The sequence below is a fragment of the Scatophagus argus genome, chromosome 6 (genome assembly GCF_020382885.2).
Source record: "Scatophagus argus isolate fScaArg1 chromosome 6, fScaArg1.pri, whole genome shotgun sequence".
NCBI lineage: Eukaryota > Metazoa > Chordata > Actinopteri > Scatophagidae > Scatophagus > Scatophagus argus.
Window position 1 is genome coordinate 2,383,858 of NC_058498.1, and position 71,678 is coordinate 2,455,535.

The following is a 71,678-nucleotide window of genomic DNA, read 5'->3' on the forward strand; positions in this document are numbered from 1 at the left end:
ATTCTGAATGTGACACAATATTTTACATTCATTCAGGTCACGTGATTTCAAAATTTTCTAATTTTTCCTTCTTCCAGAATAAGATGATGATGGCCGCTGTCCGTGGTACTGATCTCTGTTTGAATCTGGTGATCCGTGACAGTGACCCCAGGACCACACACACACACACACACACACGCACACACACACACACACACTGGTGTGACTGCATTGTTTATTCGACACAACCCGTTCATGTCTCACGTCTATCATGCAAAAATGGATTTGTGCTTCCTCCCTGCGCGCATGTCTGTGAGTGTTTGTGTGTAGGAGAGAGAGAGAGAGAGAGAGAGAGAGAGAGAGAGAGAGAGAGAGAGAGGTGGAGGTGGGGGTGGGGGTGCGGGGTTAGTTGAGATGCGCGGTGCATTCTTCTGTGGAGGGCGAAGCGAGCAGCCATCCGCGGGGCAGCAGAATCGCTCAGAAATGATCTGACAAAGAAAAAGATCGGAATTAATTTCTGAAAAAGCAAAGCGTGTCGCATTTGTGTCCCGGCGGGACAAAGTCCACCTCAGTCTGTCCGAAGTGGAAGTTGTGCTGCCTGGAGCCACCGGGGAGTCCTGAAGCTTCTCAGCCCCGGGAGGGTTTGGTTTGTCCCCTGCGGTGTGCGGAGCCTTTCACCAACCCGGGGGACCCACAGCGCGGGAGCTGCACCTGGAAAATCTCCATAAAATGGTAAGATTTGACACAAACAGATGATTAAGAATCGCATAATCTCAAATTGAACACCGCGTTTGTGCACAACGTTGTCATCTTGACGGATGTTTGAAGGGGGAGCACAGCCGGAGATCCTGCGGCATGTGCCGCCTGGGCTCAGTGAGGAGGAGGTTCCTGCCCTGCACAGCGCGCAGTTTGCACAATTACTGCAAAGGGACAACATTAAACATCGAATATGAGACTACAGAAATGCAGTGCATGAGCTCACTGATACCCACAAACACGCTCTCAGCGTACTGACAAACGTCTGTCTATTCGTCCATATGCATGAGGAGTCTGTTCCTGAATAATAATGAAGTGGACATGACATTTGATGGTTAAAAATGAGTCATGGGATGCCACTTCGTCTCTGTGTCTGCATGCCATTCATACAGTCGTACATACATCATGTGCAGCATATAACATGCTGATTTATTGCAGGAATTACCCAATAACATTTCCCTTTATTCTGCATATTGAAGGACGTAGTGTCTGAGCTCCTGTGTGTCCTAAGATCTATGAAACCCAGGCCCTTAGGTTAAAAACGGGGACCAACCTTGTGATCAATCCTTCTATTGTTGAATCACAATTGCTGCTTTTTCTTCTCCGCTGCTGGCGTCTTATAGGGTTAAAACAGCTGCAAAAAACCCCTTTGGATCCCAGACGTCTTTATTCAGTCATCTGTTCTGTGTGTGTTTGACAGAGGTGGGCTTCCTCTCAGCATCACTCACCGCTGAATGTTTATGAATGTTCACGGCTGGCCAGAGAAAGGTGTGTGAAGGTGTGCGAAGATGTGTGCTCCTGCACGGCTGCAGATTGGCTGATAAAAACAAGGCTCGTGTTCAGCTATTTGTTTGCATTTCTGAATGCTCAGCTGCAGCCTCATTCACAAAGAGTGATGAATGAGATGAACATCCGTCCTGAATGCTGATCCGAGGCCAAACAGCTGCTGAAAGTCACAAAAATAACAGCGATGATATCAGTGCCTGCGTCGACTCTTTGTAGGAGGTGTTTTATGTGAAACAGCCGGGCTCGACCTTTGTGAGAGCTCTGAAACTGTATGTTTACCAAACTGGATAACATGGCGACGTTTACGGTTCACATCTGGTGATCACATGCAGGGAAACTGCAGAATCCTGTTTAGATTTGCTTGACTTTCTGGAGGCCGAGGTGTGCGAGATGACACAGGATGCTGCTGCTGAAACATTGGACACAGAAACGTCGGGGAAGTGAACTCTGTGATGCTGACATTTAAATGGGCCAATTAGCCTCGTTGTGTTGGCTGGCCTGAGCAGCAGAGGAGGGAGAAAGTGAGGGAGGGGAGGACATTAGGCGTCGGGCCCAGACTCAGCACGGCAGCCTTGTAACACACCCAGCATCGTGGATGAGCCGAGTGTCACTCAGGCTCATCGAGGAGACCCGGTGAGGGACGCTGATGCAAAAGGCTGCACATACGGCAAGGTTCCACTTCTCCTTTAAACTGAATACATTTTTCATTCATATGAAGTGTTCTGCAGTTCAGTGATGTGTGTGACGCTGAAACATCCAGCCAGATGGACATATTCAAGATGTCTTTTGTACCATTTTAGCCACAAAACTCACCCACATATTTAGTATTTTTTTGGAAAATGTGTTAGTCTCCACCAGAATTTAAAATGAAAGTGTGTTTGGAAGGAACACAAGCAGCGTTACTATCCAAAGAAACCCATAACAGGTCCAAACCATTTCCTTCTGAAACTTAACGCAGCAGTGTGTTGTTATTGTGTGCGTGGAAACACATTAAAATGCACATCACAACAACATCAACTCTAGTTTTTGAGTCATTGCACACACAGGCCTGTCGGTTGTGGCTGCATTCCATTTCAGTTCACCAGCTCCAGGGCTCTGGTGTTCACAGATTTGATGTTGGTCCTCTTTCACCTCGCTGTGCCAGGACTGCCCTCGTGCCGGTGTGTGTGTGTGTGTGTGCTTGTGCTGGGGGTTGTGTTTGCACTGGTTTAAGGAGAATAAGGCCTTACGGCTGCTGGGTGTGCTCGGAGTTTTACTCAGGGCCCTCAGTTATCAGTCAGAACAGATCCAGCCTTTTAAGAATTGCTCTTTCTCATTAGTGTTCTGTTGGACCAGACGTGCACTCAGAACAACAACATTGTGGGTCAGCGTGGTGGTGAAGTGGAAACGATCTGCCCGTCATGGTCTGTCTCTGAGAAATTCAGGCCACAAAAGCACTTAACTACAGACCGAAGTCTGGACTCGAGCTCTGGGTTCTGGATTCAGGGTTGGCCCATCATGGAGTGATGTCCTGTCAAGTGTGAATTATTTATTTATTTTGTTAATGTCTCACCTGGGCCCGCCCCTCTGTGCTATGATTGGCTTGTGTTTTACTCAGAGCCCTGATGCAGAGCTCTACTTCGGGGTTCTGTTGTAACCCAGTGAACCAAACCAAGTTTTTCCCTGAACGTGAAAACTGAGGCGCAGTAGTATCAGCCAATCACAGCGCAGTAGAGTGAGACGAGGGGGACAAAAAAGTTATGCGTGTTGTGCTGAGCCTGAGGACAAGGACACATTTATAATCTGGTGTGTCGAGTTAGAAGTTTAAGTGTTTGAAGTGTTTGAAGGACGAAATTTTCAAAAACCACTTTGTGAAAGACTTAAATGTGCTGTAGTCAGCACACGCCTGCTTGTTTTCTGTCATGACTAACATGTCAGCAAATGTTTACCTCAGACACAAACACATAAACAAGCATTTCTGATTGGTTGGTTGTCTTGTTCTGTCTGCTCAGATGGTTTTGAGCTCTTAAGTTCAATATTCAGTTACATTTTAATGGGACTGTGCTGTGCTGACTGTGCGCTGGGGTTTTGTGTTGACCCCCCCTCCGGATGGACGTGGATGTGGTAAATGGTGCTTGGGGACGCAAGTGAAATGTGTTGCCACTAAACATTTAGCAGACGCATCGACCATCAACTATTTTACGACACGTTAATGGGCTGCATTTTCTCACACTGTCAGTAAAAAAACCTGTGCTAAAATGTGTGTGCTGCAGCAAATTAGCAGCAAGTTTACAGCACAATCACCAGACGTCTGTGCTGCAGTTCAGCACACGAACAGAAGAATCTTGATTTTAGGATCATTTTCCTCATGCTGTTGTACGAGGCTACCAGAGTGTCGTCAGTTGTGCAGAAACTGTATAAAATTTACTGGCTAACATCCCTTCACACAGAAGTCAGAGAGAAGCGTCTCAAATGAAAGAACATCAGACAAAGAAAACAGATCTGATTGGCCCTCTGCTTCTCGTACATGGCAGAAGAACAACCAATAGGAAAACGTCCAGATATTAGCAACAGTTACACTTGACGTCAACGTAAACTTACCTGTAAAACACATGAGCCTTCGTGGCGTGCGTATCCTGACAGGAAACGCGGTCTTACGCTACAGAAAATCAAATGAATTCTGTGAATAAATGATGAACAAAAGATCATCTTGATGCTTCAGAGTATTCACTTTCTGCAGGATTTGATCTTTAGCTGCTCCTGGTGTGTGTGTGTGTGTGTGTGCCTGAGGACATGTGATGCTTTTTGCTCCAGCGTGTCTTTGCCTGATTCTCGGGACGACGCAGCCCCCCAGTGAATTGTGGGAAAAAGGGGACATAATGGGAGCGAGAAACCAGGACAGTTCCTCATATTCCTCTCCCTCTCTGCTTCTCTTCTTCTCTCTCTGTGTGATTAGTGCTCCTCCCTCTCCCTCCCCAAAAATAATGAAGACTAAGTCATGTCTGTGTATATTAATTCCTCCCATAATTCCATGGGCTAAATTTAGAGCCAGAAACTTGAGTGACTTACTGTGATGTTCACTGGGAATTAAATGGTCCGGTGCTGGATTAGCACATTAGATGATGACTCGTGAAGCAGCACACAGAAGGATATCTGCTCTTCTCTTCATTTGTTTTTTCTGAAGTGAGAATCAGTCAGCGCTCAGATGAGAAGTAGAAGAAGAAGAAGAAGACAAAGAAAGAGAAGAAGAACTGAGGCTCTGTGAGGGACTGGAGGGCGATAAGCCACTGCATGCCTTAGCCCTCCAGGCCTCAGCAGCTGTCAAAGCCTGACCAGACCAAAACGTGTCCTGAGGGACCAAACTGCTCCCACCGAAAACACACATCAAAGTGTCTCAGTCCCGCTCTCTCTCTCTCTCCCTCCATGCTTTTCTTTCTTTGTCTACCTAATGATGTGCCTCATCACGGGGTCCTCACAGCCTTTTTCCCCGTCAGAGCGGCAGCGTCGTAGGTGAGTGATCATTAAGAGAGTCTCACTCCTCTTTTCCCGCTTACCCCTGAGAGAGATAAATCCTGAGTGTTTTCACACACACATGCACACACACACACACACACACACACACTCTCCTCCTCCTTCAGCTGCTGCTTTGCCGCCTTTTTCAGTTCCTCCTTCATTTATCTTCCCCCTCTTGAATGAAACTTTAGCTGGAAGTGCCATCAGAAGTAAACTGAAATGTGCATATGTTTAGTTTGCATGTGTGTTTCTTTAATTATGTGTGTGTGTTGTTTAGAGGGAGCATCAAACATTATACGCACACACACACACACACACACACACACACACACACACACACGCACACACTGGGGCTGACAGTGTTGAACATGAAAGCCGTTGAGACTCATTAAGACACTGATTACAGCTGAGGGAGGAGGGTCCTGAGTAGCTGCTGTGCTCACACACACACACACACACAGACACACACACTTCCTCAAGTTTTTTTACATTTGTGGGTAGCTGTAAACACTGCATGCATGTACAGCCTTGTGCATATTAATAAGACTCACTGAGTAAACAGGACCGGGTGTCCTCAGAGAACGGGGCTGGACGGCGTGTGGTCAGTGCTGCTGTCTGTTATGTGACTTTAATGTTCACCTGCAGTTTAATGTTTTCTCGGCTGGGTCCCAGTTGTATTTTTTGTTCGAGTGGGTCGTAAACTGTCGTGAATGCAGTTCCGATCCGATTCTGGGATGTTTGAATTGACCGGGAGCGTCTTTTGATTCCGTTTCTATGTTTGGATTGTGCAGATGTCAGGATGCGTTTTGTCAGACTGATTCTTATTCTGGGTGTTTGAAGTGTGTGGTCTCCCTCGCGTCTCTCAGCACATGCACAGCTGTTTTCTCGATTCAGAAGATAACTTATAGTGAAGGTACCGTATAGTCAGGTCCAATGTATTTATTTAGCGCTAAATCACACCAGAACTTTCCATTAGAGCAGGTTTAGACTGCAGGTTTAGACCTGAAACCTGCAAGTTGTTCCCCCTAAATGTCAGCCTGGAGGGTCTGGTCTAGAGTTTGATCAGATGAGTTTCTTTTCTGGTGATTTTGATTTCCTGCCTCGCTGCAGTCTTTCAGAGTTCACCTGCTCTGGTCAGTTTGCATTTCTAACCACGCTGATCATTGTTTTTATTTGTTTTACGTCCACACACCGGACACTGACATCCCATGCGTTTTTCCTTAAGGTTTGTTACCACGGAAGACGCACACGTCCTGATTTCATGGAAAAACTCCTCACTTACGGTTTAACTTTCTCTTATTTTTTTCTCCTCTTCTTCTTCACAACTCCCACTGAGGCAGACCGAGATACCATCAGTGTTTTGGTGGTTTGTAACTCTTTTTTATCTGCAGAAATGAATTAATGGAAGTTTGTGCTCGAGCACTCACCATGAAAGCTTTTCTAAGAGCATCAGCAGCCATTATGCTGACCTTGGCAAAGCTGCAGTCGCCCATTCATGTTGTGTCTTGTTTTGTAAATTTTCTGGTGTGTGTGTGTGTGTGTGTGTGTTGTTCTGTGACTTATTCTGGCAAAATTTGAATGAAGGTCCTGCCTGAGTGGGGCTGTAATACATTAATATTCAGTGTGCATGATTCAAATTAAATGTGCTTACTTTGCGTGCGGAAATCTGGAAGATTCCATCGTTTCTACTGAACTTTGGACTGAGTTTAGTGTCAGCATTTGCTCAGATTAAAAACTGAAGCGTGTGATGAAATCTAAGGGACCGTGTTTACAGTAGAGCACAAGAAGGAGCAGAAGCAGGGTCCAGGTCCACGTGCTTCACTTCAGATCCAAACTCAGCAGCTCTCAGCCGTTGCCCCTGACAACGGCAGGAGGAGGAGTTTGTCTCTGGCAGCGTTTTGGTGGAGCACGAATGCCAAGCTGCCAGGCTCTCCCTGTGGGACGAGGCCGAACGTTCAGTCCTGCCACTTGGCTTCACTCGTGCAAACCCTCCAGGCCTGCAGAGTCGGGCTGCGTCCATGAGGACACAGGAACACGGGATCGTTACAGACACGCAACATGACATGCTTGTGTTCACACAGAAAAATCATCGAATCACTGTGTGCCACGTTGTAAAGAAAAGAAGATATCAGATTACAGATCAGATTTCCTCACATTTGACACCCTGTTACCGGGGAATGTTTGAAAAATGACTTTTTGTCTGGAGTTAAATTGGTTGATTGGTCTTATAGTTGACTGGCAGAAAATGATTTTCCATTCATCCATCCACACTCTGTGTACATTCTCTAAACGTTTTGTATGAATAAAATAAGGCATTCAGAGGCGTCAAGCTGAGCCGTAAGAAACCGGGACCGTTCAGGCCGTGCTGGCATCACGTCAGTGTTTTCCCACAACAAAACACGGCGATCTGATGATGTGTTGGAGGTGCGGCAGCTCTAAAACCTCACTGTGGCTGTTTCTGCTTGTATTAATCCTACCTGCAGTATTTAAGGGTGTTTTCACACAAAGTTCAGTGGAAAAACATGATGCATTGTGACAGCAGCTCTGGTCCACTTCCTGTTCACACAGGTCTTTTTACAAACGAACCAAGAGGAGTAGACATGAAGTTCATACAGAGCACTGATTGGACGGTTGTCGTGGCGAAAGTCCAGTGACTGCAAATGACTTACACCAATAAAGATACTGTACATGGCTTATACAGACTGATTTTAAGATGTTCTCCTGAACAGACCTGATGATCAGAAGATGGATGGATCCTCACAGCTCACATGCGCCTGTCTCACACCAACTCGCGATAAAACAATCTTGATGGAAAAACCGCACTCAAGGAATTAAGGTTCATTTGTTCTTGTAAAACACTGTGTTGTGTTTTTAATTTTGGCGTCTGTCCCTTTCAGAGAAAAACTGGCTCCATGTGTCACAGATTTACTTTGAGTCAGATCCAAATGGAGTTTAATGGAGGTTTTTTTAAACATTTCCATTTGTTTAAAGGAAACGTGCTCTCCGGCTCTTCAGAGATATACACAGACATTTAAAGAGAGTAAGTGTAATGTATGAGACATAATGCAGACGCCCTGTGTCATGATGTCCCACTCTCTCTTGTCTTTCAGATCCCAAGGTGAGCTGACTTCCTGCTGCGTTCGTCTGTCCAGCTGTAAGAGCTCGGTGTTCAGAGGAAACTCCTGACTGAGAAACCCAAAATGTCTGCTGCTAACATCAGAGCGCTGATCCTCACCCTCCTCCTCCTCCTCTTCCCCTTGGTGAGCTGATTTAAACTGCTCTTGTACCTTTAAAGGATAAAATGTCAGATGCAACAGGTGAAGCTGAACATGAATACATTCAGCAAACAGGGATTGAGGTCTGATTTTTACGCACCTGCACAATCACTCGTACAGTTAAAGTAACCATATGGAGTGTCTGCATCAATAATGAATTGATCGCCGTGTTTGAGGGATGGTGGATAAAGATGCGTTCTCATCATTTATTCATTGTTTATTCAACATCATTCCTGTCCTCGTTATCAGACTCCTCATCGCCTCTCCTCCGTGAAAAGCTGTTGTTAAACGTGAGTCATCTCCCTCGGGCTGAGGTGTTGTCTGAGAAACCGAGAGACGAGGTTAAGAGAAGATGGTGGACGACAGCAGGAGGCCTGAAAGAGGGGAAGGCAGGGACTCAGAGCTGGGCAGATTGACCGGTTGTGGGAATGAGTTATGGGTTATGTGTTGCTCTCTCCAGTGAGGCCACTGCTGCATTGACACAGTCAAAGTGGACGTGTTTTCAGATGTTTGGGCTGATCGAGGTCAACGCTCCTGGGAAACTGGGCTGAAAAAGAAAATCATTTTGAGATACACCATATAAAAGAGTAGTTGGAAGTCCTTGTTAAGTCCTCATGCCTAATGGTCAAAAGAGCAGCCCAGAGAAGACGTCTTACCTGAAAGACGCCCCCACACACATGTATTCAGGCATACATGAGAAGGATATTCACGGTGGCTTGCAGCACGGAGGCTTTGCATGTTCTTCCTGTGCTTGTGAGGGTTTCTGCAAGGTGCTTTTGGTATATTAACTTAATTGTCCACTCAGTGTCCCTGAAGTGGGCACTGGCTTAGATGTGCAGTTGGTCTCCTCTGGGATGGGTTAAATCTAGAGTTTCATGATATGACTGCATGTGACAAATAAAGCCTCTTCCTCTCCTTCTAAAAACCCTTAAAATGGTACCTGCTCCTTCTCCTTCACTAAAGTCAAACTATTGGACACAAGATGTGCCCAAAAGCATGTCAAACATGAGGAATGTGAGACACACAAGGCGCTGAGACAAACAAACAAAAAAAACAATATTTCAAATTAAAACAGGAAACAGAAGACAAAAATCATCAGGACTATGACACTGTGTCGTATTATTAAGTACAAATGAGCACTTACATGCGTGATATAATCATAAGACAAATTTTAAATACACACACTCACGAACGACAGTTTGACCTAGTTAGATGTAGTGGAGTGATTTAGGCCAAACAGATATGATGTAATTAGTCACAGGAGGTTAAACCGCAGAGAAATAAACACAGCAACTTGTTTAAAGTCCACAAGATTCCCACAGTGTTTTCCAAACAACCACCACCATCTTCTCTGACTCATGTTAGTCATAATGTAACTGACTTCAGGCATGAGCAGGGGGGGGAGAGTCGCCAAAACTGTACGCAAGCAGAAGTAGCCCAGTCAAGTCCACAGGAAATAAAAGTGATTTGGTTTTGAGCATGATTATTTAAATGCACACTGTTCGATTTTTTTTTTTTCATTATTCTGGTAAGGCTTTCTGTGGGGGGTTTGAATGTTTTTCTGGGGTATTTCACCCATTCATGCAGTAGAGCATTTGTGAGGTCACACACTGATGTTGGACCAAAAGGCCTGGCTCACAATCTCCGTTCCAGTTCATCCCAAAGGTGTTGGATGGGGTTGAGGTCAGGGCTCTGTGTGGGCCAGTCAAGTTCTTCCACACCAAACTCATCCAACCATGTCTTTATGGAGCTTTGCTTTGTGCACTGGGGCACAGTCATGCTGGAATAGAAAAGGGCCTTCAACAAACTGTTGCCACAAAGTTGGAAGCATAGCATTGTCCAAAATGTCTTGGTATGCTGAAGCATTAAGATTTCCCTTCACTGGAAGTCAGGGGCTGAGCTCAAACCCTGAGGAACAGCCCCATAAAGAGGCTGTCTGGATACTTTTGTCTATATAGTGTCTGATATGTGTGCAAATATTTTGAAACCAACAGAAACTCATGCTGCTGCCTGTCAGCCTCAGTGTCAGCATCTTCTCTGATGTCCTCCTGACTTCACAGCAGGGACTCTTGACAGACGTCTGTACATATTAGCTGCCAGTGAAAAGCTGAAAGTTAGCTGCTTCACTGGAGCGCACATGGCCACGATTTATTGTTGCACACTTCAAACAGATGATGATGATGATGATCGGTGCATTCACTGACAACCCGTGAAAGTACTGCTTTGTTGATGCCCTCTGCCTAGATTGGAGGAAAAGTTAGCGAGAGAAAAGGCACGTGTGGAGTGAGAGTGTGAGAGTGTTAACAATCGACTGGAATGTCACACGGTGAGAAGCGAAGGTGTGGGCTTAGAGGGGTGGATGTGTTCACTGACGGTCCAGGTGTAAATCACATCTCATGCTGCGAGGGTTTATATTTTAAATTTTAATAATTCAATGAGCTGAATTTTGTTTAGTCTGGGGTTAAAACTCAAAAAGGATCAGCAGAATGCCACTCAGTTTATAGATGAAGGTTTTTTAGTATTCAACCTTGACCCAAATGTCCACACTTCTGCAGGTGTCTCCACTTATTTCACCTGAGCAGATCTTTTCTCAGCCCTGTGTGGGTGTGTACAGATCGTCCCTGACTGATATCTCCGTTAGATGTGTTGCATCTGTTAAGGCAGGAAGATTCATTCTTACATGGAGCCCTCAGCCTGAACCTGAACAGGAGTCTGATCAGGTGAACGAAGTGAAAACACCTGCGTGGGTGTGCAAGACCTTCTAACTGAGTGGTTTGACTTTCCTAACCTTTCCTGTAGCCTCTTCCAGATCGCACACACAGATTTTATCTGTTGATATAAACATACTGATAAGTGCAGCTTTAAAGCTGAAGGTTGATCCAATATGGAGGTAAAAAGCAATAACAGTGTTTTTTCTTCCAAGTCCATGGATGTGACCAAACTAGTGTCTACAATGTCTCACAAATGGTTTAAGATGCAATAACATCCACATTCATGTAACAGCGGTCTTGAGAATGTCATCAGCCCAGCCATCTGTGCTTTTACTGCCAGTGAATTCAATTTAAGTGCACATCAATCGTCCGGCGGAGTCGTGTGTCGACACACAATGCCCCCAAACTGCTGTGTCTCTGGTAAACCTTCAGTGAGTGAATCCCAGCCGGTGCTGTTGACGTCAGCATCTAAATGCTTCACTGCTCCTCTGCTGCACCCCATAAAACTGTGACGTTACGTCTCCAGGACTGACGCCAACACGGAGACACCAGATCGCCTTCTTACCAGACATCCACCTCCTCCATCCCCTGGCCCCCTCCGTCCCCAGCGTCAGCCCAGCATCGTGTCAGAGAGGCTATGCGGGAAACGTCTGTGGACATGACCGCCATGTCTGGACATGACCGCTCTGGGACTGAGGGCTCTGATCTCTGGCCTCGTGTTTGCAAGCTTAAACACTCTCCTGTGTGTGTTGGTCGTGAACAAATGGCTGGCACGGACCGCTGTGACAAGTGCACGTCTGAAAGCCTTTCCTGCCTTGTTTTCACTGGAGTAACGCCCCTCCTCTGGGTCAGTTAGCACGGGGAGAGGGCCAGCAGCTCTGAAGCGGCTTGTTTAATTGGCTGAGTGCATAAACAGATCCCAGAGCTAAGACCTCTCCCACACTGTGGTGTGAAGCACATGCTGAAGCTAATGAAGCAGCCTCTTCCGTTTTACCTTAGGGTCCTTCCTGATGTCTAACCACTCCACTCTCTCTCTTTCGCTCTCTCTCTCTTTGTGGTGTGTGTGTGCGTGTTCGTGTTGTTTTCCAGGTCGCGAGCCAACAGGTGCCCTCAAACTGTGTGATCAAGAGGGAGCAGGAGAAATGCATGGAGATGATGGCGTCGGATGATCCTGGGAACGATCCAGAGTTTGGTAGGTGGGGGATGATGTCTGTGTGTGTGTGTGAATGAATTCTTATGCTTCACTCTGACAGGGTGAAGGAGGAGCTGAGGCTTTAACTGGCAGCATCTCATAATGCTGATGATGAGGAGGCTTAAAATGAGAGATGATCAGTGAGACAGTGAGTGACAGGCATCTCTGACTGATGGATCGAATTGATTGATCGCCTTATCGTTTCAGCTTTACTAACTGTTGGATAGTTTAATTTATAATTTCATGTATATATGTTTTGTATTTAAAATCTTGCCACTGTACTCTGTGAACATGTATGAGCTGCTTGAAGGGGAACATTGTTCGTCTTTGTATGGAGATCAGTCAGAGCTGCTTTACTAAGTCACAAACTAAATTTGGAAATCAGACCATCCTGTTTTAGCTGTGTGCACGGCCAAAAGCCAACATCTCAGCCATAACTGAGGGCTGCAACCGCGTTTTCCAGCTTTGTGTCCCATCTAAAGCGATTTTAACATAAACCACCAGCCATAAAATGCAGTGCAAGTCTCCTTTCTCTGATTCTCTTTCTTGATTGTCTTTTGTCTCCTTGTCTCCTTGTTTCAGAAACCAAAAAAAAGCCAAAATATATAAATAAAATTTGAAATGAGCAGCCCACAGGCTGTGCTAGCAGAAAGTGACACATATAATTACTGACTGTTTACTACCAACAGGAGGTGTGATGAAAGACTTTTGGGTAACAGCGATATGGACTCATAACGGCTGCTGCCATGGGAGCTGACATTTCAGATCTGTGATTTTGCACTAATTCTGAATGAGTTTCATGTTCGCCCTTTTTCTGAACCTGTTGTGTCCTCAGGCTGCCCGTGGATGTGGGACAACCTGACCTGTTGGCAGCCTGCGAGGATCGGAGAGGTGGTCGAAGTCAACTGTCCCGAACTCTTCTCTCAGTTCATGAGTGAAGAAGACTACGGTCAGTTATGTTGGTTTTGTTGGACTCACGCTGTGTGTGAAGCCACATTTACTGTACTGAGGACATTTTGTCCATTTGTTTTGAGGTCAAGGGTTTTTGTTTGGACGGAGGTCACAGTCAGGAGCTTAGGGAGGATCCTCACAAGTGCAGTGTGTGTTTGTGTACTGCTGTATTGGCAAAATTCACAGAATGAACGTGCAGCTGCTGCTGGAGGTGGTTCTGCATCGCTTCCTTTTTTTAACCCCAGAAGTAAGTCTGCTTCTGCCATAATCAGGTGAGGTGTCCTGTGTCCACAGAGCTGGGGAAGGTGAGCCGTAACTGCACCGAGTTCGGCTGGTCAGACACTTTCCCTCACTACATCGACGCCTGTCTGTATGAGGAGGGAAACAGCAGCCATACGGTCAGTTTACGCCTGCAGCCGCGTCACAGTTGGGTCGTTTTACGTGAGAAAAGTCTTTGCAGTTTGCTCAGGTTCTGTGGTGTTTGTGTTTCCGCCTCAGGACATGTACTACGTGTCGGTGAAGGCTCTGTACACTGTGGGCTACAGCACCTCTTTGGTCTCGCTCACCATGGCCATGGTCATCCTGTGCAGGTTCAGGTGAGGCGTCTGGGGGCTCATGGATGGGACTGCATTACGATAATATATGATGTGAAAAGTGTTTCCTGCTGACAGACCGTCTCTGACTTTAATCATGTCCATAAGAAGGAAATTGCAGCTCATGAAAAGAAAACACATTAAATATAAAGCTCAGCAGTGATACTCTTTGGCTTAATCTGTCGTCTGTGTTCACTCTGGTGTGAAAGTCCAGTGATAACTCTGACAGAGAGTGCAGTCGGAGCTCTGGTGTTAAAGTGGCCTCTCAGGTGAGGCTCAGCTGAATCAGGCGAAGAAGAAAATGTTCTTGACTGAAGCCCAGCGAGGAAAACGATTCTCTTCAGATTTTATTTGAAACACAGTGAAATAAGTTTAATCAACTGTAACCGCACAAAATGAAAACATTTTATCACAGCTTTATAGATAACTAAAAAGCTCGTTGTCATGTATCCGATCCAGTCAGCTGCAGCATCCAGCATGTAACTGATATCCAATAAGGAGACCAGTGAAAAGACTTTTTAATTACACTAAATCTGTAGAAGTTAATACAGCCGAGATGCAAACATTCATTCTGATGACTGTCAGTTTTCATGCTCATTTTAATGTGAATGTCATCGTGTGTTTTTCTGCACAGGAAGCTTCACTGTACCAGGAACTTCATCCACATGAACCTCTTCGTGTCGTTCATCCTGAGGGCTATTTCGGTGTTCATCAAAGACGGCGTGCTGTACGCCAAAGAGGACAGCGAGCACTGCTTCATACACACTGTGAGCAACACAAACACGTCTGCACACTGTGTTAACATTTCACTTTGAGCGTCCGTTGAGTCTCTTGTTGTCTTTTCTCTCCTTGAAGCTGGAGTGTCGGGCAGTGATGATATTCTTCCATTACTGCGTTCTTTCCAACTACTTCTGGCTCTTCATCGAGGGCTTGTACCTCTTCACCTTACTGGTGGAGACCTTCTTCCCCGAGAAGAGATATTTCTACTGGTACATCATCATCGGCTGGGGTGAGACATCACGTTTCATAGCTGCTCATTTCCTAGCTGCTTGTAGTCCTGACCTCCTTATTGAAGGCTGCGCCATGTGTTGGTGTTTTCTGTGACAACAGGAACCCCCACAGTGTGTGTGACCATCTGGGCGGTGCTGAGGCTGCACTTTGATGATATCGGGTAGGTGAGGAACCACCGAGCTGAGTCTCATGACGAAGCTGGTCTGATCTGGTGCTGAGTGAGTCTCTCTTACGGTCTCTCAGGTGCTGGGACATGAATGACAATGCTGCCATCTGGTGGGTGATCAAGGGACCCGTGCTGGCCTCCATTATGGTACGATATCACTCATGACCACAAGGAAACAGTCCTTCCATAGTTTTTTTTTTTTAAATTACATAAAATTTCTTTTTTACAGATCAACTTTGTGCTCTTCATTGGCATCATCATCATCCTTGTGCAGAAGTTACAGTCTCCAGATATCGGTGGAAATGAATCCAGCATTTACCTGTGAGCAATTTTACTTCCCATTCTGCATTTTCTGTCTGCATGCATTTGGTGTGATTTGAGCTGCTTTTGGCTTTCTGCTGCTCTTCTGCACGCTTTATAAAAAGGCTGCGTTCACTCTCTCGCAGACTCAATGTTTTCTTAAAAGCAATTTTCCATTCAATCATTTTTTTTAATTAAGCCAAAACAAAAAACAAATGCTAAGTCTGCAAAACGTGTGGATCGAAAATGCGACGATTTCTAACTCTGACAGAGAGTGCAGTCGGAGCTCTGGTGTTAAAGTGGCCTCTCAGGTGAGGCTCAGATGAATCAGGAGAAGAAGAAAATGTTCTTGACTGAAGCCCAGCGAGGAAAATGATTCTCTTCAGATTTTATTTGAAACACAGTGAAATAAGTTTAATCAACTGTAACCGCACAAAATGAAAACATTTTATCACAGCTTTATAGATAACTAAAATCAAACCGAACCAGTGTGACAAAAACATTTTAGTTCACAAAAGTACAAAACTAGACTTTAACAAAAGGAAAACCAACTGAACACGGTGTGTGTGTGTGCGTGTGTGTGTGTGTGTGTGTGTGTGTGTGTGTGTGTGTGTGTGTGTGTGTGTGCGTGCGTGTGTGTGTGTGTGGTCCTGCAGGAGGTTGGCCCGCTCCACTCTGCTCCTGATCCCTCTGTTTGGGATCCACTACACTGTGTTTGCCTTCTCCCCTGAGAACGTCAGCAAGCGAGAGCGTCTGGTGTTCGAACTCGGCCTCGGATCCTTCCAGGTGACCGACGACAGACGGCCAGTCATTGAATTAAGTAACAGCCAGCGCAGGAGGGACGAGGCTTTAGACCTGACTGCTGTGAGACTTGACCCGACTTGACCCGGACTCTGAACACTTGAGACTTGATCCAATGAGTCAAAAAAGCTTCTTTTTTTTAAAAAAAAATCCGTCAACTTGCTGTTAAATACAAATCCAATATCAAAGGCCTTAGATGAGACCTCATTCATTAAAAAGACAATTTGATTGTGGTGAATTTCTCAGTAGTCAAGAGAAAAAGCCAGTCAGACTCCAGCTGGTTGTGGTTTTTGCACCGTGTGTCCATGTGTCTCATGTCTCATGTCTGACTTCCTGTGTCTCCTCAGGGCTTTGTGGTGGCCGTCCTCTACTGCTTCCTGAATGGAGAGGTAAACCTCCTCATGACTTTAACTCACACGACAACAATTTAATAATCAAACATATGTAACAAAACATGTATTTGAAATGCAAATAATAAGGTATTGTCTGATTTAGTCACAAACATCTGAAATCCTTTTGTGATGGTTAAAAATCTACTGAAAATGAAAAATTCTGTACCACAACTTGTGGTTTCACTGTTTCACAAACAGCGGCTCACATTTTCTCACCTTTTCGGTAACAGGAACTACAAAACATTTTGGTGTGTGGAGACATAAAACCCAGCTGAAAATTAAGCCAATGTATTTCCATGGAGAAAATAGTATTTTAGGTGAATTCCTTACAGGTGAATTCAGGTATTTTTAACCCTGGGTTGTCATTCTGAGTCTCAGCCAGAGAGACAGAGAGGTCAGTTGTTGCAGGAAGTTTGGATTTTATCTCCACCTTCATGGCTGAATATCTAACAGCTCAGATTTCAGAGCGGTTTCAGACCAATTCCAAAACCTTTCCTTTACACACCAAAATGTGTAAATACATGGCCCAGGGTTAAAAATGCAGGGATTTCCCTTTAAATACAGAGACATAGAGTGAGGCTGAGGGACAGTGAGCTTGTCTCTTTCCAGCGAGGTCCATTAATAATGACCTTGTGAAGTATATCCCTCAAGGTGCAATCGGAGATCAAGAGGAAATGGCGCAGCTGGACGGTGAACAGGTACTTTGCTGTGGACCTGAAGCATCGGCATCCTTCGCTGGCGAGCAGTGGGGTGAACGGGGGCACGCAGCTGTCCATCCTCAGCAAGAGCAGCTCGCAGATCCGCATGTCCAGCCTGCAGGCCGAGACCCCGGCCACCTGAGCGGGGACGCCACGTCCGGCAACGACGGCGCCTCTGGACCTGACGCCGCCAAACCTGCCACCCCCACCCTCGTCCCGATGACCAGCCTCACCAACCCGTTCCTCAACCCGTACCCCAACCCATACCCAGACGAAACCATGATGGAAACCCAACTCAGCTCCAGCGACCCGGAACAGCCTCTAGTCTGACCTGCCTCACTCTGAAATCTCTTCATGTCCTCTGACCGGGTCCAGCTGGAACACAAACCTGTTCCCGAGTCGTCTTCAAAGGGCATGAATCTCACGTATTCGTCAAACGTCTCGTTGGGCTGTAACCTGCGGGAGAAGCGCGGTCATCTCTTTGTACATATCGTCTGAGTGTTTTAACGTGTCTGGTGCTACAGTATTTGCTGCTGTTCAGCACAGAGGGACCAGAGAGCTCTGCAGTACCATCATTCCAGTCTGCCCGAGGACGTCCTCAACGTCAACCCTCAACATTTAGTTAGAGTACACGCTGCGCTCCTCTTTGAGTACACGCTGCATGATGGCAAATGCAGTATTTAATTTTTTTGACTGCCCAAACCCTGGACTGAAATCCATGACATCTCAGTGTCTGCTGCTTTGATCCTGACACATCTGAAATATCTTAAAAGGGTAGTTTAGTTAAATCTGTTGACAACAATTTAAAAAGTGAAGGTTCACGCTCACGTCGGTGTTGTTAATCGGAGCCGAAGAGGCTTCATTCCTCGCAGCTCTTTGTGTGTGACCGTGTGTGAAAGCTCAGTGTTTTTTCCCACTAATGGCACAATCCCCTGTTTGTGAACTGTGACCCGTGTAAAACAACATAATGGCAGATGAACAATGTGGAGGAGAAGTTTCATCTGCGTGTGAAAAGGCAGGTTTCACGAGAAGGACGTGTTTTCTGCTGTTGCGTGCGTGTGTGTGCGTGTGTGTGTGTGTGTGAAGACTCTGAGGGTCTTCTTCGGATGTGTGCTCAGTGCTGAGGTTCACCGACTACGACCACAAACCTCCCCTTCGGATCTCAGCACTGCAGAGTCCTGAGAAGAAGACGCCTCAGGAGGTCAGCCGTCAGTACAGAAAATGTCAACGAAAAAGGACTCGAATCATGAGTTCATCTGCATGCATGAAATCGTATTTATTGTCCATGTGATTTTCTTTTTCTTCTTTAAGTTAATTCAGTGTTCAATTGGATGTTAAATTTCTCCTTTTTCTTCGCGAACTCTCAGAGTCTTGCCGGGCTGCCGTGGCGGCGGCGCTCTGTAACACTGACTCTCTTTTCACTTTCTTAATGCTGAGACTCTTCATCAGCCTCCTGCAGGAAGTTTCAACGTTGTACTGGTCCAGGTGAAGGTGTAGACCATTGGAAACATTCACTGTTCTTGGACTAAATTTCCTAATTTGTTTCTGAAAAATGACCATTTGGAAAATCTGTTTTCATTTTGATTAACGAGGGGGATTTTTTGTACCACCTTGCAGCATCTCCGTCTTTCTGCAGTTACTGTCTCTGGTGGCATTTGGTCTCTTTATGCGTGAAAACAAGCACATTGAGACGGATGTCACCGTCGTAGAGGGGACTTTTAACTCTGGGTGATTCTCTCATTCCAAAGACGAATTAATCGACTCTTTGCTGAGGTTTTGCACGGCCGTATCTGTTTGCAAAGGCTGACTTGGCCTTGCAGCTGATGTCACAGCAGATTTTTTCTTTGGTCCGACTCGACTATCCTCTGAATCCCGACGCTCGACTTTACGTTGTGTCTCCAAAAGTGCCTTTAAGCACAAAACAAAAATATTCTGACTTCTGTTGATGATTTAAAATAAAAAAAGAGATTTGTTTTTTGATTTTAAAACGAAACTGCAAAGTAAAGAAAAGGGTTGAACAAAGTGCTTTTATGATGCTTAAGACTAAATAAGCGTTTCAAACCTGGAGGCCTTCAAGCTGCTTCAACTCGTCTTTGCTGAAGATGAGCAGAACGTACGACAGATTGGCGTTTTGAAACAAGCGACTCGATGTGTCGGCGCACACAAGAGCAAAGTATTTTCTTCTTTTACTGACGCGTCCTTTGTTTTTCTCTCCAGCAGAAAAACTGAAAAATACAGAATTACAAAGAGTCTCATGGATCCAAACCGCAAAGAATTTGAAAATATGAGACAAATTTCAATTTAATGTGACTCGAATGGCTCATTTCTGCAAGGAGAGAAATAACTCGGTCTGAAAGCGTCTTTAAAGACAAGCTTGAAGCGGGAAAATGAGCAAATTCTTTGATATTTGCTGGTTTCCGAATACACGTTATTTATAACTGATGACAATAGAAGAGTACACCTGCTCAGTGTTGTACTGTGGTTAAATGCTGAGTTTTTCTCCACACAAGTCACACACTGAACATCATTTTGGTGATTTGCAGGTAAAAACATGTCAGTACGGACTCCTGAGACTGACAAAATGTAGTTAAATAATAATGAGTGTAAAAATCAACTAATCACAAATCAAATTACTGAAAAATTAAAATCCTTTTGTCAGCTTATTGGAAGTTTAAAGCATCAAAGTAATAATAATATTTATTGATGAATTCAGTTCAGTTTTTGACCTGACTGATATTTTTTTAAAACCCAGCAAACCCACCTTTCTAATTTATTGTTATGTTTATTTTTTTAAATGTAGATTTTTACATTATTTTAAGTGTTTCAAAGCCTCCACACTGCCAGGAAGATTTTTTTTACAGCCTAATTTTAAATATCAAACACCGTATTTAAAAATATAATATAATTAAATTCTCAGAAACAACAGGAGAGCACGTCTTTGCTGTCGAGTTTAAAATGAGAAGTGAAAATCTTTAGAGGACGATAGAGACAGAAAGGTTAGTCTTAACTTTGAGTCTTCGAGTACTCATCTTGCATGTGAATCCCATTTTTCTATTGTGGATCTGGTGAAATAGTTTTGTTTTTTGTCTACACGGTGGTATAACATTTCTTCAAAAGTGTATGTCAGACTCTGAAATATAGCAACAACTTTATAAAATGTCTTATTATTTCAAACTGTAAATCCAGTGAGTCCACATTCCCAGAAACGGTAAAGATGACTCAACCTCAGTGTCCTCAGTGGAAGCTAAAACATTCGACTCTGGCCATCAGGCTTTTCAACCACATTTTGTCCAGTTTTACTCCACGTCTGCACATCTCTTGACCTGCAAATGACCAAATCCGTTATTTCTGTGAGTCCAGAGAGAGAAAGAAGGGCTGACCGGAAACTGTACTGCCCTGTTGTTCTGCTGCTTGAAGAAATAACAGTGCAGATCCAGCAGCAGCCACAAGGGGGCCCTGTTCCATCTTGTGATGTTAGGAGGGGCAAAGGGCTGGACAATCACCACCTCTTCTTCTCTGGTTCAGTCTGGCTTCATTACAAACATTATGACAATCTCACCTGGTCGTGTTTTGTTGATGTGTTTAGAAATGATTTCCTCTAAGTGTTGATGTGGGAAGTGGAGCCTTATATTGCCAGTACTATGTTGATGTCAAGCCAAGCTATTATGGTAAGAATAAATATTCATTTGAACCTGTTGCTTTGAACTATGAAGTAGTTAGTCGAAGTGTTTGAAAGGTGTGTAGCCGACCTTTGTGACTAAATAAACTGCAGTTTAAATGTGCGAGACAGAAACAAGCTGCCAGTGTCGTACCTTGTAAATGGAGTTTCATGTGGTTCAAAGTGAGTATAGCTGTCATTTAAAAACCTGCGCTGTGATTGTTCTCATATTTTGATTTGCTTTTTCTTTACATGGTGATCGTGTTTGCTGCAAGTATAGACGCCTCCTGTAATGCCCCTGTGCTCTCTAATAGGCTGATGCATGCGTGTTAAATCGTTTTGATCTCATTTGACCAGCAGATTTAATCAGCAGGGAAGGTCGAGCTTTCAGGCCATTAAAGGGAATCTGAGCTGCGTCCTTGTTCTCAACTGTAATGACTGGATGAGGCAATTAATAAGCTAGAATGCGGATATTGGGTTTCAACTGTGAACGATTTATCGAATAGTAGCTCTAGTCCCATCAGGGCCCAGCGAATACTTTTCCTTTGAATGTTAAGATTTGCAGACATGAGGAAAAGTAAAGTGCCATAACAAAACCTGCTTTTTGTTCTTATTTTTACTGCCGAGCATGACAGGAACGTTGTTTTCTCTTTTTAGCTTTTTAATGGTGGCTCTCTTGACTGAATCTCTCCATTGTTTGAAGTTTCAGTGCTGATGGTTGAATGTAAAAGTAACTTAAAGCACTCGAGTCTGAGTCTGTCTGCTCGAGCTCCTCCTTCTTCGTTTCTTTCACTGCACAGTGCACCATTTTATCTTGTTTTGGTGTGTGCATTAGCGGTTTTTCTTTTTGTACATTATGAAAGTATCGACAATAAATGTTTTTAACTTGCTGGCTCTATGTTATCATGTGTGGTAAATATTGAGATGTCTGGATGAGGCTGAGGCTGGTTAAAGGTTTTTGGTTGTCCACAAATTTGAAGCAGTAACTGACCCCTTGACATTTTCTGATCTGCTTGTGGCTCTCAGCAACATTTGCTTCTGCTCCCCAAAAGATGGACATAGTACATTTGCTGGGGACTATTTTCAGCAGTTGATTAAATGAAATGGACTAAATCTTTGCCAATCTTTTCGTGGGATGTTGACAATAAGAAAAACAACAACAATCACCAGCCTTATCTGGTCATTTTCAACCCCAACCCAAAGAAGAAAACCCCAAATGAGACACTCACACACGTAGTAAACCAGAACCTGCAAGAGAAACGTCCACATCAGTTTTTCAAGTAATAAGAAGACGATTAACACTGACAACAGATGTAAACTAAAAAAAAAGAAGAAAAGAAAAAAAAGCTTTCATTCAAAAATCACCACTTCATAACATCATCCTTCACTTCCTCTCTTCACAATTTTAAACTGGATGAAAGCTCAGAGCACAATTGTCATCACGTCTTGAATCCGGCGACACAGAAGCACATGAGTTATGCTGCACAGCGGAGACTCAAGTACAGGCTACAGTTTCACAATCTTAAACAATACGAATTTGTTACACAGACCTGAACGCAAACCCACTGCGGTTTCAATCCACCTGAAGTGCAGAGAAAAAGTGATAAAGGCACTGAAGTGGCCGATAGCTGAGTAATGTCATATCATCTCACATGAATAATACTGTACATGTACATGTACACATGTGTGTACACTGTAGTAAACCTGCTAACTGCCTACCAAAGCACAGGAAACAATATAACCTTAAAGCACAGACGCACAAACACTGCGAGCCAGCAGCTTGAAAACAGTTCAGTTCAGATGAAACAGCTTCTCCATTAGCATTAGCATTAGCATTAGCACACCAATCAGCATCACTAAACCTCTGCTAACAATCACGGACCTTTTCATGTTGCAAAATTACAGCATATAAGAATAAAGCGAACTTACATGTATGGTACAAAATGTATGTTAAATATAAATACCAACATATCTGTTTCAAAGTTGTTAAAACTCTTTTTTAAAATTTTATTAAAGCAATGAGGTCATTTAATGTAGTCCATAAATCAGCTTGAGGAGCTGCGTACTGTCATAAAATACATGTAAACTCTAGTTCAGGTCTGTTTACATCCACACAAAAACATGAAAAATGATAATCCGACAAATAAATACCTTTTACAGTCTAGTGCTCCAGATGTGCGCTAGTGCACTGTGCAACATGTGGCATGCAGAGCCGCTAACGGTAACACGGGCGTCGAACAAAGAGAAAAGCTCTCTCATTCACAGGGTTAAACTGAATCAGTGACTGCAAGAAAATATAACGAAATGGCACTAATCCATAAACCATAAAAAATGAATACTTCAAGGACCATTAAGTGCATAAACGGCGATCAGAGTTCAGTGAACAGCTGTGGTATGTGCAGCCTGGGAGGTAAACTTACCGTGACTTTGTTCAGACATACATATGAGAGCCCCAGTCATTAAAAATATAGATATTTTTTAATTTTCTGAACATTTTCAATCCTGAAAATGGTGGAGACTCTCAACTTTTTAATCTCACAGCTGCAAGAAATTCCTGCCCCCCTGAAAACGTTTTCATCCCAGCTCGTCGCATACCGGCGCTTTGTCACGTACCAAGCGGGCGGTATTTGACACCCTGGGAAGGAGTCCAGTTTCCCTCTCACTCCTCCACATCGCTGTCCGTCTTTGTGGCTAACAACAAAGAGTACGGCTGCTGAGACCTGAACCAGAAGCTCTGCAGGGGGGCTGAGAGACTAAACCTGATTCTGTTTTTAAATTGATTCAGCTAAAACTAATGTTCTGAAGCCACATTCGCTGTGCGCTTGCTGTGACATCAGCGTTTTGGTAAAAGGGGAGGGATAATTCGGTGGTTGTGAGTAAGCATGTGGAGGAGGAGGACCCCCAAAGCAAAATCCCTCCGATGACAAACACAAGAGGCGAGAGAAGATGCAACCTCTCCGCCTGCCGATACCAAGTTGAAAAAGACAGTTAAAAAATAAAATCATGGGGGAAAGCTGAATGTGAAAGACGTGTGGGACGCTACAAATCAAAAAGTTAGTGGCTTAAGTTAACAGCTGGAAATGTGGCAGCCCGTGTGGGGTTCTGCAGATGATACAAACCGTGTAAAGTTAGGAGGTACCTTAAACATTCAACAATCAGGCTCTGTGGTTTGGTCACTTGTTCAGGATGGCGCCGGGCGGGACGTGAAGACCAGCGCTGTCCAATGCTCCTCAGACGGTGGAGACGTTGCTGGCTGTGAGGGCGTGAGTCTCTGAGGTGGGCTGATCTTTGGGGCTGGATTTGTCCAGGACTGAAATCTGAGTGACTGTGCTGCTTTCAGTGAACAACGTGCGACGTCGTTTACTGTAGCTCAGGTAGCTCTGAGTCTGCCACTTCCAGAACCTCTTCTTCAGTTCGGCCTGCACCTGAACGCGCGCGCACACACACACACACACACACACACATCAGCATCTACAAACAGAAAACTAAATCTTACAACATGGAAAGCAAAGGCTACAGAGGCCACATTGAACTGTGGTCTTGTCTGAAAGGTCAGTCACTTCCTATCAATTTTCCAAAACCTGCCATCGATCTTTAGCCTGGTTTCCCACCTGTCAGGTAGCAACTGGACATTATTTATTCCAGTACGACCTAAAAATCAAGACTTCCTTTCTCTTTTATCAATAAAATTAATTATTTCCTGCCTCCCTGCCCAACCTCATCTACACCTACAAAACTTCTGAAAAATAAAGTCAGTCAGAATGTCATTTAGCACGTTTAAAGTCCTGTCCCCGAACGCAACATCTGCAAAAATGGCTGTTCAGAGCTAAAAATTGTTGTGATATTTAAAACAAAAGCTACTGATCCAGCACAGATGTTTGGGCTTTTTAATTTGTTATTTCAATTTGCTGGCTTTTCACTTTTCATCAAACTGTTATTTTTCTGCACTTTTGTACAAAACACCCAGTAAACAAAGTTAAGGACAAATCTGACTAATAACTAAATTAAATTTCACATATTGTTACGATGAATCCTTTTCGCAGTAATCGTGTAATGAAAATCTGATGCTGTGACAGCACTACTTTGTAAAATAATCAATGAAATGTAAAGAGGCTCAATGATGCAATGATTTAAGATGAATGTTTCAGTTCTAAAATAATGAGCCAAATGTTGTGCAGTACTTACTTCACCGTTCAGGAAACAGTAGAGCAGGGCCACAACGAATCCCTTCAGAGCAGCAGAAAATACATAAGGTTAAAAATACAGCCTGCACCCTCCGCTAACTCGACTGGTTCACTACATTTCTGTGAAGCTAAATGCACATTTAACAAACCCGTTCTGGATTCGTGTGTGTGTGGTGTGTTTTACCTGGAAGGATCCCACGCCAAGCTCGATGAAGATTCGAGCCTCCTCTCCGGTGTTTTCTGGCAGGAAGGCAAACACCATGTAGTGCATCCCGAACAGAGGGATGAGAAGCAGAGTGGATTTGGCCAACCGCCTGCACACATGACAAAAACAGACCCATGAAGGCCACATGGTGTGTGTGTGTGTGCCATCATGTGGACGGATGTTTATTTTATTCTCCTCTCACTTGAAGTGACTGGTGTCGTTGCCGCCGACACCTGGAGATCTCAGCTTCTGCACCAGAATGCGGATCACATTGATGAAGATGATGAAGTTCACCTACGTGTAAACAAAATGAAAAAACCATAAGAACCACCATATTATCTGTTTTTATTGGCAGACCTGCTGCTGTGGTTTCACGTCCAGTGACAAGTGAAAGTGGATGAAAGAGTTTTGCAGAAGCGGTAAGTTGGACTACATCAACCCCTCACTTATTGAAAATTACCTCGATTTTAAGATACCTCACTTTTTGCTTACACCTTAAAAAAGTGATGAACAGTTTAAAAAAAACAATGATATTTATGTGTGTATGTGCTGATAAAACAAATCACTGAAGAACCACTTTGGATTCTTATGGATTTCCAGCATCAGTAGGAAATATTTAAAGAAAACAACAGAAGACAAACACAACAACAGACAAACTGATCAAGTGATATGACGAAGACCGAATTCAAAAACTGGAAACTAAAGACTAAACAAAAATACAGCGTAAACTGGTGAGTGGGTGAGGTGCAGGTGAAGGAGCACAGGTGAGGCCACGAGAGGAGCTGATTGGCTGCAGGCAGGACTTCACGAGACTGACGCAGGGCAGGTGTGCAGTAAGAGCAGAGAGGCAGAGAGAAGTAAGGAGACGACAGAGAGACCAAACACAACCAGTGACTACAGTATAAATTCTGTTTTACGTTAGCAGATTGTTACCCCCTTCTGTCTGATTTAACATCTCGTGTGTTAATGCAGGAAATGATACTGTAATCAGGAGTGAATCGCGCTGTTGCTTGGTGGGCCGTAATGTGACTCCTTATAAATATATTTAATTGATGGTGCAGAGGAAGAAGATTTATGGGATTATGCCCTCCCAGTAAAGCTCGTCACTGATGGCTGACAACGTGACTGGCTGAAGCTTTCTCTCCTCAGACTGACAGAGGGGTTAGCAGTGGCAAAAATAAAGCCAAAAATAAACAAAACAAAGGAAAACGTTGTTTTGATGGAAGCAGGAAGCTAATTTCTACCCCTCACCCAAATAACGAGGAAGCACGCTGGTTGAAACTGGTTAAAGACCACACGCCTGTCAGCTGCAACGTTAAAATGAATCTACAGTTGTTGGTGCACAGTGAGAACACAAGCTCCATCCAAGATTGAGGACTCTTATAATTCCTCAATAGCTCCCAGCGTAGCTGCTTTGTACTCACCAGTAGTGATGCAGTTATTGGAGCTTTTATGATCCACCAGATGAAGGCCACATCTGTGTCGTCCCAGCACCTGAGACACAGCAGGCAGTAATGAGATAAACAAAGCAGTCACAGAACAACAATATTGTGCATCTCCTCGCGAAATGCAGAACGAGAACCTGATCAGGAACTCGCCGTCCGCAGACAGAACGCGGTGTTAGAAACTGCAGAAGCAAAACAAAAACAAACTATTTCATCTTGTTTTTCTGCTTCTGCTAAGCTGATCCAACTGGCTGCTTGGAGCTTCGTTCCATAAAGTATTAAGTGTGGTGCTGAAAGCCAATACGTGTGCTCCCAAAACTATTTCTTTTATTTATTTAATTCCTAGAAAAGACCTTAACCATCAACGGTACAAAAAATGCCTCATCATAGCAGTTTTAATATTTAGCGAGTTAATATGCAGTTTGGGTTTTTTTCTGGTGGGTCCTCGTGTTTACCAACGTTTTTCCATTACAATGAGCTCCCCATGTTGTCTCTGATTTCACCAGCACTTAACCTCTGCATTTCCTCTGTAACGAAGGGTCGCAGTGGTGTTGTTTGGTGCCCACATGACATCGTGTCCCACATACCAGGTGCTGTGCTGCTTGAATACATAAATGAGTGTGAGCTGGTCTGACTGAGAGGATATGTGATTTTCCTCCGTTACGTGACGTTTCACGCAGCCGCTCACCCCCTGTTATCGTAGAAGTTGCGAGTGAGGATCCACGCCGTGATGATTGTCATTGGGACACCTGGGAGGCACAAACAGAGTGATCTGATCATAACGAAAGAGTCACGCAGAGCTCTAACAGGAGGAGGAAGGCTAGGAAAAGAAAGAAGAAGGTGGACACAGACAGGCGAAAGAGAAGAAGGGCACCCACCCCAGCCGATGAGTATGTACCACCAGAAGTATTTCTTCTGGAAGACAAAGGTGAGAGCGAGCAGCGTCTGCAGGTACATGCCCTCCACCAGCAGCCAGAAGTAGTTGGCGAGGATACTAAACTGGAAAAACGCCACGGCTGATTTACAGGATGTCTGCGGGTCAGAAACAACAAGCCACAAGCATCAGATTAGTCTGTGGACGTCATTTATCAGGAGTGGTCGTAATGGCTTCTCCCGTTAATCCATGGCTCACAGGGAGGCCTGCCATGATGATACGTTTCAGGACAAAGAAGGTTATTGCACACTATATATAGAGAGACGGAAAAATGTGTGCCTGGTCGGACACGGTCAAATCTACCCGCTGTTATAATTACACTGTAATTATAATCTGCGGTCGTAATCTACTCGCCCCCACGCTGAAAGAAAGTCGGGTATTTTCACAAAACATTTCCGGAGCTTCACGGCAAAACAACAATACTTCATTCTCACACACACGAGTGGAAAAGCTGGGGACTCGTTTCACAAAACAACAACAAGAAACAACAAACTGGGCGAATATAATGGATGCATACAGCTCATCTGGTGTAATCCAAGTCTCCGGGAGCCCTGAGAATTCGTCACTGTGGCAACCTGTCTGAAGTGGATCCGCTTACCTCAGTGTTTACCTGCTACCCTGAAGCCTCCCAAATCTGATCCAATCAAACTGGGATCTTTTCTTTTACATTTTAAGTCTATTCACTCTCCTATTGTCTAAAGAAAGCTATCTGGCTATTAGCTGCTAAATATTTCTCTTTCTTCGCCAGACTTCACTTGTCTGCCATTTTGGGGATGGGCAGGTAGTGTGCAGGTGGTAGGTTGGGTAAATAATAAGTAATTGATTATTGATTAATAGGATTTCCAGGTAATTTGATCGCTACTGTACTTTCCCTCTGACTCTGAACTTCAACGCCATTTAACATAACTCGTTTTATTTCTTCCTCTGACAGTTTTTTTATGTTTCTCTCTCTTGCATGGCCCTTGTCGCCCAGATGGGTCATGGTGATGTGCTGATGCTGGTCCCTCACAGCCACAAGAGGGACACTTACAGTCACTCCAGTCAGCCTCATCAGCACAAAAGCAGGAAGGGAAACACTCGGCGTTAATGCTCTTCGTCACTCCCGGCATTTTAATCCCACTCCTTCTCCCTCTCCAGGATAATCAGGCTCTTCAGTTTGTGAGGCTCACATCCAGAGGACACAATGCGGGTTGTCCTCCCCTCACCCTTACTAAAGGACTGTGGTAACCCAACAGAGAACATTTAGTTGGTCCCTTGCAACAAAACTGCACTCCTGTTAAAAGCAGCATTGATTGTGGTCGTACGTTTCCACAAGATCAAACTTGTGGTATTCAGACCCAAGCGATGCTGACTTGAGTTTCATTGCTTGAGGAATTTAATCAGATGTTGTGCAGCTCCTTCTGGAGCCACATTATGTTTTCAGGTTGTCCCTCAGTCCGTCCCAAGCATGTGAATGTGAACACCACAAGGGATTTACTTGGACCTGGACTTTACTGCGACAAGGCGTTTACTGTTCTGTAGATGGGGTTTTGAATACAGACTGTCTTTCCAACGTGGTCCCGCTGGTTGTACTTCAGTAAAAGATTTGAGTCCTTCAAGGGGAAAATACTTTTCATACTCACAGTAGACATGAAGCAATGGTCCAGGTTCTCATCAGAAAAAAGGACGCCATCTTTAATGAAGACAGCGCTCGCCCTCAGGATGAAGGAGAAGAACAGGTTGATGTGGATGTAGTTTCTGGTGCAGTGAAACTTCCTGGAGTGCAGAGAAAATAGATTTTATCTCCTAAAAGAAGGTATTTCTCTGCGGAACACATGTTGGGTATTTGTTATTTATCTTTAATACCTGACGAGATGGGAAGTTGTGTTTGGTTGGTTTAGTTTAGTTTAGCTGTTGGGGGGAAACAGCAACTAATTGTACAGAATGACAAAATACATATAAACACTTCACAATCTGAGGTCCCTAATTTTTATCTTGCCAGTTAAAATGGGTACAAATCATTGCTGAAAAATAAATCTGTTGTATGCTGCGACAACACTGCTGTTAATTCTGTTTTTTTGTTTTTACTATGGCCACTAGAGGGCACTGCCAGTTGAAAATAAATAGAATAGAGTGACTTTTATTGTCATTCAAAACAGTGCACATTAGAATGAAGTTACATGTCGTTTCAGGGCACTCGATGAAACGACTGCTGCTGTTGTCGACACAACTTGAACACAGTGACGATACCTGAACACCGTGAAGACAAAAATAGCTGATATAAGTGAGATGAGGGAGGTAGCGTAGCCAGCAGTGTACACCTGCTTGAAGTTGGAGAAGTAGGTTGTCTGAAATGTTAAAAAACAGAGACGTATACATACAAGTTATTATTCAAAGTGGAAAATTTCATATACATCTTAAAACACGTCTGGAGATCAGATTCTGTCTGATGGAAAACAATGAGCTAACAAAGCATTTTGCAATGGCAGTAAATTTGCAATGAAAATAAGTTTTAACTTATGTACATTGGTTCAAATAATAAGTTTCAAACTAAATAAATAAATAAATGTCAGTTATGTCTTTCACAGCCAGCTTACCTGTCCATTGGCTCTATGTGTGTGGCATAGGGGGGACTACAAACTTTCATTTCTTTGTGTTGTACAAAGATCATCTTGATCTTTGATCCTTGACTTTGTCTGTCATTTAACTTTAGACAATCATAATGTGCAAAATTATGGGCTGTGGCTGCAAAAGTAGTCCGCCAACAACCCAGCGACAAGTTTGGACGGCTCATCAGATATCCACCAGTGGTGAACTGATAGAATTATGCTTTGGCAACTTCAGCGCATTTACACAGCGGTCACTTCCGGAGGGTAACGAATAGCAGCCAGACAGAAAAATACCCAAATGAAATGGGAACAAGAGAGCAAGACAGAACGGGCCGAAGAAGGAAACAATGCAGAAGAAAATCGTCTAAAACATTCACCTCTGGTTCGGACTCTTCGTACTCCGTGAACTCGCAGGCCTCCTCGTAGGAGGGGTAGAGCTCAGACCATCCATCCTCAGTGCAGTTCCTGTAAATGTAACCTAGAAAACACATAAACAAAATCTGACACACCTCAACTGCACTAAGGTGGTCAGCAGAGGTTTCAGAAAGGCTTTATGCCCCTAGTCCCAACCAGTCCCAACCAGAACATTAATCTTAGCTTCAAGGAAGGTTCAGACGAAAGGTAGACATTTAGTATGTCGTAGATATTTAAAGGAAGTCACTGAATTAGCAAGACAGATTTTCAATAGGAAAGCTGTTCCGGACTGTCAGAGGGCCTTTGTTGATCCAAGAGTTAAGTGCAGGGTACAGCCTGGTCACAAAATCCCCAAATGCCTGAGCCAGACATTGGAGTGCTTTAAAAAGTAATGAGGAAATCCTTAAAATCAATTCAGACATCAACTGGAAGCCAAATGCTTTGTGTCTGAACAGGAGAAAATCCCTACAGGCAGTTTGAACATCTGGTAAAAAGACTGAAACCAAAAGAGCGGAGTCTGTTACAGCAGCAGGTTAATGAACATGGTTTGGATGATGGGTGTCGCGGGTGTGTCTCAGAACCAAAACGGTGTGCATGGCTAGAGCCCACTGGGCTGAAATGGGAGAGTACAGCACCATAAACCTGCAGGAGAATCTCCACGAGACGCTACAGACTCAGTGTTTGTTCCACAGCATCACAAACAGCATGTGAATGCAGCGTGACAGCTGAGCGATGTTCACTTTGAGCCCATTTGTTGATCCATCAGGCTACAGCATGAAGAATCAGGAAGCCTGTTAGTTTTACTACGGCACTGATGAATACCAAGAATAAAGACACTCTCCTCCCTCCACACCACCTCCACCTCCTCCTCCACCCTCTCTGCAGATGGAAACACGTGTACCTTCTCAGAAGTGTAATAATGCCACTGCTCTTCATTAGGATTCAAGAACTCCATCTGCCTGTTGATGTCACGAGTGGCTGGAGGTGCACCTCCTGTGAAGTGGACAACTCGCTAACACGTCTACACACATGCACACTACACAACGACACACGACTACTACAGTCCTTCCATTCAGCAGACAGAGTGGGGGAGGTTTCCATTCAGACCCTTTAACAGCAAAAAACACAAAATGAAAAGACTTTCAGAGAGAGAAAATCCAGTCTGAATAAAGGGTTTGAGTGATTTGATGCTACTTGCTAACTCAGGAGTAATTACTGTAGTGATTTTTGGTCAGTTGCACAGGAGAGTCTCAGTCAAGTGGTAACCAACAACAGAAACAAAAATGTAAGTCAATTACATGCTGCATTTTGGCTTATCCATAAAGCTCACGCTTTTCTTGTTTTCATTGATTTTACGGAAAAAAAACCCCAACAATAACAAAAAAACAAAACTGTTTTAAAAATGATTCTGACTTTGTGTCCCCGCAGGTTTTTGTTACTCCTGCTACAACGAGACACTGATTTCTGAGTAAACAAGGGAACAACCAATGTTTAAAATATTCTTCGTGTAATATAATGGAAAGTCAGTGAATATTGTCGTTTAGCGTCGTTCTACCGCGGCTGCATTGAGAGCGTCCCCACACACGGCATCCGGGTGTGGTATTGTAGCTGCTCTGCTCAGCCCTGCAGAGAATCATAAAGACTGCACAGAACATAATACACCAACAGCTACCTGCCCTGAATGACCTCTTGACTTCCCGTTGCCTGCAGAAGACACAAAGCATCCTGAAGGACTCATCCCACCCTACTCATCATCTGTTTGAGCTGTTGCCCTCCAGGAAACGCCACAGATCCATCAAAACACACACCACAGGACTCTGGAACAGTTTTTATGCTAAAGCCATCTCTATGCTAAACTCCAAACCAAAAGTACACCCCAATGATGTGCAATAAGTAACTTTACAAATAACATCTATGTACAATACTTAAATACTTGGCTTTTAATCTTAACTGCGTAGTGTATGATAAAAAATGGATGAATTTATTTCATAGCACTTTTTTTATACTGAGTCCGATTCTTGAGTCCATCAGAATTTTGTTGTATGTTCTGTACAATGACAATAAAGAAACTTATCTTAAATAAAAGGCTGATAGTGTGTGTCTGTGTTTGTGAGAGGGAGAGTCTCTCGACACTCCTTGATATGTTGATAAAGGCGGTGCAACGTAGCGCCTGGTGATCAGTCCTCTTTAAGCGCGTGTTGGCAGTCTGACTGGCTTGTGTGTCACTTTAGAGGTGCAGAATTTGGATTTAGTGCATTTTAAATTGCTAAATTGGGATGAATGAGGCCCTTGGAAAGCTAGTTAGCTCTGAAACAGAAGGAGGCCATTCTTCATTTCATCACACAACTCAATGCAGAGTCGTTTCACTCACACCTGCCTGTAAGTTTCCAAAAGCATAACAAAAACAGGAAATTTGAAGTATGAGGTTTTTAGCTTGTTCGCTCTCCTACAAGGTAACACCGCTTTCAGGTGAAGGCCGCGAGCCGTGAATTCAAATGAGGCAAGTCGGCGGCCGTGCTCTCCCACCGCAGCCTGAAGTTAGAATGACGGAGCTCACTCTTCGAGCTCTACGGCGGCCATGACGCACACAAGGTCATCTGGTTTTCTGCGTGAACCCATGTTTACAAGCAGGAGGATAAAAAGTTGACAGTGAAACAACAGATTTTGCGGTGTGAATATGCCCGTCCGGCTCCTCAGCTGTGGAGGATTGAGTCGTGGGTGGTTTCTTGCTGATATCCAGCTGTGTTAGCCTCAGTGTAACACGCTGCGTGGAGCCCGCGGGCCTGCAGCGTCGGTGGGTGAATGGTTGGATGTGAACGAAGGTCGAAGGCCGGGGCTCCGGGGATGGCACTAGTGCTCACACAGCCGTGCTTAACAAGCAGCGCCAATTCCTTCCTCACGCTCTCGGCTCTCGCAGCGCACTCTTTGATTTTCCAATTCATTATTTTCTCTGCATGCAGCCTGGATAAGCTGGATCTATCTGCACAGCTACAGTGCTCGACTTAACAGGGCGTCTGTGGAGGAGGAAATCCAGTGGGGTCCAGAAACCCACTAACACTGAGTTATGAGGTCATCAGCAGCAACCTCCGCACCTTGATCCCTCGGTACAAAGTACTCGCTAAACTCGCTGTGTGTTCCTCTTCTTCTCCGCTTTGTGCTTGTGTCTTTCATTCTCACTGCAATTGGAAATCAGTCGAGGTGCATCATTTCTACATCCCACATAGTGTACATGCTCTCCGCTGACTCTTCTGTGCAAAGCAGCTCAGCAACATTGACTGACAAAGTGGAAGAGTCTGGAGATGACCGAGGGTGTTCCAACACATGGACTTCATCCACTTGTGTATCTCTGGATTGCCTGTATCTTCCAACAAGTCTGAAACTGCTCAGTCTGTGCACAAATGTGTCAGAATTGCAGAGCACTCATGCGAGTCCAACATACAAAAGCACCCAGTTTAACGTAAATCAGTCAGCCCCAAACAAGAAGCCGTGACAGTCCATTCACAGCTCAGTACCTGAGAGTTTGCACCTTCACCACACATTCAGTTTCAGTTGATCATACATGAGAGACCCGCCAGCTGGATGAGAAAAGGCTCTGGACGAGGTGGACTCGAGTAAACAGTCAGGATAGCAGCCAACGTCAGACACAGGAGACGAGTCAGTGAAAGCATAACACTGGTCCTAAGAGATATAACATCTAAATTTATCCTGGTCCCTGTACTTAGCTGTAACCCCAGTGATGGATGAGTTCTTCACGCTGTCTTTTCGGTTTCTGAACATCAACTGATTTTTGTTTGTCCTGCTCCACAAGCACAAATCAACATGACCTTAAGACAGAATACTGACTGACAACATCAATGGAGGAAGTACAGCGACAGAACAAGCAGGAGGATAAAAAGAGGATCAGTGTGACTGTTCACAAGATTATTAATAATTTCTCTCCACTGCCTCAAAAAGGGCTTATTTCCACGGATGTCAAAAGAATAAAATCACAAAGTGTAAGATAATAAGTCTGGTAAGTTTGGTACCGTTAAACACATTCAAAAAAATGAACATCATCAACAGAATGCGAAGAAACAACAGTGTTGACGTTATGTAAAAGCGTCTCTGTGTTGTATTACTTCTTCTACTGAAGTTAGCATGCTAACCAGTGAGCCGCGGCTCAGGGAGCTCCAAGGAGCTAACAGCAGCTGTAGCTACAGCCGAAGATAACTACAGCTAACTGCATCATGAGCAGCAGTTGGCAGTTGCTCTGATGGTAACTAATGTTTTACAGAAATCAAATATACAGGATATACAAAGAATGAGTAAGCATCTTGTCAGAGTTGAAGTGATTTACCTTGGTTATTAGCAAACAGCTGGGAGGCATTGGCACAGGAGACGTGGACCACCTGTCCCACCTCAGCACGATACCAGCAACGAATCTCATCCCACACCGTCGGACAACCTGAGGAAGAAGACAACACTCATCACACATTTGGTGCCAGTTAGTTAGCACGATTTGTTTTGAGAATGTAATTTCATTAAGTATGATAGGAGCACAAAAAGAAACTAGTTTAGAAAAAGCGGGTCCTTTTACTTTCTGGTACGTTTGTGACATTCTGAATGCACAGTATTTCTACACTGTGTCTTTTCTTAACTGAATACGTCTTCTGAAATAGAAGCCATCTTGATTCAAATTCTCTGGCTGTACAGAAAAAAATAAACCTTTCCTTAAATCCTGTTTTAAGAAAGTAACAGAAATGGAAAAATGACTTGATTTTGAAGAGAGATTGTAAAGCTTCAGGTCAAATCCTGACTACAAACAGAAAGGTCGACCTTCCTTTTCCTCTCTCTTTACACAGCACACTTAATGTTCTGTCAGCGAGTGACTTGTTTGACCTTGAACACCTCCGACTGCTGCAGAAGCTACTAATGTTAAGCAGTGATTCGCAAACCTGATTAAGAATCATTTCAGCTGCATAGGAGCTCAGCGTAATCATGTACTGTGGTGTTATTTTTCGAGGGGTTTCCCCCCCAGTCTGGGAAGACGAAGGGGGCGTTTTGATTTGCTGACGTCTTCATCCCTCCTTCCCGCCCACGCTTTGTCTGTGCTGCTGCTCCCCTCGCAGGACTGACTGACGAGCCCTCCCTGCAGCCTCCCTACGCTCCGAATGAGGCAGAGGAGCGGTAACGAGGAGCTCGTCTCTCTCTCTCTCCGCCACCACAACACCTCACACCAACACATCAAAGCTGCTCGGCCCTGTGTCAATTAAAACAGCAGCGCGTGGAGGCACTCATTCATAATAAAACACAGCTTCTGGCTGCTGCTGAAGGTTCTCCTGCCAAAGCTGCGATGAGGCAAACGGCTCGCTGGATAAATGTGACTTTGAACTCTCGTTTTTGGGGCAATTTTTGCCTCGCATCTTGGTTACTGGTTGTACACTGACACCGAGCTGCCGGTGACATCTTCATCTGCAGCACTGATGGAAATAGCAACTTATTATGTCTGATTTTTAAATGCCCTAATGGCTGTCAGCTAATGAAAAGCCACTCTGACTGTGGCGGCATAAAAGGAGGCAGTGCTTCTGTTTGAGAGAATCTCTGGTGTCAACAGGAAGGTCCTTCATTAGGTGCTAATTGAAGCATAGCTCATGATGTCCCTGACAGGACGATGCAGAGGATGAATGGACTGGTGCTTCTCATTAGGTGCTCATTAGGTTGGATATTTTTTCATCTTGTTAACAGTAAGCATTCTGAGCACAAAGCCTTGTTTTCATTTCATGCTCTCAGAGCTCTCATGCTCTCAGTGGGTCTCAGTTCTCCCGTCTGTGTGACAGGCTTTGATTTAATGATGTTCAACAGGATCATAACGCTCCCATGTCGACACACACCTTCGCACATGATAGCAGCACTGGCCCAAAGGCATGTGGCAGCAAAGCAAACAGCACATCCCAAAAACAAACTGAATAAATGAACTCTCTGTTGATTCTGTGTGCTGCGTTCACACCCTTCCAACAAGGTTATCTTCACCGCCAACCTCGTAGTCATATACTTTCTGCTTTTATTGTGCTGCATATTTTGTAGAGGTGAGTTAGACCAGTTGAAACATTTTATTCTGACACAGACCCTCTTCCAATCCATTCTGTTTGTGTTAATATGGGATTTTATTTACATGGAACTCCCAGCAGTGCTGCCTCAGGGCATCTCTGTGGTTCTTCTTTCTGTCTGGGAGATATTGGAGCTGTCAGATGTTAACACATGTTCTACTTATAATCAATACCTGGAGAATAACTGCAAGTATTGGCCAAGCAATGGAAAAGCTGAGATTGTTGTGTTTCCATCCACAGCATCGCAGAGCAAACTGTAACCGAGTTTTACATTTTTCATGTGTCAGCGTCATCTGTATTTTAAGATAAATATATTTGTTATGGTGCACGTGCGTTCTGTTTGTCCCTTCTCCCTTCCTGTCTTCTCTAGCTCTGCCCAGGTGTTCTACATGCTAATCACTCAATCAGGTGCACCTGGCCTGCCAGGGAAGTGCTTATAAAAGCCCCTTTGCCAGCAGCAGAAGCTTTTGGTGTAGGGACTGTTGCTGGTGGTGACTGTTATTGTGTTTTAACTCGGTGTCTTGTCTGTCTTTGTGGTTTTTGTCTTCATGTCAAAAAAATTCCCACGCATTTAGCTTTAAAGTTTTTAATTTAGTTTTAAAGTTGTCTTTTCTGTGGCTTGTCTCAGTGTAGAAGTGTGTTCGCCCCAGAAGTGTGGGGTGTGACAGTTTCCAAAGTAATTTCTCAAAGACAGGACTGAAGATCCTGCTGAGGTCCCAAACAGTCCTGGAGTGGGCCTACATTTTAAATAGGACAAACACATGCAATCTCATAAGAGCTGCTTACAAGATGATTTATGTGAAGGGCACGCAAGACCAAATACAACACAACTTATTGGGTAATCCTTCTAAACCAAGTGGAACCTGAGTGGTCCGTCTTCAGACTTGGTCGTGGCAGAGTGAAGTTAAACAAGGATTCACCCCTCTGACATTTATGTTACCTGCAATAAACATCAGGAATGAGTCACGAGGCAAGCATTATCATATCTGAGGGACCAACATGACGTGGGAACAAAAATTAGATTCACCAAACATCAATCTAAACGTATGTCCTGTATTTCCTCTCACACTTCACTTTCTGCTGTTTTCGTGGTTCAGCAAAGCTTTTGTCTTCTGTTTGTCACACGCATTGCTGCTGCTTTAATATTGTTACAAATATCACAGGGAAAAAGTGGCTCGCTGGGATGTACGCAACAATATCTGGCCTTTAATAAACAATGTCATGTGATAGGGGAGAAGCAGAGGTGGACAGGGAAAGACAAACAGACAAAGGGCAGAAATTCAGGTGCTTGTGTACCTCAGCTGACATATTACAGACATTAAGTTTGCTTTCATGTTCTGCTTAAACTGAGCGCTCGCATCTGATCTCCTCCAGCTCCACAAACCCAAACTGTGCATCTGCTGCTGCACCTAACACTGATCATCCAAGCAAAACTGAACCTTAAATCTCGATCCAATAAAATCTGAAATAGATCAAACGAATGTTTATTGAAAAAACTGTCTAAAACAGCACGAGACAACAACAAAAATGCAATATTTGCCTCTAAAATGTGAAGAAGCACCAGTTGTTTCAGAGTCAAATTACATGAGGGCCTCTGGCCAAATTGTTCAGTTTTTGTCCAAAACCCAAAGACATTAAATTTATAGTCATATAAAACATAGAAAAGTAGCAAAGCATATTAAAGAAAGTGAAACCTTTCAAAAACAGAAATTATTACTCCATTAGTTGTTGATATGTTCACAGCTCAATCATCCCTGTAATAAAATATACTTTATTGCGTCCCACCTCTGGTATTGTGTGTGTAATTAGTTATGAAAATGACAACTGTGAGTGGCAACAAAGAGTGTTTAATGATCCGTGGAAATGTCATGTGAGAACACACACACACGCTCACACACACACACATTCGTGATGCTAGCTGTCGCTCGCTGTGACTCTAATTACACGTATGGACTGTTAACCCCTCACTGTCTCGCTCTCTCTTTGTTCACTCCTGCACTACTTCCTCATTTCCTCTCCGTCACTGACTTCCCGTGTTTCTTGTTTGATGGTATTTCCTGGTGGACTGGAGGTGTGAAGGTAATTAACCCGAAGTAGACGACACATCTGGACTTTCTCGCTGCAGTTATTGATAAGCCAAGGAAAAGGGCACAAAGCGAAAGTGAAGAGTGTGTTTTGGAGCTGTATCCTGTCCTTCTGTTTTACAGCCCATTACTGCCAAATACATAACCAATGAACAACTGTACATTATACAGTATATTAATCCATTAGCAGCCTCTACCTCTGGTGCAGTCTTTGGTAGCGTTGGCATTACGAAGCCTCATAGTTTCCCAGTCGTTCTTTCATGAGCCAGTTTCAGTTTGCCTCCTCCCTTTATCCCTCCCACCTGCTCGGCCCTCATTTTGTCACATCTGATGGGTTAACCTGAATGGATTTTCAGTAGAAGTAGTCACATGATGACATGATGTCTTTCTTAGCTTCTCAGCTTAACAGGCAGAATTAGACCACTGAATCGACATCCACGTGTCCGATGCTGTCGAGGGATTCGAGTGTTGTGTTTTTTCACCAGCTGGACCAACAGCTGACCCAGGTTGTTTGATAAAAGTCACAAAATAGTCACAGTGAGACATGAAAAAACAACAACAATCAGCAGAAATGTTTTGTGGGGATTTTGATGTGGAAATCGAGCCTGTTTGCATGTCCATTGGCCTGTTGTCTCGTGAGCTAACCACAGCTGGAGGCTGTCTGGGGCTGTCTGGAGTTTTTGATAGCAATCAGCTACTGATATATTTTCATATTTTCATTTTTTCATGTGCAAGTAAAAAAAAAAAAAAACACATTTCAACAGGCAAAAATCCAAGAGCCTTTGGTTCAGTTAGATTATATTTTCCATAGCCTGACAAACTGACTGTTTATTTTGCACTGCATTTGACTACACAGTTACATGTGTACATAAATGATGACAAAAATTATAATTAAATCAGGGACATGAATAAAGTCACTCCAATACGCTCTTTTATCATGCCGTTTTAGCACATCCAGACTGATGAAGACGGTCTGACTGTGCTGGCTAACTGGCTACGCTAGCCAAAATGGCAGCCGCCACCAAAGTCCTGCTCCTTCCTCCCTACTGGAAAGCTAATGACAGTCAGTGACTCAGACAATCTCTCACTCTCACCTACCCGCCATTTTCCACCATCGTTTCCTTGTGTGCTTTCCTTTAGTTAAACAGCAATTTGTCCTTCCAAGGACGTAACCCAATATGCTGTGAATTTGATAAGATAAGCCAACTGTACAAACTCAGCACTGCCTGAAAATGATGTCAGAGCTGCCGGATCTTTTATCTTTATAGGAATTAATATTATACTAGTGGTAGGCTATGTAATATACTATTATGTGAACTTGTTATTATGTAACATTATATTATTATGCTAGTTTTAATACTCATCCAGGCTGTGGCTCATGCACATGCAGTGGACAGATTTAGCCACGGGCAGGATGGCTGTACTAGTATGTGCTGGACCATTTTTCACTCCCAGTTCATCCTTGGCAACAGGCTGACTATCAGCATCCAATTCTTCTCATGCAGGTGCACACTGCAGACGTTTGAACCCGACACCTCTCACTATCACTCTGCCAATCCATCAGCTGCCGCAGCTCCCTCCATCGCCCGCTCCTCCGCCTTCTGAGCTTAAGTTAACATAGTTGTATTTTTAACACACGGGGGGGTTTAGTTCTCCCAGCAGGACCTCTTTGCAGAGCCTGTTCTGCTGAGTCTGTACCAGTACAACTTGATTGAGTCAATGCTTGAATGTTGTTTCTCTGTCTTGACAGTCCAGTTTTGCAAAAGCTGACTGAAGAAGTGAAGCGTTGCCTCAGTTGGTGCTCAGCCCACCTTGACGCTCATACCTGCCACTTCAAATGCTAATTGCCGCGTCTTTGCTTTGGATGATCACAGGAAAGGGTGACAAATGATGCAATTAATTCTGAGCGACACCAGCTGTGTCATGCACAGGCAGCCCCAGCAGACGACTGTCTCCACAAACTGTGTGGCTTTCATCAGCCTTTTCAGAGCGTAGAGATGCTGCGAGAGGAGAGCAGAGCTCACCTGTCTGGAACGACCCTATCACACAAGTCAGAACACTTGAAAACAAAGAGGGTTCATATTTTGGCTGTAATCGACATCCTTTCAGACAGCGTGTTAGATGGAAAATGAAGTGCGGTCCTCCTGAAGGACAAGCTGTTCCAGTGACTGAGCTTTTTCTTCTCAGGCAGTGAAGGGAGGATAACTGATGAAGCTCCTCTGAGCTGTGGAGCTGAAACAAGGACAGGCCAGCCTGACCAATCAGTTCCTTTTAATCCAGACATCTCCTCACCCGATTAGTTCCTTTGATTGTTTTGGCTGCTCTGTCAGGCGAAGGGCAATAATTTGATAACAGGAAGCAAATGTGCTCGCTATGCTTTTGATTAAACCGCCGCAATCATCAGCTTCAGGAAGGCATCCAGCGGCCTGCTGAGTACGCTGCAGTGAGCTTTACGTGCAGCCACAGTTTGAAATCTTTCGTCTGTGGCATCGTTTGAGATGATATTGTAATGTGTGGATTATATTATATAATGTAAGCTGAAGCCTGAAGCCATGCAAGAACATACGCAAAACTCCAAACACTATTTACATTCAAAGTGCTCATGAAGAAGTGTTGCTGCATTACGGACCACACTTTTCAGCACTGATGTCACATGTTGGAGCTGCTTTTAACATTTCAGCTTCGTCAAAATTCAAGAGAGGCACTGAAAAACAAACTTGTGTCCTCTTCCATTAGATCATCTTAATGTGGAATGTGTACATATTTTGTATCTGTCAGTAGAAATAATACCTGAGGGGTGTTTGTCCTATATTGGATGAGATGAAATCTCTGAGGGGGGTTAGACTGCCAGTGGCTGTAACCACTTTAATGAGGAACCTCCATACAGAAATCGATTCTCTGGCGAGAAGAAACTTGGGAGCTCACTGGCTTTGTCTTCAACTCCTGACATTTACTGTCAAAGCACCAACGCCTTTCGCTGCCTTCGTTCGCAGGTGAAGTGGAGGAGGAAGGGAAAGTGACCCTTCAGCCTATAATGACTCAATGTGAAATACATTAAGGTATACACTCAGAAGGATGCACATTATTTATACGAGGAAAAAAACGATTTCAACAGCATCTCCTGACTGTGACCAAACAGTAGTGCTGCAAAATCCATTATTTATTTGTTGTATTCTCTAAGAAGATGTCAGATTCCCTCCTGAATGTGGGTAATTTTACAGCGTGAGATGACTCTGAACCCAAAGAGAGCGCTTTGTGTTTGATTCAGGGGTGAAAAGAACCTTTTCAATGAGTAAATGTCAGGATGGAGCAACCCACCACCTGAGACTGTAAACAAAATCTGAGGACATGGTTCTGGTCTGTTTTGGTCTCAGGGAAAGAGGACGAGACATGATGAAGAGGAGGAAGGAAAGCCTGTAGAGTAACTATGAGGAGCAGAATAAGCAACACTCGACAGACTAAACTGAGATGAATCTCCAATCTGTTGAGCAGCGCGTGAATCGTGATTAAAACACACAGACCTGTCCTGGTGGAGTGGTTGTTCTCCTCCTGTTGGAGGATCTGGTTGCATTCTTCCTGAGCCTTCATGTGCTGAAGCACCAGGGCACAGTCTGGGTGCATGGCCTCTGTCTGAGAGCAGAGAGGACACAGTTAAACATGTAAACACTCAGCGATGCAGAAACGATGACACAAGGTGCAGCAGGCAGCCACGTCAGCAGGGTTTGCACCTACAGTGAAAAGCGACATCGGCAGGAATCACTGGATTAATCACAGGGATACACCAGAGCCAAAGAGTGGAGAGGAAGATACCACAATATAAACCTACAGCACACTATTCAGCTTAATATGAAAGTTTTTAAATGACAGTGACTGTCATTCCTTTGAATTCACAAGCCTGTGGTCTGGGCCTCTGGGCTGACCACCAGGGTCAATCCATTGAAATGCAGAAAGTGCATTTTATGTCTGCGGTTACCTTCATAGTCAACATTATTCAACAGTTACTGATATGTGTTTGTGCCTCGTCTGCCCGACGTTCACATGCGTTCGTTCTGATCCTTGTTCAATACATACTGTTGTCCTACCCCTCAGCAGATGATGGCTGTTCTCCTCCTGTGAGGAACCTCTGCACTGTAATCAGCACCCGGCAGCTGAAACGTGGGAGTTCAATGACTGCTTCTCGAAGTGTTGACATCCACTGTCAAGGATGCTCTGCCTTTCACTTACTTTAATACATACAATTTATTTTTTAGATTTCTCCTTTGTGCTCTTGGATTGGCCCAAGCCCCGTGCCATGTTAACATGAAGGAGGTGGGATTTATGCCCCTTCACTGCAGCCGGCAAGATTCTTATCTCAAAGATGGAGTACAAATGGGGGATTAATGATTTTCTTTCCAGTGTCAAAATAATAAGGGAAAGAGTCGTCCCCCCTCCAGCCTCCATCATGTGCTTTTATTCTCTGTGCAGATGATTCTGCATTATTTCTGTCGCACAAAGATGAAGGTGAGGCTGAAAAAACGTTCAGATCTTGGTCGACTAGCAATAATGTCTCAATCTCAGTCAAAAGGCTTTAAACTTACAGTTGATGGTACCACAATAGTACAGAAATCCACAGTGAATTACACTGGATATATCGAGTGGACAGCCATTTATCTGGTCTTGATTTTACTACAGCATATGCTTTTCGCCCATAATCTCAACATTTTTCAGATGAGGAGGTCTCAAAAATTCTGACTGGTGCTATGATTCAGCGTTACCTTGACTATACTGTCCTTGTTGTGATAACAATATTCCAAAGACAATTGAACATAAATTGGATAGTTTGTTAGAATTGTTCTGAGGCCGCTCAGTTGGACTCCTCTCATTCTGAGAGAGTTAATTGGCTCAGGGCACAAGGCAAGATTGGCCAGATTAAATTGTGTGGTACTGAGGACTGTTCAGGCACGTGTCCAGATATCTCAAGGTTTTTGCTGGGCAGATTTAGCCAGCTCAGCAGCTGTTCTAGAGAATAAAGTAACTAAAGTCATGAGGGGAAACTGATGGGGTGGGCAGGTTCAAAAGGTTCTGCAGGGACGGCTTATTATCCGATACCACTGAGATGTGTGGCCGCAGGAACCTCTTCGACTTTCACTGATGACTTTTCCCTTCCGTCAAGGACCACTGTGGAAATAAGGATATTAACTTCCCTTTGCCAACATGGAGCCCATGTTCTGTGTTTCTTTTTTTATTTTTATTGGATAAAATCAGTCAATCAGCAAGCATCTCAACCACGCAGTTAAATCTACAAAGCTGTCAAATGAGAAGTAATCCCCCCCATAACTGCTCTGAAGGCGTGTAATTGATTTTGGTGACTGCATCAGGTTTGAAATGTGTTAAGCATCACAGGTAGAACTCCTGCCAGTTGGACAGATGGAGACACTGCAGGTGAGCGTGACATTTGGCATCATCGTCTCACAGCGCTGCAGGGTCCAGGATTAACATGAGAGGAGACGCTCGCTGCTGTTGGACACAAACAGGTCCGTTGCAGGACGCGCTGCCCTGCAGCTGTCGAGTTGTTGTTGTCTGCAGGTCAGCATGTGGGAAGGAGAGAAACATTTTCATTTATCCAGCGAAATGCCTCCATATCTACAGGACGGACGGGCACAAAGCTGCGTACGGACAATCCATGATCCTCAGAAACCCAATCCTCACGACTGTGGTGACTCCCTCACTTTTTTCACACCACATGACACTCAGGTGGTTTTGAACAAAACGTCTCAACAACTGACGGATGTAAAGACTGAGCAAGCCAGAGCAGCACGAGACGTCTGCATCTACGGCTTTTCATTACTGATTAAACTACGTTTTCATAATCCATTAATTGTTTAATCTGTTAAGACCCCCGTTTTCCCAGAGCCCAAAGTGACACCTTTTGTCCAAACATCAGTGAAAAAAAGGCAAGCGGAAGTTAATTCTGAAAGAGTAATTTTGTGCAGTGGAATTTTGTTTTCTTGTTCTCTTGTTTCAAAACTGCTGATCATTTTGCAACCACTTTTGGGGGTGAGGACTGTGTCTGCTGCCTCACACAGTGAATCCATTACGCTTACATAACACAGACGAGACTGCGAGAGCAACAGGAATGAAGACGAGGCTCCTCTTGCCAAACATCCTCCTTATGTTCTATCAGTTCAGTATTAAATACTCTCGTTTTCTACTTTAAAGATTATCTGACGAAGTGGCCCCCTAAACACATGACGGGAAGAGAATTTACTGTGAAAAGGCTTAATATTTATGCAATTTATCTTGACTGGGTGGCCCATAATCTCCTACATCACTGATGGTTTATACCCACAGCAGCAACAAACGAGTCTGTGCGGCTGAAAAACTCAACCTGGCAGCGTGACATGAGACATCACAGTCATATCAGTCCTGCAGGTTTACGGAACAAACCTCCTGCACGCAGTCAGGAGAGCAGCGCGAGCGACACGCCGCCTCACGAAGCTGCTCAGTGTGCGATCTTACGGCGTGGTGAGTGGTCAGTGCAGAGAGTCTGGTGTAACTCATACGATGAGGGGCAGAGTCTGGCTGACGTTTCAGCTTCACTCACACTCAGAGGGATAAAATTGTGTGTGTGTGGAGCTGCTGTGTCATTTTAGCATGTACTTAAATTATGGTGACCCTCGATCCCTCCATCCACATGGCAGCAGTTTATGTGGCACCCGTCATTAACGCCTCCAGCCAACCTTTAGCGAGCAGCCATCATTTACATTCAAAATGTTCACGGAGGTACAAAGGACATGTAATCACCAGCTCTGTGATGTCGCTGGAGAGCAAGTGTGTGTGTGTGTGTGTGTGCATGTGTATTATTGGCACTTTAATGTTTTCAGTCTTACCTTATCTGGGTCAACTTATTTGCAATTTCTTTTCATTTATCTTTTCACTGAGCTGTCCGTCAGACTTGTGGGTCTTCAGAGAACCACTCAAATCTTTCCTGCCTTCGTATCCAAAAACTCAGATGACTGTCAATGAATGTTCACCCCCGACCCAAAAAGAAGTCAATGAATTCTTTTCTGTTTGGGTCAAAAACTGCAACCAGGAAAGGTTAGCTCACAGAATCCAGGAGAAACTGGAGCACATTTCTTGCACTTTGTCCTGTGGCCTTTGGAACCGATTCTAAGGTTTCATGACTTGTTTGGAAGACGGAGACACGACTTGCCTCAGGCTGCAGACAGAACATCAGAAGACAAAGCTGACTGCCATTTTTTTATTATTAGCAGTAAAACGTTGCTCACATAATTCAGAAGCAACATTAATCAGATAATACAAATAATGATTTAAACCTCACAGGGACATAAGGACGACTTTTATCTAAAGGAGCAGTTCACCTCTAAATCAAAAATAGTTTTGTCAGCTGTAGAGATGTTTGACTTCTCTTGAATATGATGGATGGTCAGCTTGTGGCGCACAAACCACAGACCTCCCTGTGAGCAACTCCGTGTTGTTTTTATGTCTAAAACTTCTGCCAATCTGTGAGCGTATGGCATGTGGCTAGGAGAGCAAAGGTCACATGGCTTCCTCCTATGAAAATAATAAAATACAGCTGACGATAAACGACACAAGAAAAGCTCAAAGCGCGTGAAATATTTATTTAGCTATTAGTACGCCGTCCCATGACATCATGTCATAATGGTGTGATCGGAGCGCAGCTGACTTCGGGTGAGGGTTCAAGTACACCCTGGACACACAGAAACAAACCTCCGTCCACGCTCATATTCACACCTACGCTTCTGAGTCACCAATCAGCCCTGACCTGCATGTCTCTGGACGGCGGAGGAAGACGACCCACCCCATGCAGACACAGGGAGAACCAAGAACGTTCTGCGAGGTGACAGTATTAACCACTGCATATTACTGTGTATTAACAAGGAGGTAAAATGAGTACAAAAAGCAAGAAAAGCACGAAATCACTCCTGCCAAGATCACTTTATACGCAGTGACAGTGAACCAGCAGGTCAATGAGCAGCAACAGAAGTCCCCCCCTGCAGGTACCAATATCAGGGACTGATCTGTAATGAAAATGGATGAAATGAGCACCTTCAGGCCCGACACCGATCAGAGGGGCCACAGAGGCTCTGGAGGAAGCAGCTAATAAAGGAAGGGACAACACGGGATCATTAACATCATCATCATGAACAACCTTCAAGTTATAAAAGCAAATCCTTCACTGAGACCCTGATGAACCCTCAGGTGAGCGCACACGCTGATGGAGAAGAAAAAAAAGACTTCAGGAAGTTCACATAAGGATAAAATGGAACGAAAGAGGAATATTTTCCCTACACTGAATTGTCTGCATTATTTGAGTTTCAAACTACGCAGGGAAAAAAAGAGAAAATATTAATGCTTTCTCTTTGCTGCTGTCAGTCTGGAGCCAACAGCAGCAGACTCCAGTGAGTGTCCGGCATTCACGGAGCCACAGGAGAAACCACTGGATCTTTTCTTCTTATCACATGCATATTTATTTAATGTATGTGGGTGTATGTTTTCATCACTGACTGCTCCTGCTGATAGTTGAAAGCTTCTGATATTTATGTTTCATTCATCAGATGTTCTGAACTTTCTCATTAGGACACAACAAAAGAAAGAAAAGAAAAAGATCTGGAAAAGTCTGCAATGTCGAGTGCCAAAAGGGGCTCAAACCGTGTGATTGTTGTTGTCGTTCAGTTCAGGCGCATCACACAACACGAGGGCAGCAGAAAACAGATTCTCATCTCCACTTATTGCCTTCGTGAGAGCAGCTCGACAGTGGAAATTATTTTATCTTGGCACAAATGTGCAAAAATTCATATGCGACATTAAGATATTTTTATCCTTCCATCACAGCTTGTGCAGAACACATCAGCAACTGACCAACATCAAAAAATATAGCTGTCTAAATGATAGAAACAGAAGGTAGGCTGTTTGAAAACTACATATGGAATTAAATCTACAGTCACAAAATCCCCATCGCTTTCATTCCACCACATCCCGCCAAGAGAGACACTCAGACTTAATTAAACATGTTAGAAACGGACAAACTCAGTGGTTTACGGAATGGTCAAATACAGTACAAGAAAGAGCAAATGAAACAAGAAGATTCCCTAACTGAGATATTCTTAAAATTTACCACAGCTTTAATCTAAGCTTTAATTTAGTGAGCTTAACTGATGTGTTTTCTGCTTCAAAGTTTAAGAAAAACAAATGAGATGTGATGACACTCGTCACCCTGAGCTCCTGTCAGATCTGTGGTTCCCACAGCAGAGGGTGGACTGATTTGTCCTTTAGACATGAAGGGCTACACAGTGATTTTATTTGTGGTATTTTGCATAAATGAAATCACTGTTCAACAGCCCACAGTGTAGAGTGCAGCTGTGAGTGCATCGCCCTGCAGACCCATGAGGCTGAGCTGAGCGTTGGCAGTGGACTCACCGTTTCCCACAGCTGCACGAACAGACCCAAGTGCAGCAATGTGGCCACCCATTTCAAGCACCCGCTTCCAGTCATGAGCGCACAGTGCAGTAACATTTTCAAGGTTTGATCACTTGGAAAACTGCGGACAAACAAAGTAAAAAATACGTCCAAGGACAGAAATCAGTCTTTCACAGCTCTGGAAACAATCCGTGAAGTGAGCCTCTGCGGTGTCCGGTGCAGGCAGAAGTCCGCATTACGCGCGGAGGAGAGCCGGGACTCGACTGAGCCAAACAAGGTGCGCTCCTCCCTGAAGAGGCAGAGACGGCGCGGAGCGCACAGACGCAGAGGCGACGCGGACACACAAAGCGCACATCACATCCACACACTCACACTGACGCGCGTGGCAAACAGCCTTCCTTCATATGTCTCATCTTCTGTGTTATGCACGTGACAGGTGGGTCTCTGTATGATGGGATGTGTGACATTAAAACATCATTATCAAAATATGAGAGGCTTTAAAGACACCAGGACTACTTTTGTTAGATTTCAATTCAGTTTTATTTAAAGTGCCAGTTCATAACAGAGTTATCTCAAGACACTTCACAGGTGTGTAAACAACACAATGAAAAAAAAGAAAACAAAAAATCTGAGAGAAACAGGTCCCAGGGCAAAAGCCCACACTGAGTAAGCATCTGGCGAAAGTGGCAAAACTTCCTGTTAACAGGCAGAACCCTCGAGGGGGGAGAGGAGAGACAGGGAGGATAGAGAGTGCAGAGCAGGAGCAGCAGGATCCGGGCAGGGCCATGGAGAGGGTTCTGGATCCAGCAGCACTACCAGGCCTCAGGAGGGCGGGGTAGGAGATTCTGGATCCAGCAACATGCTCCGGAAGTGCTGAGAAAAGAGGAAGCACAAGAGGTCCGGGGGAGAGGGCGAGTTAGTGCTGTACCCTGCTCTGACAGCTCGGTGTCTAAGGATCTCCCCCAGCTGTCTAAACCTACAGCAGCATAACTAGGAGTTGGTCCAGATGACACTGAAAGCTCCAGAACCTGGAGTCAAGATTTTATTTTATTTATTTTTTCTGTTTCCAAAGTCAAAAAATAAGTTAACAATGTTTAAACAGACTGATGCTCGAGACATTCCTTTGGGGAATCCAAAAAAAAAAGCCTGTACTGTACACCAGTATTGATGCTAAAACTCATGAAGTGAAGAGGAATTAAAGAGGAATTAAAGTTTTTTGTTTTCTCTTGCTGTGAGCTCGCGACACACCAATAAAATCATATTCACTAGATTTTAAACTGTGTTTTAAATTTGCAGGAGTGAATCAGGGTGAGTGTGGTACTGTGTGTGTGGTGTGTGTGTGTGTGTGTGTGTGTGTTTGTCTTTATCACATGGTGGGAACCAGCATCGGACAGCACACTCACAGTGTGGGAACCAAAATCTTGGTGGGGACCAAAACCCTGGTCCCCACTTGGGAGAGCATTAAATTCATTGAAACAATGGCTACAGGGATGCCCTGTCAAATTTTCAGGGGCTACCCCACAATGTAATGACAACCAGATAAGTGTGCTTAAGTGTGCTTAAGTGAGGTTAACTCACTAACCCCCCTACTGGTCGGACCTGGTAAGGCAGGAACACACACTTCACACACACTTGACTCATCTGCACATGTGCAGACACTTGAATGCAAAAATAGACTGTTTCTCTCACATACTTCATCCAATGTGGATGAAACTTTACAGTTATAATGACCATCTGAGTCTGAACAGATTGATATGCCAATATGATGATACACTCATAGCGCCACCTATTGGCAGTATGCTTTCTGTTTTGGCAGATTTTCCTCTTCCCACACATTGTACTTGAAGGAACTCCTCCTAGGGAGATGATCAGATCAACCCCAAACTTTGTCACATGGTTCTGAGGACATGATTAAGCAAAAGCTATCAAAAGCTTTTTTGAAAGGTACATGGTGGGGACGGTGTGTCGCTGCACAGTTGATCCTTTGCCAGTATGGAGAAAGTTGCTGCATTTCTTGAATTATTAATCCAATATGCCTTAAACTTAGTAATTACATCAGCCCCTGTCCCAGTTTTCATATAACTCTGTCATCACAAGCAGACGGGGCCAAATTGCTCTGCAGCGCCCCCTAGAATAAGACCTGGGTCACTGTAAGACCTACAGACACGAAAATTGGTACACAGATGTATCGTCTCTATACGAGAAATCTCTCTCTTGGAGGTATCCTCTAAAATATACAGGAAGTCCGCCATTTTGGACAAACTGCGCCAGTTTGTGTTTCACACTCGCCATACTTTATCAAACTCCTCCTAAGGGAATCGTCTGATCGAGCTGATAATTTTTTCAGGTCACTCTGAAGGCATAAAGGGCAAAGAGTTATCAACAGCTTTGGTCTGTGTTACACGGTCTGGCTGTTCTTCCGCCACTTGACCCTTCACCAACACACAGGAAATGGATGCATTTTTGCCTGTTTCTCCAACATACTTCATCCAATGTGGATGAAACTTTGCAGTCATGATGAGCATCCAAGTCTCAACACATTGCTATGGTAATATGATGACACATAGCGGACGGGGGACCTGTCTTTTGTACATGTGTATTTTTGTGTACGTCAGTGGACAGTACACCACAGCAGATGACAAAAAGGGGGGAGAGAAGAGAGGATAGGGGAGGGGGTGGCTGCGGCTCCCGCAGACCGAAAGGAGTGCGAGGGCTGGGTCAAAGTGGTAGCGGATTTTCCCCTGTCTGCAGCTGCACTTCATATTGATGAACTTTTACCTGTTTATTAGGAAAATACAAAAAGAAATGTTTGTGTTTTTGATCATTCATACGTTTTAAATGTCTCCTCTGTTACAATTTTGAGTTTCGATCAAAATGCAGTGTTTTTATTACATTATTACACAAAGACAATCACGGTTTTTCCTAATCAAAAACCATGGGTGGACGGCACAGTGTGGCCCCTGCTAAAAGCCCGGGATGCAGCCTATAGGTCAGGAGATAGGCTGGCTTACAGCAGGGCCCGGAAAGAACTGAAAAAGGGCATCCAGCTGGCAAAACACAGGCACAAGCAGCGCATTGAGGAGCACTTCAATGACAACGATCCACGTAACATGTGGAAAGGCATCAGGACCATCACAGACTACAAGCGGAATGACCAGCAGGTCAGCCATGACCTGACCCTACCTGACACCTTAAACAGCTTCTTCGCACGCTTCGACTCTCCAAGCAGCAGAAGAACTGCTGACCTTCCTCAGCCAGAGGTGCAGCAGCAGCCTCTCGTCCTGCAGCTGCACCAAGTGACCTCCGCTTTGAGGAGAGTCAACACCAACAAGGCTGCAGGTCCAGATAAGGTGTCAGGGCGCACACTGAAGTCATGCACTGACCAACTGGCAGGAGTCTTCCTGGACATCTTCAACCTGTCCATACAGCTGTCCACGGTCCCTGTGTGCCTGAAGTCCTCCATCATTGTGCCTCTGCCAAAGAAATCAACCATCACCTGCCTCAACGACTACCGACCTGTCACTCTGACCCCTATAATCATGAAGTGCTTCGAGAGGATCCTCCTGAGATACATCAAGGACGCCATCCCCGTTGGCCTGGACAGTCTGCAGTTCACCTACAGGGAGAACCGTTCTACGGAGGATGCCGTCTCACTAGCACTTCGCACGGCCCTGACTCACCTGCAGCATCCTAACACCTATGTTAGGATGCTATTTGTGGACTTCAGCTCGGCCTTCAACACGGTCCCCCCAGATATGTTGGCCCTGAAACTCCACAACCTGGGTTTGTCAGACTCACTCTGCTCCTGGATCAGGGACTTCCTCACCAACAGGCCCCAGGTGGTGAGGATAGGGGAGTCTACATCAGCCCCACTGATCCTCAACACTGGCACGCTGCAGGGTAGTGTACTCAGCCCTGCCTTATTCACACTGTACACACACGACTGCTCTGCTATCCACCCCACAAACATGGTTGTTAAGTTCGCGGACGACACCACTGTAGTGGGTCTCACAATGATGAGACCCACTACAGAGACGAGGTCCAGAACTTGACACAGTGGTGTTCCAGGATCAACCTCATCCTGGACATCAGCAAAACCAAGGAGGTCATAGTGGACTACAGGAGGTCCAGGAAGACCGATCACGCTCCCGTCTGTATACTTGGGAAGGCGGTTGAGCGGGTGGACAGCATTAAGTTCCTGGGCATCCACATCTCCTCTGACCTCTCCTGGTCAGTGAACACCTCACACCTGGTGAAAAAGGCCCAACAATGGCTCTTCTTTCTCAGGAAGTTGAAACGGACTGGACTGTCTACTCAGCTGCTCATGAACTTTTACAGAGCCACGATCGAAAGCATCCTGTGTCTCAGTGTCACTGTGTGGTATGGCAGTTGCACAGCACAGGACAGAAAGGACTTAGCCCGGGTGGTGAGGACAGCACAGGGGATTGTGGGCTGCAGTCTACCAGATCTGGACTCAGTTTACACTGCCCGAGTCCAGAAGAAGGCAAGACGCATTGCCACAGACCCCACCCACCCGGGCAACAAACTGTTTGTACCGCTTACATCAGGAAGGCGGTACAGGAACATTAAAACCAGCACCAACAGACTCAGGGACAGCTTCTTCCCCAGAGCTGTTAAAGCAATAACCCCCATACAGTGACACACTCACGTCCCACCCCCATACAGGACTTCACACATACACCCTCCCCCGTCTATCTGCATACACACACACAGCATACACATAGTCTGGCATTAAGTGCACTTTGTTTTTATCTACCTCATTTTGTATTTTGTATTTTATATTTTTATATTTTTTCTTAAGTGTGCAATTTCAATTTTCTCCTATTTATAAGTGTGTTTTTAAGCTGAGAATCTGCACAAAATTTCGTTAAGCTTGCATAATGACAATAAAGACTCTTGAATCTTAATGATTACATTCGGATTAAAGAACATATTATCTACAGTATTTCAGGATAGACTAATAGATTATTTAAACATATGTATAGTACAGGTCATGTTTTCAGGGTTTTACTTGTTTGTCCAAGTATCAGCACCAAAAGAAGTATGCAAGGACATGATTGGACATTTTCCTGTAAAAAATAATAGAGGACAGTACAGACACAATGCTAAAGGCTACACCTACATGCTTTGCAGAAAGTGCAATGGTCCAGCTCTGCTTCTCAGAGAAATAGAACTGCTTTTGGGAGTATCATAATTTAGTTAGAGTTTTCATTCAGTTTTCCAGGATTTGTAAAAAAAATATCTGATTTCAGTAAATATAATTCTAAAATAAATAATAAATAACTCAATGTTTTTATGAAAAATATCATTCATAAAAATATTACTTGTGTGATTATCATTTTGGTGTGATTATGAGTTTAGACAACATCTAAAAGGTAAAAAAAATGTTTACAATTTTCTTCTATATGTGGGTCTTTGGGGGTGAATAGTAAAGGTTATTAGATACTGCCATTACAATTTAAATCAATTTCTGATATGTAATTATGATGCATTACCAAAAAACATAGCAATAAGTCAAGTCTTGCACGTTTAAATTAGTACTTACACGTGGAGAAAACACTGGGTCTCATTGCTTAATAAATAGTTTTAATTTTTATGCCGTGGATAGATTGGTGGGGGAGGGGCACACATGGGTGGGCTTGATACACGTTAAGTGACATGACTGGCGGTCGGAGTCATCTGTAATGCACCTTTACCACATTTCCTGGATGTACTGATGATACAGAACAAGCGCTCTTTGACATGACAGCTGAAGGAGCAGACGGGCACAGCGTGCAGGTCAAGTGGCAGAGTGGACTCAAACAGGTAAGTCATCATAACTTTAACATTTATTTACGCGAGTCTGTGAAAAAAACGTCTAAAAGCAACTTCAGCATGACGTATTTGGTCATAGAGTGAAATCGTGAGTTTTGAGGGAGAGCTACTTGACGTTAGCAGAGCAGCTAGCGCTAGCTAATTAGCTGCGTCACGGGTCTATTTAAAAGCCAAGAATGCCAAGCTGAGAATGTTTACGCTCCTCCCTCCATGGCTGAAAATCAAGCTTGTTGTTCTGGGTTGTGAGCGTGAGTCTACATTGAAAACAAAGGCTTTATGTACGCAAAAGATACTACACTTGAACGCCCCCCCACACGCTTTAACCACCTTGGCCTTCGATAGACAAGGAAAACCATGATGTGGGACTGTTTGTTAGATGATTGCCTGTTCGCCATCACTCTTAGTAACTAGTATAACTCATTTAAACATTTTCATGAAATGCAATATTTATATAACCCCAAACTCTGTTAATATTATGATATTTTTGTATTAATGATTAGGTATGCGATGGCTTCCCTTAGAGGATGCAGTGGAACATGTTGTGAAAGCACTGGACAAGACTGCAGAACTGGAAGTAAAATACATCAACTCCAATAAAGGTACTGTGTGTTTGCCACCTTCCGTATGCAAGTTTATGACCTCGTTTGTGTAAAATATAAAACATACTTTGTGTTTTATCTTGTTATGAATCCAGTTCACTTTTAATGTGGTGCACTTTAACCCCTCCAGCCTAAACTGTATAAAATAACATTTGTAGTATTGGTTTTAACAGGTCGAGGGGTGTTTGCCAAATCCCATTTCTCAAAAGGAGACTTTGTGGTGGAGTACAGAGGGACGTTGATAAATTTGGAAGAGTCAATAAAGAGGAAGAGGACCTATCACAGCTCATGTGCTGTTTTCATGTTTGACTTCTACTGGAAAGAAAAGACATGGTGGTAAGGTTTTGATTGATTGTTTTTTTTTTTTTCTTTTTTTCGTAGCACTGACAAATCTCATAATAACCTTATGGTGTTACAAGGAACATGAGAGTAATGGCAAATTAGAAAAAAGGTACTTTAATCAGTAATTTAATATTATCAAGCCCAGTCATTTATTTTTTCATTGATGCAGCCCAAGAAGATGGCAGCCTTGGACGCCTTGTCAATGATGACCACAGGCACCCAAACTGCAAAATGAAGAGGGTCATTACGGAGGCCAAATCATACCTCTGCCTATTTGCTTTGAGGGACATACAGCCAGGAGAAGAAATTACATATGACTATGGTGGAAATGATTGGCCATGGAGGAAACAGGTATGTCATTATTTATTATCAGTGTCAAATGTGGCTTAAATATAATGCACCAGAATGATTGTTATTTTTGTGCCTCTGTTCAGATTTCGACAATTAAAGAAAGCTTTGCAGCCTATCATACAGTTTTTTTGAGATACTTGTTTTTTTGTATACATTTAAAGAAAATTAAGGCAATGCAGTAATGAGCTTGCACTAATGTGGGTATAACACCTACACAGTAATAATCATTGTGACATAACAGTTTTTTGAATTTCAACATTAGTTCAACATTTCAACATTTCACTTGGAGTAAAAAATGTGCAATGATTGCTGTTGTGAACACTTGTGCACAAACTGCTCGTTAATGATGACCTATTATTTCAGACAGAAGAACAGCCTTGTGTGGCCGAGTCCTCTCACTCTCAGGTCTCCACACCAGCAGAGAAGGTTGCTGAGACACCACCATCCACCATCACACAGGTAAGAATCAGTTAGTTTCAACATCAGTGTTTCTCTTTTACTCATATAGGTGCAACATTTGCTCTTGTGCCCAGTCTTTGGTTTATTCTGCATTGGTTAAACTGGTTTCCGACATGTTGCCAAGCACAGTATGGTTTTCTTACTAAGTGGGGACCAGCCAGCCATTTACTCTAGCTGCTGTCTTACACACTTGTACGGTGTCTTGTGGGGACCACCGTAGCTAAGTATTACTCTGCACTCTTAGTGACACTGATGAGATTCTTTCATTCTTACAGTCAACTGAAATACACGTCTAAGACAAGGCCTATAACACAGGCTAAGTGTGCTTCCTGTACTTTACATCAGTTCTTGTGTCACAGCTCAGTTCAACCCTGTACAACTTGATATTCACTTGTTTTCAGCTGTACCAGTCACTGCAGTGCTATAGCAAGCTATACAAAACTCATTGTAGCCAGAGACAAGTGAACCTATGGAAAAAAAATATGATTTAGAGCCAGGTACACACAGACATTGATGTTTATGCTATAGTCTTCTGTCTTGTTTTCACTGTTGCTTTGTCATGTAGTCTAATAGATTTATTTCTGTTGACAAACTGCTCATTAATGATGACCTATTATTTCAGACAGAAGAACAGCCTTGTGTGGCCGAGTCCTCTCACTCTCAGGTCTCCACACCAGCAGAGAAGGTTGCTGAGACACCTCCATCCACCATCACACAGGTAAGAATCAGTTAGTTTCAACATCAGTGTTTCTCTTTTACTCATATAGGTGCAACATTTGCTCTTGTGCCCAGTCTTTGGTTTATTCTGCATTGGTTAAACTGGTTTCCGACATGTTGCCAAGCACAGTATGGTTTTCTTACTAAGTGGGGACCAGCCAGCCATTTACTCTAGCTGCTGTCTTACACACTTGTACGGTGTCTTGTGGGGACCACCGTAGCTAAGTATTACTCTGCACTCTTAGTGACACTGATGAGATTCTTTCATTCTTACAGTCAACTGAAATACACGTCTAAGACAAGGCCTATAACACAGGCTAAGTGTGCTTCCTGTACTTTACATCAGTTCTTGTGTCACAGCTCAGTTCAACCCTGTACAACTTGATATTCACTTGTTTTCAGCTGTACCAGTCACTGCAGTGCTATAGCAAGCTATACAAAACTCATTGTAGCCAGAGACAAGTGAACCTATGGAAAAAAAATATGATTTAGAGCCAGGTACACACAGACATTGATGTTTATGCTATAGTGTTCTGTCTTGTTTTCACTGTTGCTTTGTCATGTAGTCTAATAGATTTATTTCTGTTGACAAACTGCTCATTAATGATGACCTATTATTTCAGACAGAAGAACAGCCTTGTGTGGCCGAGTCCTCTCACTCTCAGGTCTCCACACCAGCAGAGAAGGTTGCTGAGACACCTCCATCCACCATCACACAGGTAAGAATCAGTGAGTTTCAACATCAGTGTTTCTCTTTTACTCATATAGGTGCAACATTTGCTCTTGTGCCCAGTCTTTGGTTTATTCTGCATTGGTTAAACTGGTTTCCGACATGTTGCCAAGCACAGTATGGTTTTCTTACTAAGTGGGGACCAGCCAGCCATTTACTCTAGCTGCTGTCTTACACACTTGTACGGTGTCTTGTGGGGACCACCGTAGCTAAGTATTACTCTGCACTCTTAGTGACACTGATGAGATTCTTTCATTCTTACAGTCAACTGAAATACACGTCTAAGACAAGGCCTATAACACAGGCTAAGTGTGCTTCCTGTACTTTACATCAGTTCTTGTGTCACAGCTCAGTTCAACCCTGTACAACTTGATATTCACTTGTTTTCAGCTGTACCAGTCACTGCAGTGCTATAGCAAGCTATACAAAACTCATTGTAGCCAGAGACAAGTGAACCTATGGAAAAAAATATGATTTAGAGCCAGGTACACACAGACATTGATGTTTATGCTATAGTGTTCTGTCTTGTTTTCACTGTTGCTTTGTCATGTAGTCTAATAGATTTATTTCTGTTGACAAACTGCTCATTAATGATGACCTATTATTTCAGACAGAAGAACAGCCTTGTGTGGCCGAGTCCTCTCACTCTCAGGTCTCCACACCAGCAGAGAAGGTTGCTGAGACACCTCCATCCACCATCACACAGGTAAGAATCAGTGAGTTTCAACATCAGTGTTTCTCTTTTACTCATATAGGTGCAACATTTGCTCTTGTGCCCAGTCTTTGGTTTATTCTGCATTGGTTAAACTGGTTTCCGACATGTTGCCAAGCACAGTATGGTTTTCTTACTAAGTGGGGACCAGCCAGCCATTTACTCTAGCTGCTGTCTTACACACTTGTACGGTGTCTTGTGGGGACCACCGTAGCTAAGTATTACTCTGCACTCTTAGTGACACTGATGAGATTCTTTCATTCTTACAGTCAACTGAAATACACGTCTAAGACAAGGCCTATAACACAGGCTAAGTGTGCTTCCTGTACTTTACATCAGTTCTTGTGTCACAGCTCAGTTCAACCCTGTACAACTTGATATTCACTTGTTTTCAGCTGTACCAGTCACTGCAGTGCTATAGCAAGCTATACAAAACTCATTGTAGCCAGAGACAAGTGAACCTATGGAAAAAAATATGATTTAGAGCCAGGTACACACAGACATTGATGTTTATGCTATAGTGTTCTGTCTTGTTTTCACTGTTGCTTTGTCATGTAGTCTAATAGATTTATTTCTGTTGACAAACTGCTCATTAATGATGACCTATTATTTCAGACAGAAGAACAGCCTTGTGTGGCCGAGTCCTCTCACTCTCAGGTCTCCACACCAGCAGAGAAGGTTGCTGAGACACCTCCATCCACCATCACACAGGTAAGAATCAGTTAGTTTCAACATCAGTGTTTCTCTTTTACTCATATAGGTGCAACATTTGCTCTTGTGCCCAGTCTTTGGTTTATTCTGCATTGGTTAAACTGGTTTCCGACATGTTGCCAAGCACAGTATGGTTTTCTTACTAAGTGGGGACCAGCCAGCCATTTACTCTAGCTGCTGTCTTACACACTTGTACGGTGTCTTGTGGGGACCACCGTAGCTAAGTATTACTCTGCACTCTTAGTGACACTGATGAGATTCTTTCATTCTTACAGTCAACTGAAATACACGTCTAAGACAAGGCCTATAACACAGGCTAAGTGTGCTTCCTGTACTTTACATCAGTTCTTGTGTCACAGCTCAGTTCAACCCTGTACAACTTGATATTCACTTGTTTTCAGCTGTACCAGTCACTGCAGTGCTATAGCAAGCTATACAAAACTCATTGTAGCCAGAGACAAGTGAACCTATGGAAAAAAATATGATTTAGAGCCAGGTACACACAGACATTGATGTTTATGCTATAGTGTTCTGTCTTGTTTTCACTGTTGCTTTGTCATGTAGTCTAATAGATTTATTTCTGTTGACAAACTGCTCATTAATGATGACCTATTATTTCAGACAGAAGAACAGCCTTGTGTGGCCGAGTCCTCTCACTCTCAGGTCTCCACACCAGCAGAGAAGGTTGCTGAGACACCTCCATCCACCATCACACAGGTAAGAATCAGTTAGTTTCAACATCAGTGTTTCTCTTTTACTCATATAGGTGCAACATTTGCTCTTGTGCCCAGTCTTTGGTTTATTCTGCATTGGTTAAACTGGTTTCCGACATGTTGCCAAGCACAGTATGGTTTTCTTACTAAGTGGGGACCAGCCAGCCATTTACTCTAGCTGCTGTCTTACACACTTGTACGGTGTCTTGTGGGGACCACCGTAGCTAAGTATTACTCTGCACTCTTAGTGACACTGATGAGATTCTTTCATTCTTACAGTCAACTGAAATACACGTCTAAGACAAGGCCTATAACACAGGCTAAGTGTGCTTCCTGTACTTTACATCAGTTCTTGTGTCACAGCTCAGTTCAACCCTGTACAACTTGATATTCACTTGTTTTCAGCTGTACCAGTCACTGCAGTGCTATAGCAAGCTATACAAAACTCATTGTAGCCAGAGACAAGTGAACTTATGGAAAAAAATATGATTTAGAGCCAGGTACACACAGACATTGATGTTTATGCTATAGTCTTCTGTCTTGTTTTCACTGTTGCTTTGTCATGTAGTCTAATAGATTTATTTCTGTTGACAAACTGCTCATTAATGATGACCTATTATTTCAGACAGAAGAACAGCCTTGTGTGGCCGAGTCCTCTCACTCTCAGGTCTCCACACCAGCAGAGAAGGTTGCTGAGACACCTCCATCCACCATCACACAGGTAAGAATCAGTGAGTTTCAACATCAGTGTTTCTCTTTTACTCATATAGGTGCAACATTTGCTCTTGTGCCCAGTCTTTGGTTTATTCTGCATTGGTTAAACTGGTTTCCGACATGTTGCCAAGCACAGTATGGTTTTCTTACTAAGTGGGGACCAGCCAGCCATTTACTCTAGCTGCTGTCTTACACACTTGTACGGTGTCTTGTGGGGACCACCGTAGCTAAGTATTACTCTGCACTCTTAGTGACACTGATGAGATTCTTTCATTCTTACAGTCAACTGAAATACACGTCTAAGACAAGGCCTATAACACAGGCTAAGTGTGCTTCCTGTACTTTACATCAGTTCTTGTGTCACAGCTCAGTTCAACCCTGTACAACTTGATATTCACTTGTTTTCAGCTGTACCAGTCACTGCAGTGCTATAGCAAGCTATACAAAACTCATTGTAGCCAGAGACAAGTGAACCTATGGAAAAAAAATATGATTTAGAGCCAGGTACACACAGACATTGATGTTTATGCTATAGTCTTCTGTCTTGTTTTCACTGTTGCTTTGTCATGTAGTCTAATAGATTTATTTCTGTTGACAAACTGCTCGTTAATGATGACCTATTATTTCAGACAGAAGAACAGCCTTGTGTGGCCGAGTCCTCTCACTCTCAGGTCTCCACACCAGCAGAGAAGGTTGCTGAGACACCTCCATCCACCATCACACAGGTAAGAATCAGTGAGTTTCAACATCAGTGTTTCTCTTTTACTCATATAGGTGCAACATTTGCTCTTGTGCCCAGTCTTTGGTTTATTCTGCATTGGTTAAACTGGTTTCCGACATGTTGCCAAGCACAGTATGGTTTTCTTACTAAGTGGGGACCAGCCAGCCATTTACTCTAGCTGCTGTCTTACACACTTGTACGGTGTCTTGTGGGGACCACCGTAGCTAAGTATTACTCTGCACTCTTAGTGACACTGATGAGATTCTTTCATTCTTACAGTCAACTGAAATACACGTCTAAGACAAGGCCTATAACACAGGCTAAGTGTGCTTCCTGTACTTTACATCAGTTCTTGTGTCACAGCTCAGTTCAACCCTGTACAACTTGATATTCACTTGTTTTCAGCTGTACCAGTCACTGCAGTGCTATAGCAAGCTATACAAAACTCATTGTAGCCAGAGACAAGTGAACCTATGGAAAAAAAATATGATTTAGAGCCAGGTACACACAGACATTGATGTTTATGCTATAGTCTTCTGTCTTGTTTTCACTGTTGCTTTGTCATGTAGTCTAATAGATTTATTTCTGTTGACAAACTGCTCATTAATGATGACCTATTATTTCAGACAGAAGAACAGCCTTGTGTGGCCGAGTCCTCTCACTCTCAGGTCTCCACACCAGCAGAGAAGGTTGCTGAGACACCTCCATCCACCATCACACAGGTAAGAATCAGTTAGTTTCAACATCAGTGTTTCTCTTTTACTCATATAGGTGCAACATTTGCTCTTGTGCCCAGTCTTTGGTTTATTCTGCATTGGTTAAACTGGTTTCCGACATGTTGCCAAGCACAGTATGGTTTTCTTACTAAGTGGGGACCAGCCAGCCATTTACTCTAGCTGCTGTCTTACACACTTGTACGGTGTCTTGTGGGGACCACCGTAGCTAAGTATTACTCTGCACTCTTAGTGACACTGATGAGATTCTTTCATTCTTACAGTCAACTGAAATACACGTCTAAGACAAGGCCTATAACACAGGCTAAGTGTGCTTCCTGTACTTTACATCAGTTCTTGTGTCACAGCTCAGTTCAACCCTGTACAACTTGATATTCACTTGTTTTCCATTTGTACCAGTCACTGCAGTGCTATAGCAAGCTATACAAAACTCACTTTTACCAGAGCCAACTTTGACCTATGAAAAATCTATGAAATACATGTTTGGTTTGGCTACATTGGTTAAACTGTTGTGTCAGACATGTTGCCAAGCACAGTCTGGTTTTCTGACTCAGTGGGGACTCGCTAGGATATTGTGACACTGATCTAGAATCTTCATAAGTGAAAGAGTATAGTCAGGTTTTGCACATTTTAAATTTTTGCTATGCCTTGTTTTTTTCTTTAATTTAAGCAACGTCAGTGTTTTCACAAGTCCTCTATCAGGCAGCATATGGTTGACAAATCACAACCAACTTGAAACTTTAGAACTACATAAAGACATTTTTAAAGTAATTTGTAGTGGGGTTTTTTAAGTATAATAATACAATAATGCAAACAAGTTTAAATTGAATTCAATAAACAAATTATTCCAAATTGTTTTAATCTTAGTCGTCTTCTTTTGTGTATGTATGTATGTGTGTTATTCATATATTATGTCTTCACTATTTCTTCTCTAGAACAAGGATGAATCAGGACCGATTCTTTCATCAAACAAAGCTGGAGTCGATCGTCACCTTGTAAGCTACACGGATTCTGATGAGTCTCTGTGTCCATGCACCAGTTCCTCCCAGCTAAATGAAAGATACTCACAGTTGATTTCCTGTGAGTCGTTGAGGTCTGAGGTGTTGATCACTGTGGTGTTGGAGGTGAGGGGGCTAGGGGTGGATGCTGGTGGAGGGTCTGGACAAACCTTCTCTTGTTTTTCTGCTCAAGGTTACTTGATTTACATAGCAGAACAGGACTGTTTTTTAGTTTGTTTTTTTGAGACAGTATCACTTAAATGATTGATATTAATGAATCATATTGTAATGTTCACATTCAAAAAATCTGCTTGGATTTGCAAAAAATTGTTTTGATACAATTTATTTTTCTTATGTGATAGCAGGGCTGTCAAGCTATTAAAAAATAGCCCTTGACCCATGTCTGTCTGTTACTTAAGATGACTTGTAGTAATAAAATCTTAAACATTGCATCATTTGCGCTAACTTTGAGAGCTATGTGTTGCAGCTTAGTCTTAAAACTTAAAAAATGACAAGATGAGACTTCAAATCATACATCTTTCGTCATTTTCATACCACATAAGCATTTTATCTGGAAATTAACTTCTATTATTAATCTTCTTATTAATTCAACTCAGATATTCAAATGAATATAGTCTTTTAATATGGTCTAATAAGTCTTTTAAACTAAATAATTACCCCATTATTTTTTTTTCAATGAATATTAACTTATTAACAAAACTTACAAATGATATATTCCTTCAAATAAATGTTTAAACACCATCAGTGTTTAAGGTCTCTACAAAGTAAGTTAAACTTGAAAGTGTGTCAACTGGTCCAAAGGAAGATAGAAAAATCTGAAAGTGTGTATAAGGTTACCCCACAAGTCACTAAAAACCTGAAAAGTCCCCAGGAAGCTGTCCCTGGTCAGGTGAGGAATTCTACTTTGTCTGATTGACAATTTGAAGTGATATGTGTGTTTCTGGCTGCTCCAGTATACCACCTGATTTTTTTCAATGCTGTAAGACCTTCAGAAAGGGTGGTTCCCACATTGCACGTTCACGTCTTGTGTCCCTACAATGTGATATAGACAAGGCTGTGTGTGTGTGTGTGTGTGTGTGTGTGTGGTGTGTGTGTGTGTGTGTGTGTGTGGTGTGTGTGTGTGTGTGTGCCCTTGCAGTTATGTTTTATTACTCAGGACTCTTCATATAAACAGTTAGAATAAACATAAACAGTGCAGGCTGACACCAGGCCATAGAGCAGGTGTGTGTGTGTGTGTGTGTGTGTGTGTGTGTGTGTGTGTGTGTGTGTGTGTGTGTGTGTGTGTGTGTATGTGTGTGTGTGTTGGAGGCACCTGCACCTCGCAAAGGTCGATCGATGACAGACGGTGCCTGTGGCTTTTCCACCAGACCACCAACAGTGAACTTCCTGCAGACAGCAGCACCTGTGAGGACAGAGGACACAGTATGTGTGTGTGTGTGTGTGCGTGTGTGTGTTATTGGTTTATGTTTGTGCTTTATGAATATTGCAGTGCAGTGTGTGGAGCACAGAACGATGTGGCTGCTGTTGGTCCTCAGTGTGTGTGTGAAGGTGTGTGTGTGTTTGCTTGTGTTGTGATCTGCCATCCTTGTGTGTAAGGTTTGACTAATTATTACCAAAATATGAGCGAGTTAAAAGACATCAGAACTGCCATTGTGAGATGAAAAAGCCCCTGAACCTTGAGTCAAGATCTTTTTGTTTATTTCTGTTTCCGTTACGCTCAGACAACTGGAGCCACTTCATCTCCTCATCCCCCTCATTACTTCTCATGTGGTCCCTTCTGTAAATTCTGGTTATTTAAACTGAATAGAGGAAAAGTGCAACGCTGTCAGTTAGGCATAAAGTTGCAGAGTAAAATGGAATTAGCAGCCGTGGCATCAACAGACTCTGACCAGCGACCCCTGACCCGAACTACAGCTGTCCTTCCTCTCCGTTTGTCCCAATCGGTTCCTTTGTGGATTGGTCCTGGCTTTCAGACAGCATTCCTCTGTCCAGTGTGTGTGTGTGTGTGTGTGTGTGCTGGTCGCCTGCTGTTTGCAGCTGCATGTCCCCACTGAGACGCTGCGAGGCTCTGAACTCCGGACGGAAATCGGATGTATCGAGTCCTCGCCTCAGGACTTGGTCATCGCCGCTCTCATCTGAGGAAGAGGAGCGATGAGGAAGCCCAGAGATGTTGATGGTCTCAGTGTCAGTCATTAGCTAAAGATGGCGCCAGACTGGGCGTCAGATTGGGTCATTTGTGGAAAGTTGAGGTCTGGGCTACTTTCTTCAAATCAGTGCGACTCACCTCCTCGGTTTACTTAAAGTGAAGACACATTTCAGTTAACGGTTTATGTCAGGCAATAGAAAGTTTTCAGACAAGCCTCCATGTTGGTCCGGTTTGAAATCCGTTCATCCCATCAGGTGCAGCCAGGAGGGCTGTGCGACGTGACTGGAAACACGATAAAGATAAAATGTAATCACTGAGAAGCAAAAGGACCAGAGTCTCGAGGCTCAGACAGGTTGCCGTGTCGTATGAAATGTTAATGAGATTTGCACTGAGATTTGCACTTTTTACATCAGGTCGCTTTGCTCACACGACGGAGCAGACTGAGGTTTTTTATTGTCACTCGTCTGAGAAAAGCCTAATGTCCATTATTGTGTCTCTTTGGACCAATAGTGAAAGTTATCAGGGAGGTCATGTGGACTGAGGTGACAATCAGCTTTGTGCTTCAGTGGATTTAAAAAAGAAAAAAAAGGGTTTATATCAGCTGAAAGTCAAGTGAAAAGTGAAATCACAATGAGTGAAAGAAACGTGTGCTGCAGTCGTGAGGAGTTTGAACGCTTTAATGTCAGCTTGCTGTTTTCACTGGACTTCTGCTTTCACAGAAGTCATTCATTTTGAGGTCAGTACAAACAGTCATGATAATGGAATTCAGAGGCAGCCATGAAATGTGATAACAAGCAGACTTTAATGTAGCTGTACATTTTACATTTGACCCTTTGAAAGCAGCCAAAACGCTGCTGTGGCCCAGGATGAAATTAAACGCGACGGCCCTGTTGTTGAGTGTAGTTTGCTTGGTGCGTGTTTCTTCTGGCCACGCGTTCAGCTGAGATTCAGGGGTTAAACCCACAGACTCGAGGTTCACACTGAGCCTGGACAGGGCCGGAAAGCTTCCTGAAATGTGCCAGGATTGTGCCAGTGTGAAAGCTCTTTCAGCCTAGTGCTAACAGCTCACTTAGCCTGGAGCTACGAAGGCTAAGAATGCTTTTAGCAGTAAGCATGAAAAGCTTTGCTCATGTTCGTAAGCCTACGGCCTCAAGAGGGCTTTGCTGTTTCAGGAGGTTGCTGGTTGAAACACCTGAAACTGCTGTTTTTCGGTTTAATGAGTCACCCAGAAGAAGTTATAATCCCAGAAATATTCTGCACACAGTAGCTCTTAGTGAGGCTTATGGACTCTTCTTTAGCCTGATGACTCATGTTTGGCAGCTTGTTGCTCAGCAGAGACAAAAGGCCACTGAAGTCAGTGTGGCTGATTAGCCAATTTGAGTTAATACTAAATTACAGCCTTTCAGAGCAAACAAACAAAACAACTGCCACCTGACTGAGCCTTTAGTGCTTCATTGTATTGACAAGCAGACAGGACGTCCTGAAGAAACAGACCTCAAGCTAAAGACACGGAAGGGAAACTCTGCTGGTTCACTTCACAATAAAAGCCCCTGCTCATTATTCAGCAGCATGTGTGTGTGTCTCCATGTCCACGTGTCCCCGTCGTCTGCAGACCGAGAGATCTGCGCTCGCGATGACGCCTCAGACGGACATTTCATGGACACACAGGACATGATAACCTTCAGACTCCCTTCTGGAAGTCATGAGGAGGCATTTATGAGGATGATTTGAATGATAATACAGTGAGAGATTATATAACATTTAATCTTTTATATTGCTGTTATGCCACGCTGGCTTTTAAATGATCTGAGTGGACGCCGACTCCCTGATCTTTGTCTCTTTCTCATTTCATCCTTGTTGCTTTGTCTCTTGTTTATTGGCTGTTTGTCTTCATATGTCAGTTCACTGTACAGTTTTACAGATGCGTCTCTGACAAGCTGACAATACAAGCATACATCTGTGACCTTTACTGAAATTTCTCTTGTGGTTTTCTCAAGGAATTAATTTTCTGTTTCTGTGTGTTGAGAAGAATTTGTCAAATAAACTCAAAGAAGAGTCAGGCTGAATGGACACAGTCAACGCAAGTGTGAGTCTGTGCTCTGAGACTTTGATGTTTATTTGGTGTATGAGGAGCCTTTTCAAAAAGAGCCATTTGAAGGTCATATTTAATGCAGCAGCGCAGTGAGAGACCTGCAGCTGGCATGAGCTTTTATATCTGACGCACACAGTCAAAGTCACATTGAGGGTCACAAGGTTGATTTGCAGGAAGTGAGCAGGCAAACGTGCCCAACTGAGGAGCAGGTGAATTTGACCACTAAATCTATGGAGCCAAATGAAGCTCATGCATGTGTCATTTCAATACTTTTGCAACATCTCTGATGAGATGGCCAGGGAGTTAAGTTCTGATTGGCTGGTTAGTTTAGTTTAGTGTCACATGCAAAAGGTAGGGAATTTGTGTGTCCTTCTCTGAGACTTGATAGACAGGATTGGCTTTGTCACTTACAGAAAGTGGAACGAGCTTGATTTTACGTTTTCTTTCATATTATGATTAGAGAAAACAGCTACCAAGTAGGGCAGCATGGTGGCGCCGTGGTTAGCACTGTCGCCTCATAGCAAGAGGGTTGAGGGCTCAGTATCTGCTTGCATTAATTTCACCTGCATACCTCACTGACAGTTAGAGTTTTTTCAGTCACAGAAACTGTTTCCAGGCGGCTAATTTCTACCCAGATGACAGTGCGTCACCTAAAGTCATATCTGCTCCATCTACACCCGTGCTGGCCGCAGGTAAAACACACACTCACGGACCTTATGTCATTGTCATTGTGGGATGGGATCAATGAAATAGAAAACTCTGTTCACTCTTTGGTTGCAGACTGTCATGAGCCGCTGACAGTGAAGCAGTTTGTGAAGCACGTCTCCAAGGAGTTTGAGGTTAGTGGGATGCTCACAGTAAGAGCTGTTTGCCCAGACCAGGCCCCCGCGACCCTGACGGATAAGCGGTATAGAAAATGGATGGATGGATGGCTACCAAGTAAAGGTCTACAGGCACACTCGCTGGTCTGTGAGGCTCACAGTGTCAGTGTCACAATCCATATGATGTCATTATTGACCAAAGCATCTCTGCTTTGATTGTTTAGGGACTTGTGGTGTGCAGCAACACATCTTCCTGTGTTTTCAGCGACATAATGCAGACAAACAGGATTCAAACACTCTAACAGTCCAGAAGCTGATGCAGGAAGACAGATTTTAAACTGGCAGGAAAAGAGTTGTGGTGCAGGAAACACCTTTTCTGTCTGAAAAATTAAAACGTGTGTTCATGGAGGCTTTTTCTTTTTCTTTTTGAGGGACTGCAGATTCCCTGCATTTAAAAGAAACTCATCTGCTTTGGATGGACATCACTGTTTCCTGTCTTTGTGCTGGAGGGCAGGAGTTTATCTTTAAAATGAAAGGTCAGGCTAAAGACTGGATACACAGCTTGAACACGATCAGAATCCGTTTGCTCAGCTGCACTGGAAAGTTTTCTCCTTTTTTTTTAATGTTGTGTATTATTGAGTCCAGACTCGGGACTCTGCAGCATCATCCTGATCTGTCCTCAAAGTGCTCATCCTCATCCACAGTGGGGCTGCTCTCACAGCATTATTAACAAAAGAAACATGATCAGCATTATCTTTACAAGGACTGACAACAACAGCAGAAGCAAGTTTGTCCCCGCTGACTGAGAGGAGCCCTCCAGAATGAAGAGTCTGTTTTCTCATCTCTCACGAGTCCAGACCGAGGTCACGAGTCCCGACCGAGGTCACGAGTCAGGACGAACGCAGAAAACTGACAAGCAGGTAAACAGAGTCACGCAAAGTGTGTACATGAGACTCACGGCTTTCAGGTTCTAACAAGTTTCACAAGAAACTTTGTCCCGATGACCTTACATATTATTACAGATGGTCCTTAGTTCATTTCAATTACCGTCACTGATTACATGATATGGACAAAAGTATTGGGACACCCGACCATTACACCAAAAGGGACTTCAGTGCCATCACATTCTAAACACACAGACAGCTTTGCAGCAATAAGAGCTTCCACTCTTCTGTGAAGGATTTCCACACGATTTGTTTGTGTGTTGTTTGTGTTTCTGTGTTTCTGGCTCACGGTCTCCGTTCCAGTTCACCCTAAAGCATTAAGATTTCCCTTCACTGGCCCAACCCCTGAAAAACAACCCCATGCCACACCTGAATTCAATAATAAAGAGGTATGTCCCAATACTTTTGTCTATATAGTACCTTTTAGCTTTTCACATTAGCCTCGTGGTTGTCGCTCCGCTCTTCAGTGGGAGTAGCTTTCTGAGCACACTGCTGGTCATTACATTATTATTTTGCTTTAAGACCCTTGTCAGCTTCCTTTTTCTTCTTCTTTCTTTTCTGGCATCCAAGTTAGTTTAGCTCAGTAAATTTCTCAAGTCTTGCGGCCGGCAGCCAGCGGTGCACTTGTCTTGACTTGTAGTAAAAAACTGGGGGGACATCTTAGTGTTTTAGAGCGTCTCTAGTAGCGTCTTTAGTAGCTAAAATAAAATATCCTTTTTATGCTTTCATAACACTTTTGTGAATCCAGTTTCTTACTGCAGTAACTGGCTTGTTTACAATATCTCATCTTTTTTGCCATCACCATTGCTAAATTTGTTGTGCTTTATCTTCCGTTACAATTTTGAAGGCCAACTGCTGTCCTCGGCCTTCACTCAAAGTGTGTTCAGCTCACTGTGTGGATGTGCACCTACACACATGCTGAGGGCAGAAGAGCTATTTTAAAATGATTTATTATTTATTTCCAAACAGATGATGGTGCTTCAGTTAAATCAGGTTGCCTTAATAAAATATCAGAGTAGTTTTGATTCGGGATTTACATTTTTAAACTTGTATTTAATTTGAAGTCATTTCTTTCACACTTAGACTGTCACACTTAAAGGGGAACATTTTAAAGTAAATATATAAAATAACAGCCCTTACCAGAGCAGTAGCTTTGTGTCTCTTGAATCTTTGGCCACATCTCATTAAGTGTGAACACAGTGAAAGTGAAAACCAAATGACCACTCTGTCACTCAGCAGGACAAACGTTATCTTAAGCGAGATGTTGCTGCTGTTGCTGTCTACAGCGTCTCTTTGTTCTGACTTGTAAGCAGGGTTTAATGAGGATATCAGGATGGAGACAGTTAGTCGACTCCTAATTACAGCCTCATTCAGTGCTTGGCTCCTGTGCCTTTTAGAGACCCTCATTGATCTCCTTTGTTTACATGGTGTTTCTCTGAGGACTCTCTGAGGCTTTCTTTATGGCGACAGTTGCTATAGAGTTTCAGAGGTCTTGGTTTAATCAGATGAACGAGCTGAACTGTGCACATTTCCTCTCTTTCTGATGATGTCCTGTAACTGAACACTTGAAGCCCGGCATTAATCACCATTATCTCCAAATGCTGGTCACATTCTTTCCATTAAGCTGGTCACAATCCATCAAGGTGATCTGTTGTTTAAGGTGAGGCAGCCTTAAAAACTCATGTCACAATATGTTGATGTGCATAAAGGCTCACAACATCTCAACAGCAGTGCTTCCAGCTTTTTTCATCCAATGGATAGCTCGCCGTGATCGTATAGTGGTTAGTACTCTGCGTTGTGGCCGCAGCAACCCCGGTTCGAATCCGGGTCACGGCAGTTTTTTGGGGACAGCCGTGGCCTAGAGGTTGGAGAAGCGGCTTGTGATCGGAGGGTCACCGTTTCCATTCCCCCACCGGACGGGCAGGAAAAGTTTTGGTGTGGTGGAGTGATTAATGCGAAAAATGTCCCCACCCCTCCATTGGCCGGCTGATGTGCCCTTGAGCAAGGCACTTAACCCCCCAGTATGTTCCCCGGGCGCTTGATGCAGCCCACTGCTCCTGTGTGTGTTTCACTGCATGTAATTTGCTGGGTGTTGCATGTGTGTGTTCAACTAAGGATGGGTCAAATGCGAATTCAGTGTGTGTATGTAAAAATATATATACTGTCAATAAAGCTGATTCTCTTCTCTCTCTTCTCTTGTGGCAACAGTTTGTTGAAGGCCCTTTTCTATTCCAGCATGACTGTGCCCCAGTGCACAAAGCAAAGCTCCATAAAGACATGGTTGGATGAGTTTGGTGTGGAAGAACTTGACTGGCCCACACAGAGCCCTGACCTCAACCCCATCCAACACCTTTGGGATGAACTGGAACGGAGATTGTGAGCCAGGCCTTTTGGTCCAACATCAGTGTGTGACCTCACAAATGCTCTACTGCATGAATGGGCACAAATTCCCACAGAAACACTCCAACATGTTGTGGAAAGCCTTCACAGAAGAGTGGAAGCTGTTAGAGCTGCAAAGGGGGGATTAACTGCACACCAGAATACAATACAACCTAAATCCCCATTGGTGTAATGATGTCTCAGTACTTTTGTCTATATAGTGCATGTTACATACGACCAGTGGTGAGACATTGGCTTTGAGGAAAGGACATGAGGAAGAGCTGGAGGTAGCAGAGCTGAAGATGTTGAGGTTTTCTTTGGGCACGACCAAGATGGATAGGAATCCAGACTGAGATGCTTCGGACATGTTCAGAGGAAGGATAGTGAATATCTTGGTCGAAGGATGTTGAGGTTACAGCTGCCAGACAGGACGTCTAGAGGAAGACCAAAGAGGAGGTTTATGGATGTAGCAAAGGAGGACATGAAGGTAGTTGGTGTGAGGGAAGAGGAGACAGAGAATATGGCGAGATGGAAGCCAATGATTCGCTGTGGCATTCCCTGAAAGGAACAGCCAAAAAGAAAAGAAGAAGACATACGGCGTTTACGAGCTGCTGTAGCTGCTGGTAGGCTACCATCTTTACATTCGGTTTATCTCTTATGAAAACATGGAGTTTATGTTAAAGCACTTGGGATTTTTTGTTTTGGTTTTGTTTGTGCTGTGGTGTTGCATTGGTTATCGAGTATTGGTATCAACTACTACATTTCTGGTATCGGGACATCCCCACTAGAAATTTAAA

At 43.7% G+C, this 71,678-nt stretch overlaps 2 protein-coding genes and 1 non-coding gene across 6 annotated transcripts; 2 read left to right on the forward strand and 1 right to left on the reverse strand.

Moving 5' to 3' along the window:
* Positions 1-393: 393 nt before the first annotated feature.
* LOC124060774 (pituitary adenylate cyclase-activating polypeptide type I receptor-like) lies at positions 394-25,616 on the forward strand. Of its 4 annotated transcripts, XM_046392070.1 has the most exons (15): positions 394-711; positions 8,124-8,273; positions 12,089-12,191; positions 13,027-13,140; positions 13,437-13,540; positions 13,641-13,738; positions 14,370-14,502; positions 14,591-14,744; positions 14,846-14,906; positions 14,990-15,059; positions 15,142-15,233; positions 15,869-15,998; positions 16,361-16,402; positions 17,044-20,771; positions 25,506-25,616. In XM_046392070.1, exons 2-14 carry the CDS (start codon positions 8,214-8,216, stop codon positions 17,431-17,433), a joined length of 1,551 nt encoding a protein of 516 aa, XP_046248026.1. In that variant the 5' UTR covers positions 394-711; positions 8,124-8,213; the 3' UTR covers positions 17,434-20,771; positions 25,506-25,616. The 4 variants fall into 4 exon arrangements, with proteins under 4 accessions (XP_046248026.1, XP_046248028.1, XP_046248025.1 ...); XM_046392072.1 differs by lacking the exon at positions 25,506-25,616 and having other exon boundaries at positions 17,057-17,375; XM_046392069.1 differs by lacking the exons at positions 394-711; positions 8,124-8,273 and adding an exon at positions 10,777-11,008.
* LOC124060775 (pituitary adenylate cyclase-activating polypeptide type I receptor-like) lies at positions 22,957-48,581 on the reverse strand. The gene is made up of 13 exons (XM_046392073.1): positions 48,143-48,581; positions 42,223-42,331; positions 34,868-34,975; positions 30,495-30,595; positions 29,759-29,856; positions 29,152-29,284; positions 27,474-27,627; positions 27,284-27,344; positions 26,575-26,644; positions 25,353-25,444; positions 25,130-25,259; positions 24,947-24,988; positions 22,957-24,186 (listed from the first exon to the last, which is right to left on the reverse strand). The coding sequence occupies exons 1-13, from the start codon at positions 48,236-48,238 to the stop codon at positions 23,992-23,994; spliced, it is 1,389 nt and encodes a 462-aa protein (XP_046248029.1). The 5' UTR covers positions 48,239-48,581; the 3' UTR covers positions 22,957-23,991.
* A 21,685-nt stretch (positions 48,582-70,266) lies between these two features.
* trnah-gug lies at positions 70,267-70,338 on the forward strand. Its single transcript has one exon. It is a non-coding gene; the product is annotated as a tRNA-His (tRNA).
* Positions 70,339-71,678: the final 1,340 nt, after the last annotated feature.

What these genes read in the sequence shown, in the direction of transcription:
- LOC124060774 (XM_046392069.1), top strand. Translation starts at nt 10,826, where the DNA reads ATGTCCACACTTCTGCAGGTGTCTCCACTTATTTCACCTGAGCAGATC. An exon ending in CATGAGTGAAGAAGACTACG is followed by an intron (nt 13,141 to 13,436) that starts GTCAGTTATGTT and finishes CTGTGTCCACAG; the next exon opens with AGCTGGGGAAGGTGAGCCGT. An exon ending in TCGGCCTCGGATCCTTCCAG is followed by an intron (nt 15,999 to 16,360) that starts GTGACCGACGAC and finishes GTGTCTCCTCAG; the next exon opens with GGCTTTGTGGTGGCCGTCCT.
- LOC124060775 (XM_046392073.1), bottom strand. Translation starts at nt 48,238, where the DNA reads ATGTTACTGCACTGTGCGCTCATGACTGGAAGCGGGTGCTTGAAATGG. An exon ending in TCGTGCAGCTGTGGGAAACG is followed by an intron (nt 42,332 to 48,142) that starts GTGAGTCCACTG and finishes CTCTGCTCTCAG; the next exon opens with ACAGAGGCCATGCACCCAGA. An exon ending in CAACCACTCCACCAGGACAG is followed by an intron (nt 34,976 to 42,222) that starts GTCTGTGTGTTT and finishes CTTCTTCCTCAG; the next exon opens with GTTGTCCGACGGTGTGGGAT.